This window comes from Epinephelus fuscoguttatus, linkage group LG16, assembly GCF_011397635.1.
Source record: "Epinephelus fuscoguttatus linkage group LG16, E.fuscoguttatus.final_Chr_v1".
Taxonomy (NCBI): Eukaryota; Metazoa; Chordata; class Actinopteri; order Perciformes; family Serranidae; genus Epinephelus; species Epinephelus fuscoguttatus.
The window spans coordinates 9,858,310-9,929,571 of NC_064767.1; the positions used below are offsets into that span (position 1 = coordinate 9,858,310).

General features: G+C 40.2%; 5 protein-coding genes across 7 annotated transcripts in view; 3 read left to right on the forward strand and 2 right to left on the reverse strand.

Moving 5' to 3' along the window:
- Window positions 1–2,266: 2,266 nt before the first annotated feature.
- arhgef33 (Rho guanine nucleotide exchange factor (GEF) 33) lies at window positions 2,267–25,356 on the reverse strand. The gene is made up of 17 exons (XM_049600470.1): window positions 25,222–25,356; window positions 20,755–20,801; window positions 18,156–18,320; window positions 17,648–17,769; window positions 17,333–17,478; window positions 17,047–17,184; window positions 14,656–14,782; window positions 13,201–13,333; window positions 8,533–8,640; window positions 8,093–8,185; window positions 6,849–7,018; window positions 6,666–6,755; window positions 6,390–6,559; window positions 5,517–5,977; window positions 5,207–5,431; window positions 4,843–4,985; window positions 2,267–4,523 (listed from the first exon to the last, which is right to left on the reverse strand). The coding sequence occupies exons 1-17, from the start codon at window positions 25,271–25,273 to the stop codon at window positions 4,394–4,396; spliced, it is 2,520 nt and encodes an 839-aa protein (XP_049456427.1). The 5' UTR covers window positions 25,274–25,356; the 3' UTR covers window positions 2,267–4,393.
- Window positions 25,357–30,510: 5,154 nt separating this feature from the next.
- slc17a5 (solute carrier family 17 member 5) lies at window positions 30,511–50,378 on the forward strand. Its single transcript, XM_049599582.1, has 11 exons — window positions 30,511–30,720; window positions 33,033–33,226; window positions 35,285–35,518; window positions 35,774–35,861; window positions 36,967–37,053; window positions 39,629–39,747; window positions 41,869–42,030; window positions 43,761–43,893; window positions 44,021–44,168; window positions 44,461–44,551; window positions 46,725–50,378. The coding sequence occupies exons 1-11, from the start codon at window positions 30,642–30,644 to the stop codon at window positions 46,860–46,862; spliced, it is 1,473 nt and encodes a 490-aa protein (XP_049455539.1). The 5' UTR covers window positions 30,511–30,641; the 3' UTR covers window positions 46,863–50,378.
- A 2,982-nt stretch (window positions 50,379–53,360) lies between these two features.
- Window positions 53,361–58,281, forward strand: eef1a1a (eukaryotic translation elongation factor 1 alpha 1a). Its single transcript, XM_049599584.1, has 8 exons — window positions 53,361–53,504; window positions 54,864–55,043; window positions 55,130–55,309; window positions 55,676–55,972; window positions 56,396–56,546; window positions 56,646–56,902; window positions 57,173–57,407; window positions 57,502–58,281. Exons 2-8 carry the CDS (start codon window positions 54,900–54,902, stop codon window positions 57,624–57,626), a joined length of 1,389 nt encoding a protein of 462 aa, XP_049455541.1. The 5' UTR covers window positions 53,361–53,504; window positions 54,864–54,899; the 3' UTR covers window positions 57,627–58,281.
- A 158-nt stretch (window positions 58,282–58,439) lies between these two features.
- Window positions 58,440–61,106, forward strand: cgasa (cyclic GMP-AMP synthase a). The gene is made up of 5 exons (XM_049599583.1): window positions 58,440–59,395; window positions 59,566–59,779; window positions 59,893–60,150; window positions 60,298–60,397; window positions 60,541–61,106. The coding sequence occupies exons 1-5, from the start codon at window positions 58,610–58,612 to the stop codon at window positions 60,869–60,871; spliced, it is 1,689 nt and encodes a 562-aa protein (XP_049455540.1). The 5' UTR covers window positions 58,440–58,609; the 3' UTR covers window positions 60,872–61,106.
- Window positions 61,107–68,767: 7,661 nt separating this feature from the next.
- The window catches only part of ddx43 (DEAD (Asp-Glu-Ala-Asp) box polypeptide 43), a 22,128-nt gene continuing 19,633 nt past the window's right edge, over window positions 68,768–71,262 (reverse strand). For 2 of the 3 annotated variants that reach the window (XM_049600488.1, XM_049600490.1), the window contains exon 17: window positions 68,768–69,043. The gene's annotated coding sequence lies outside the window, so the exon portion shown is untranslated. The remainder of the gene's footprint in view (window positions 69,044–71,262) is intronic. The other variant, XM_049600489.1, reaches the window with a different exon arrangement.

A 71,262-nucleotide genomic window follows, 5' to 3' on the forward strand; every position in this document is an offset into this window, starting at 1 on the left:
CACTATCATTCTTAATTTCTATTTCCCTTTTCAATCGACTGTTTTTATTGTTTTAAATAGTGTCTTGTTGCTTTTAATCTCTGTAAAGCACTTTGAACTACCTTGTGTTGAATTGTGCTATACAAATAAACTTGCCTTGCCTTGCCTTGCCTAACACACCTTTGTGCACATATTCACTTTTCCACCAGCTGTGCTACAAATATCCCCTGCTGCTCATCCTTCTGTATCTTTTTTCAAATTATCTTGACCACAGTCCCATTTTCATAGTTATAATACCAATACCAAAATTAATTTCAGTGTTTATGTAAATACTGAAAATGTTTTTTACTACTTTTGAGGGATCACAGCAGTCAGTGTAATAAGAATAACTTTACTAATCCCCGAAAAGAAAATTTCAAAGAAGTCTGTAAGATCATCTATTTAACAAAGAATTATTAAGTCTGATGGCTGTGGGTATAAAAGAGAGTGGGTGTGTGTGAGAAATAAACTCAATCAACAATAGAGCTTTTTCTTTATTAAAATATATTAATAAATTTATTAATATGCTATACTGTTTTGTATTGTGTATATTGTGTTTATACGGTGTATATATATACGTGTGTGTGTATATCTATCTATCTCCCACTCTGGGGTTGAGGTGAATAAAATAACTGTGTTGTGATCTAAATAACATGCTGTTGCTATCTGCAGAAAGTATTAAAGCATGAAATCCCGCATTTTTAATGTACGAAAGCATCCTGTATCATAACTACATGTGTGCCGTTTGTAACAAACCAAACCGCGTGAAAATCAGTTGAAAATTCAGCAAGTTATTCTATTTTACTTGTGCATACAGCTATGTCTATGCTTCTACCTACTTCTATTCATTCTTCTTCTTCTATTACTACTTCTTCTACTACTACTTCTGCTTTTTCTTCTACAACTAATTATTCTTCCACTACTACTTCTTCTACTACTACTACTTCTTCTTCTTCTTCTAGTATTCTAATTGTTTGACCAGCACTGTAGCTCAAAACCTTCTCACATGTGACTCCTTAAAACTAAATTAAGCTGTCCATTGTGGCCTTAGTTGTTAGGGTTTTTGTTTCTTCTTTTTTTTTTTAAGATAGTTGTGTTGGTCAGGAGGTGAAACTCAACAGCCATACTGAGCTGTTTGTGTTTATACCATGTGTTAGCATGCTAACAGGAAATCTAAGATGGTGAATGTCAAGCCCGAGGTCTTGGTGTACTCATGGACTCAGACCTGGATTTTGATAGCCACAAAGTCAGCCTACTATCACCTTAATAACATATCAAGGATGAAAGGACTTATGTGTCAGCAGGATTTGTAAAAAGTTGTCCATGCACTTATCTCCAGCAGACTTCACTACTGTAACAATGTCTTTACAGGTGTCCCTAAAAAATCAATTGGATATCTGCAGCTGATTCAGAACGCTGCTGCTCGAGAAAGTGAATCACATCATTGCTCATGTTTTATACAGTTTACTTAATACACTGACCTGTGTTTTTCTTTTTACCGATGCATACTTCTATATTGCTTTGTGTTTTTTTCCTACTGATGCTTCCTGTTTGCACTCTGTCCTTCTGCTGCTGTAATGTTGCAAATGTCCCCGCTGTGGGAAGAATAAAGGATTGTCTTATCTCTTATCTTACATCTGGGACAAACTGGAAAACTGGACCCTCAGTTTGAGAACCAGTGCCCTGAAGAAGTGACTGTTTCTCTGAACAGACTGTAAGCTCCCTTGTCTGATGTTCAGTGAAAGAGCTTAATGTTGTGGCCACTTCATAGATGTTAAGAGAGGGGACTAGTTCAAAAGCTGTACAACAATAAGCTGAAGTGTTTTACTGTTTGTGTATTTAATATTCACTGAGGCATTGTGGGACACGATTATGTTTCTTTTCTTTGAGCTAACAGGTTCTGGCCTGCAGGAGGCAGACGTTCTAATAAGGACTGAGGAATCTGCAGCCTGTTAAATGTGAGTAACAATATATTGTGAAAGAATATGTAAATGTTTTGTGAGTGAAGGTTTCAATAAAATTGTCAAATGAATCACAATTAGTGTTGCTGATAAAAGACTTGAACTTTAAAACAATCTATCTGTTGATAGCTAGAATGATAACCTATTTATAACAACTCAAGTCCATTTTAAATCTCTAGTTGTATCGCCAGTGATTCTCAGAGGGGCTCCAGCATAGGAAAAGAGACGTCATGTCATGTTTTAATAACCCAGTGATCCAAAGAAAAACAACCAGCTGAGCAACATAATGAATCTTTAACGTGCACCTTTACTGAACATTCTTAATGTCTCCTGATTGTCACATTCATCTCTTAGAAAACTGTTCAGTGCATAGACATAACTGTCACAGAGACATTTAATATTTTGTTTTTTAAACAAAATGCACAAAATAACATCATCTTAATGTTTGTTCTCCTGAGTATATGCACAATATGATAATTTCTGATTATGGTTTAGCACATTAAGCAGACTGGTAGAAAGATGAACTGAAGTGAAGCCTGTACAGATGAGTGTCAGAGTCTGATGAAGTGGTGAAATAGTTACTGAATAATTAGGAACAGCACCCATGTTGAAAAACAAAGAGGGAACAGTATTGAACTTTGAACCAGGGCTGGCACAAAACCAGATTCTCACTACACCATTATCGCGCCCAACAGATTTCACAATAGATGTTATCGTGAAATCTATAGAAAAATGTGTTTAAAAAAATGTGCTATTGGTCAAATATATCTTCAACTTTGTTTTTTGTGTGTTCTGTCACTTTTTTGGCAAATTAATTTTGGTACACTCAAATTACGAGTCTGAAACCGTGACGAACGTGTCCGTTGAAGAATGATTTTTTTTATCTATTTTTTTCTGAGCGCCGAGAGTTGAAAAATGTTGGATTTTGGGTAAAACTCTGCGCTCGTCACTGTTACTTTTTACCCAGCTGTCCAATCACCGTGGAGGAGGGGCGGGACAAATGCCACAAAGACCAGCCGTCACATTTTACATGTACAAGAGCTGAACAACAAAAACAGTGGATGAGAAATCTGTTAATATACTGTATATATATTAATATGTGTTTCCTCCCATGAACCCATAATGACTGAGGGGGGTGTCTATCTTCTCTCCCTACGTGCTTCAGCCTTCCCTTCCTCCAGAGCAAGTACTCCACCGCAGTGGTTCCCAACTGGTCCATCCACAGGGTCCAGATCTCTCCTTAATCATCAGTTCAAGATCCACACAGTTTAACACATTCAGCATCATACTTGCGTTTGTCCATGTTGTCGAGCCAGTTTGCTGTCTCTGTTAAGAAGCTGTGAGTTATTCAGTAATTCACTCACTCTACAGCAGCAAAATAAAAGCTCTGTGTCAGAAATTCACAGCAATTCAAACTAAGGTGTGATTTTTACAAGCTTGACATGTGCTCGAGTCACTCAACCCTCTGTTGGACCGTGAGCCACCAGCTGGGAACCACTGCTCTATTGTGTGCCAACATTTTTACTTCCGCATGTATTCTGTATCATAACAACCAGACACTACCAAAGCATCTCAGCTGAAAAAACGATGCACTAAGATGGGCGTCTCTGGAGGAACACCTGGCAATTTCAGCTGGGAAAAACACTTTGGTGAACACGAGGCCTCACCGTCACGAAAGAGCAATTTGTGAACATATTGTGAAGATAAAAAAAGGCAACCAGATGGCGTTGGGGGAGGGAAACCAAGAGAGAGCAAAAAGGAACAGAATTATTTACATGATATCAAAATGTAATTTTCAAATATCACGGTTACTGTCAATATAATATAAATAATATACTTTAAACACTTAAAAAGAGTTTCTAAATTAGGTTTGCACTGATTTGAAAGTTGGGTGCAAATAAAACACCTTCACAAAAAAAAAAAGAAAAGAGTTTGTTGTCAGAAAACTGTGAAGAAACTGGAGGTAGAGCAGAGCTATTTACAGCATGGGCATGGACTGTGTCAAACTACGCTCTCTAGTGGTCACGTTTGTAAGCACATCATTTCCAAAAAGTTCAGCTGGTCTTTGACTGCACAGTCACATTTAATTCTAAAATGACTCCAAACTAATGCAGCCTAATCTAGACCACATTGCTGCCTTCCTGTGTCATTTTGGTGGGAGTACTCAGCCAAATTTCAACCATAAGTGCTGTTTTGTTATAAATGGCGTCCGCAGCAGCGCAGCCATGTCAAGTGCTTTCCTTCAGTATGAAGGCCAGGGGCAGAACTTTTGTCTTTTAAATATAAATCACATCATAGTTGGAAATGATGAGATGAAAAGTTGCTTAGCTAAATAGCTTAAACCTGTACAGCAGTTCTAAAAAAGACAACCTCATATTGTACTTCTTCAGTTTTTATGTACCCTCAATCTGTGTTCATACAGCTGTGCCACGGTTTAACTCCAGATGTGTCAGTCTGGGATTTTTCCCCGGTGTCTCGTGTTCGCCGTTGTTTTGGTTGTCTGGTGTTTTCTCGCCTCCCCTCTCCTTCTTCTCATCAGAGCTCCTGTTAGAAAGAAACAGCACGGGGTAAAGTTAACTGTTCCAAGTCAGAGTGTCCATGTTCTTCCATCTTTTTTCTATCTTCAAGAAATTCTTGACAGCATTCATTTGCTCTCAAAGCAGCTACAGTATCAAGCCATTCATGTTCATATTTTCAGTCTTACTGTAGTGACTAACCCTATGCTTTAGCCACTACTGGTTGCTAATTGGCCGAATTGTTTGGACATGTACCCAGAAAATGACTCCCAATCTTTACCAATGCTGTATATCATCAGTCGTTCATCCGTATGTCCGTATAACTTCCAAAAAGTTTCAAAGCTTACTTCTTCTTGAAGAGTTTCTTGAACGAGCTTCTGAAGCCTCCTTTGTCCTGCTTCCTGCCCCTCTCGCTGAAGGGGGTGTGGTTATTCTCCTCTGTCCCCGCTCTCCACTTTGGCTCGTCGCCCCACGACTGGAACCCGGAGTCCTGGTGGGGTTGAACACAATTAGGTTTGATGACATGTGGTACCATTCATAGTGTTTCTGTCTCCTAAAGACAGTGACTGCCGTATGTACAGTTAAGAAAAGGATCGAGGGTGTTGCTCGATTTTAAATGTCCTTGCACTGACCAATCAATGACTATTGATTGGTACAAACAGCTTTCAGGTAAAAATATATTGATTCGTTGACATATTTGCTGAAACCCACAATGCTGAGCAGCCCATGAAGATCATCGCCCTGTTTTTCGATGTCCCCTCTGTTCCCCAGGGGGCTGTGGACCTTATGGGACGGGGTGGAGCACCCTTTGCTGCCCTTACTGCCCTGGCGCTCCAGCTTTGCATGGCTGCCCAGTCCCAATCTTTGGAGGTGGTCTGACAGAGGACCACTATCCACACTACTCACTGTGTTGTCCATCTGCAGGCCGTTCAGTGACTGGACAGAAGACAAGACATATACATTAATTTTTACACAATTATTTGATAATCTTTGTCTGAACTTAAAGCACACACAAGCTCACCTTGCTCTTACGCTGGCTGGCCTGAAGGGGGCGATGCTGATTGCGGCGCATCATCACAGCTTCATCGGGAGATACGCACCCGCGGTTGGGCAGTTTGCTGTAACCATTCCCATGGCTGCCTCCATTGCCGAAGACATCACGAGTTGTAGGCACATTGGCTGCCATAGTGTGATGAGACGCTGATGGCGCTTTGGGACACTTCACAAAGGCGATGTCGATGGAGGAATCTGAAGAAGCACTGGAGCAGCGATCGAACATGGAGACATCATGAATGGAGCCTCTGTCCTCTTCATAGAGGCTCTCCATCCCTGGGGGGTCTGGGGGGAGAAGGAACTCTCCGAGAGCATCCGCTAGAGCAGACCCCGGTTGAACCTGACGGAAGTCTGCAGGTCTGGAGGGCAGATGATGCTGGTATGACATGGACCTCTCAGATCCCTCAGTCTCTGGGATACTGCCAAGACCTGAAGGCCAAAGATTGGTTGACTGGTTAACCAATGGGGCAACAACCACAAAAGCATTTAAAGGGATAGTTTGGATCTTTTGAAATTGGGTTATATGAGGTACTTATTCATAGTCAGGAAATGCTGAACAAAGAACATGCTGTCATAGAGAGGGTCAAAACACAATGAATCTTACAAATAGGGAAAACAATGCACACTTTCAGACAGTCTCGCACTTGATTTTTCAGATATTGTTTTCAGACACTGTTCGACAATCTGACAGGCACTTCATTTTATGCGTACTGACGCCTCCCAAGATCAGCCTATTAAAACTCACACCATTCCTGTCAATGCCCAGAGTATAGTGTATAATCAAACAGAGACCACAGAGGGTCATCTGTTACAGTAATCAGAAGCTTCTGTGAGCACAGACCTGATGGTTTGTGGTTCAGCTCATGGTTGAAGAACGGGACGTGGGCGGGCCACTCTGCGTCATAACAGTGAGGGTCATGATCCTTTTCCCGATCCCAGTCCTGGAACCGATGCGACTGGATTTGCTCCAGGAGACGCTGCTTGCTCCGCTTCACCTGGTTGGCATGTTCTCTGTGCGGGGAAGAGAATTCATATCAACAGCTCTGATAAACCCACGATGTGCTACCTGGTTAGCAACAAATAAGAGACATGGTGGTTACGAATGTAGAATACTCACAACGTGGCACTGTTACACGGGTACGGTGAGCCGATGTTGTTCGCTTGAATCCCACCTTCCATTGTCTTTAACAGCTGTTTCATGGTCGACCTGCAGCACACAGCAGAACACAGTGAGGATATGTCTCGTTAAACCTCTGAAGCATGCATGTAACGTTACGTTTTGCAGAGTGGTAATCCTGACCTCTTCACCTCCTTGCGGTTGTGCATCAGAAGCTCCTGGTTGTGCATCAGAAGCTCCTGGTTGTGCTGGAGGAGGTGGTGGTACTGAGCCGTGAAGGACCTGAACTGCTGGATGCACACCAGCAGCAGGTAGTAGTCCGGGTGCTCTGCGTCTGTCTGCCTCAGAAGCCCCTGAGCACAGAGAGGTATTTAACTTATATAAGTTCACAAGTCTTTGAGCAGATGCTGTCTACAGACTCATTACAGTCGCCAGAGGAAAATGTTGGCATTGTACCATGGATATGTTACATTTGTATGTTGTAGATGTATCATGTTGTTTCTGACGTGCCATAGTTCTGATAACATGTATATAAACTGACTGTAGAGGTGGCGGGGAAGACAGCTGATTAACTGTTTATGGCAACTGGAAAAAAAGGGGTAACACATGGATACATGCGCATATGTGGCTGCAGCTGTTGTGAATCCGCGCCCGTTAGTATTTCTCTTTTATTTATTTAACCAGGAAAACCTCTTGAAATCTCTTTTTCAAGAGTGGCCAAGACAGGCAGCAACACACAAAACAACAAAATACAGAATAAAAAAATAAAGCTCTAAAATAAGCCATTTAAAACACAAAATGAGATTACTAGTAAGTAAGTAAATTTTATTCATATAGCACTTCTCACAGAGAGGATTCACAAAGTGCTTCACAAGATAAAATACAAAAAATACAATAACAGAAACAATGCAAAAATACACAAAAACAAATAAAAAGTAAAGTGCAGCAAAATACAGAGATGATACAATGGACAATTAATGGAACGCATGCCTAAACATATGTGTTTTTAACTGCTTTTTAAAAATGTCCACGGAAGAGGCCGCTCTCAGCTCATGAGGTAGTGCATTCCACCATTTCGGTGCAACAGCCTTAAAGGCTCTGTCACCTTTTGTCTTTAATCTTGTGTGAGGGACAGTACTACAAATACAAGCCAAAATGTATGTTTATATAAACTAGAAGTGAACCATAAAAACGCAAAAAAGGGCAACTATACGTGATCACAAAGACCAGCTAAGACACACCGTGACATTGGCGTATAGAAGATTGTGCACAAAATTCTGCAACAGTGCTTTGAAACGGCCGAGAGGAACCAGAGAGTGCAACTTTAAGCATTATTGCTGTATGTATGACGTGAAAAATGAAATGTCCTGTATGAAGATTGAGCTTGAATTGATGGTGTGTGGCATTGTAAAGTGTGTCAGTCTAACCTGTAGCAGCACAAGGTACTCAGGGATCCTCTGAACCGGCTGGAGGAGCAGAGTGTGGAGTGAGGGTCTGGATTCATCACCCATTATTTCACTCTGATAGAAGCAACATGCGGCCAGTCAGAGCAAAAAGGGAAGCACAGGTCGACCAGTCAGTGACTTTCTTCTGTATCTGTAGCTACTGTACACAAACAGGGCTTAATATTTAGTTTTTGGATCACCAGCTAAAGCGGCAACTACAGTAAGTCACCAGCTACTTAAACATATGTCTCAGAATCACAGGGATGCTGGAGTTCTCTGGTGTGAGTCCTTCTCTGTCTTTTCATCCCCTTCACTCATCATCACATCCTGTCCTGTCTGCCCTGTTACACTCTCTAATGTTATACAGTAACATGTCCTCCCTGTCACATTACTTCCTGTCCTGATCTCTCTGTTTGTGTTACCTCCAGGAAGGCAGAAGATTTCACGGAGCTGGAGGCGAGCATGGTGACGACTGACAGACAGTCTGGAAGCTCCTTCAGGTACGACACGTAGAAGTTCAAGAAGTCACTCTGTGGGGAGGAAGAGAGAGATGCTGTCTGAGTTTGTTCATGCACCATCCACACATGTCCACTTCCTGTCCTCCCTTCACTGTCAGAAAAGAGTTTGACGAACATAAAGAAGGTTAATATAAACTTCCAGCTGTTCTTCAGGTTAAAGGTACACTATGCAGGACTTTCTTACAAAAACAATGTATATACTCGTACAAAAATATCCCTCTCAATCATCACTTATGACCACTAGAAGTGTGTAGCAATGTATTTATCTGCAGAGAAATCTCTTTCCCTGGAAATACTGTTTGCTGACGATCCCTGCATTGTCTGCCTTTAAGCATTTCTAGCATTTTTCAGCATTTTCTTTACTAACTTAGAGCAATTCACTAATTTATTTCATGACGCTCTTTGTTTGTTGAGGTGAGATGTTTCAGAAACCCCACCAGCACAATCTATAATTTTCAGGCCTCCCTATAATTCACATTATACATACAGGACATACAACACACTACACAAATAAAATGCCTATGAAAATATTTTTGAGTAAAAAAACATTTTAAAAACTTACAAAAGTGCAATGAAAGTATGATGCCATATTTTTACAAAATCTAAACTTTGATAAGCTATCGTCAGTGTCAGATCTGTGGCCTTCACAGATATTTGCAGGTGGAGCTAAAGGTCGATAAAGTTTAAGCTGAGAAGGTAAATTATTAGCAAAAATTAAATATTTCAAACAGGATAGCAGCTTCTTGTTACTTCGTTGAACTGTGTACCACCAACACATTCTCACTCCGACCTTGTTACATATCAACATTTGGTCATGGACTTTCCATGTCAACATACGATGTACAAGGTACCCTGGGTGTGTTGGTTGTTGACGTTCTGGGACGCCGTGTCAAGTTCTGCCTGTTACACGCATTGTCTCCTTTCAAAATACACTTCTGTTTTCACAGGAAATTACACTGTACATACAGTCTCTTTCAAAATAAACTCACTACGTTGGTACAACACTGCAAATTGACGGGGGTTTTTTTTTCGTTCAACAACAAAAACATGTGGTTAGGTTCAGGAAAAAAGAACATGGTTTGGCTTTAGAATCTTACGAAACCCGAACACCGCTCTCCCAGGTCAAAGTCCATGTTTGTTGGACCCATCCACCACTCCTGTCCAGTATAAGCAGTATAAACCAAAGCACAAGTATAAATGCTCACACTGGCGTAGGCCATGTGTGTAAGCTACGGTGTAGGTTCCACATGGAGCTGACGCACAAGTATAAATCCCAACAGCAACTGGCCATGTATCATGCTGACATTAAAGGAGGGCTTTTTTCATCTGTGTCTGACGCTGCAACTCAGTGCCTTGGCGCCGGATTTCGACGGCTTCAGAGTGAGACTGGGTTGGTAATACATATTATATAACTGATATTGTATGAATGTCAAATATATTAACTTAAATATAGGATTAGGGAAGGAAAAAAATGTCAAATAAAACTAAACTTTTGCACCACATGGATCGTCCTCTCTGGTGTGAGCTCAGTCCACTTGTGTTTGCGTTCTGCTTGTAGTTGGAGGATTTCTTTCATTCTTTTTATTTCTTTCCTTCCTCAAGCTCTGAGTTTCCGAGCTAGGACCCATAATGCATTGTAACCCTGCCTTTACTTTTTCTAAATAGGTAGGTGTTCCTTCCAATTACCTAATTTCCCCCCATTTATTCCGAGCCAATCAGCCACACATTGGCGTTAATAGAATGGACTCATTAGCTTCAGTGTGTTGGATCTAATTTTTTGGCTGTCAGCAGGGTTCTGGTCGCCACTAGCACCTTCCTAATATTACAAAACACTTCTTGTTTTTAACTCTCGTTGAAGTTTTTTAAATACTTTAAATCTGCACATGTCCCTGGAGCATTTTGTTTTTCACACTGCTAACATTATAGTGGCAAACTGAAGTCCTAATTCACCCTTTTAAAATATTAAAATCCTCACATAGGCATCACCATTCAGTGACTATAGAAAACCTGCAGGGGGTTGCGTCTGAGACTAGTATCATTTTGCCATCAGTAATTTTGTACAGTGATCACAAGAACCACTGTTGTCTTTGTACTACATCTGTTTTCCAGCTCTCAACATGGCTCTGCTGGAATTTGACATTTCATTTCATGTCCGTCACGGCTGCCAAAGTGATTCAGATTCATTATGAATGGGCCGTCACAAGACCAAACCTTTGACCCCCCCCCCCCCCCCCTACATTAAAAAGTCTGGAACAGCACTGTGTGCTGTGAATGGCAAGTTTTTGATTAACAAGCGAGTAAACTGGGGGCTCCCAATCTTTTGACGGCTATTATATGGTTATTCAAATATCCACAGAAATACCAGATATATCCTACATTCATAGGCATGGACTTCACGGGGGTGCAGTTTTTAGAGTACGGCATTTGTCCCCTTGTTAAAACATGAAAGTATCAGAGAACTTTATTTGAAGAAATTAAGACATTTCCATCATAAACTGATGCATGCAAATTCACCAGAAAGCAGAAAATTAAGTGTGTGATGCCAAAAAACTTTCTGGTGCACAACCCCCAACCCTTCTGTTTCATATGTGTCCACTCAAGTGTAAAAAAAACAAAAACCCTCACCCTTGCCTACATTCTGGAGATTTTCAGATTTGGTTCTGGTTGTAACTGTGCCAGCATCAACAAAGAGCTCATTCAGCTCTGTGGTCACTTCAAAGGCTGTGGTTTGTGGTGGTGGTGGTGGTGCTGGATTTAATTGAATTATACCAAAAGATTCCTTGAAATATTTTGTCCACAGCGGTCAAAATATGACAAAATGGAGCGACGAAGTGCAAACAAGCGGAATGCTCTATTACAAATGCAGACACAGAGTGCTTACAAACGGATCAGGCTGAGTTCCTTACTCAAGACAAAGCAGCTTTATAGGTAAAATGGAATAACCCCTCGCTATAATAGAAAAGGTAAATGTTCATTGCCTGCAGGTGGGACAGGTGTCAAGACTTTTGAGGTTTTTACTTTACAAGCCAGTACATGGTGTATAGATATATCTACATCCACAAAATTGTCAGGAGAAAAATAATCTGGTGATATCTTAAGTGCTACATTGTAGGCAACTGGACTTGCTTGAGTTTCTTGAAGACGTTTCACCTCTCACCCAAGAGGCTTCTTCAGTTTGAATAAGCCCTGTGTCCACCGAAGACTTTCGGTATGGTACCTTTGGAACCAAGAGTAACCCTTCAGACATGGTACCTAGACCCTTGATCCGCTCTTTCATGTGGGGGGATTGTTGTCACTCACTGCTCCGTCCAGCACTCACTAGCTATGTTTCCATCAGCCTGTTTAGATGCACATCTAGAAGTATCGCATCGGAAAATTATGATGGAAACACCAAAATTCAAATTAAAATCCCCTGGACTAAAATACGCTCACTTTAGCCGGGTTTTGGTTGATTCGGAAAAAATGTCGATTTGCAAAATGGGGGATGGAAACAGTTATGTTTGAATTAACTCTGACGTAGCGCACCTCTCTCCATGGTGATATCCACACTCCGGGTCGGGAAGGCAGTAATGCATTTACAAGCTGGTTGCCAACCGCCAGAAAAGAAGAATGCGAGACTTCTTTTGTTTCCGGTTCTGCGGAAAACTCGTGTGAGTTTGTAGTTTTCACCAAAGTCCGTACATTTAATGGAAACATACAGGATTCGTATTTCTTTTAATGCGTTTCCCAGTGATTTGAATCACTTTTGGATGGAAACATAGCCACAGTATGGAGGATGGCACAGAACAGTCCCATTGGTACCATCCACAACTTTTCGTGGGTGGGCATGTGTGTGTCTTTCACCTCAGTGTAGGTGTGAACCTTAGAGTCATCAAAATCACATGTGAAGTGTTGGCCCACTCCGCCATCTTATGTGTCATTCGGGTTTGATAGGTCCAGGTGTGAATGGGTGTTAAGCCGTGTGGGGAGGGAACCTAAGACTGCATTGTAGGTGGGTGACACAGCAAGTGGTGTCGTAGGCCACCTCCTCTGTTTAACGATGCTTGTTCAAATTTGACATAGGTGGCTTCTTTCACGCCTCCTTCAAACCATCTTCCTTCTCTGGGCAAGATGTGCACATTGCTGTCCTCGAAGGAGTGTGCCTTCTCCTTTAGATGTAAGTGGAGTCTTGACCTGAGGAGCTGGCTCTCCATGTGCTTGTGGAGTAATTGGTTTGTTTCACCAGTCTGTACATTCCTGGCTGCACTTAACTACATACACAACATTGCTCTGCTTTTGCCTGAGTGTTTTGTCCTTAAGGTGAACAAGCTTCTGCGTCAGTGTGTTATGATGTTATGAGAATCTTCACCAACATCTTCTGGTGAAATGCCTCCAATATTATGTGGCAGTAGAACAGCGTGGATACTTAACAAGCAAAAAATAAGAGCCAAATATTGTTTGAAGAAGCCAGTGTCAGTTAGAAAAGATGATTATCTATCTCAGTACAGTTTAGTGGTGGAGAGCACACAGGTTCTCTTACTGGTAGTTTATACAGAGTACTTTATGTATTCAGATTCTGTGTCTGTGGTTTACCTCTTTGCTGGTGAGTCTCATGAACACGTCACCCATGATGCCTTGCCACTGGCACTTGAGCACACGTTCCTGGAGAGTATGGAGGAGCTCAAGGTGCTGCTGGATCAGAAACCTCAGAGTGCTCGGAAATGGACTAAAGACAGCGAGAAAGAACAAAGAGGAGAGAAAATGTTCTTTGTTGTATAAAACCAGACATGGCATAAGATTTTAAAATGAGAATGAAACATGCTCTGAAAGATCTGGGTGCTTTAATTTACTTTTATTTCACAGATAAGAAACAATAAATTGTGAAGACAGTAATGCCTCCACAAAATAGCATTTTAAGTCTTGTGTGTGATTTATCCTGGCTTCATATGAGCAGGGGAAATCTCCGCTAGTCGCTAGGCTAATTTATACAATGTAAAATGCCATAGGCTTGTGCTAATAACGTTAGCATGTTGTATTTGTTTGGAAAACGTGTTTAGTGTTGACAGTTGTTTTGTCAGTGAATCTTGTGAGCTGTAATGGAGTCAGATTTTGAAATGTTACCTTTATTACATGTTGCTGTTGTCCCTGGCTTCATATAAGAGGAAAAGTCTGCTAGCTGCTAGGCTAATTATACAATGTGAAATGCCATAGGCTTGTGCTAATAATGTTAGCATGTTGTTATTTATGTGGAAAATGTGTCCAGATAAAGACAAGTGTTTGTCTGTGAATGCTGCGAGTTATAGTGAAGCTGATTTGTGTACTTGTGTTTGAAACTGTCTCTATTAAGGCATGTTTAATGTGTGTTTAACGTGTGTTTTGGGTGTGTTAAATCAACTAAACTTCACAGCACTTCACAGAAACCTCCACCACCACCACTAGTGTTTTCCTTCATGGTTGTGTCTTGTAATGAACTAAACTTTCTTAAAGTTATTGTGCCATCTTATGTGTCAGACATTTGGCAGCAGGTAAATCAAATTAAAACAAATGCAATCATCGACAACTAGTTCAGCATTTGCACCTTTTCATTGGTGCCTTTGGTTATAGGGAACACGTGTGCTGACGCTGGCGCAGTGATCACATTAACCACCGTCTCACTGGAGTTCGTAGCCTGCTTTTATTTGATTAGTTTATTTCCTGTCATCCCACACTGTAAACTCTGAAATTAGATCAGTAGCTGCTCCCGGAATAAATCTGAGTGTTAATCTGTGTGTGTTTATGAGGATATTCGTCAGAGACAAAGATAGAAATGACTGTGACATTTATTGAATTTCATGCCTTCGAGGTCTTTTCTACATCAGATAAGGCTGGAGATATCTGGGTCATTCTGCATTTCCAAAGGTTGTGTGTGTCTCTTATTAAATGTACATGCTGAAATGAAATGTTGATATTATCTTTTAAGGTGTGTTATCGATATGCATGTAAGACTTTCATACGTTGACCCCTTTTATCAACCTGAACTCAGCTGTCTTTGTGTGTTCGCAGGCTTACCGCTTGTCCTTAGAGGTGAGAGCTTCTGATCCATTAAAGGAGATGTTGGCCTTCAGTAACAGAGACAGGTGGGACACATAAACTCTCTCTGACTCCAGCAGCTCCAGAGCCACTCTCTGTCTCTTATCTGCAAACACACACACAAACACAGTGTAAATCTAATTTATATTGAGTCACATAAAAGTCATCTGTAGTTTATTTATTCTTCTTGTTTCTCAGACTGACATCCAGTGGTTTTGTGATATGAGCTTGGGATTATGTCATCTGTTTTTTTTGCCACTGGTGCAGCCATCTGTTCAAATCAAAGGAGAAGTTTGACATTTTGGGAAAATATGCGTATTCCCTTAGATGGAAAGATCGACACAAGTTTCATGTGTGCGTTCAACGTCAAGCTGGAGCCAGGAGACAGTTAGCTTAGCTTAGCTTAGCTTAGCTTAGCACGAAGACTAGAAACAGAGGGAACCAGCTAGCCTGGCTCTATCCCAATGTAACCAAATCCACCTATTAGTACCTCTAAGATTCTCGACAAGACGAGTTGAAAGAGGCGACAACTTACAATGTGCCGTTCTGCAACATTCTGAATCACCATATCACACCAATGTAACTAGATGAAACGGTGTATCATCTCTATGCAACAGCTCTCTGTACTTCTGTTCTGATTTGCAGCTTTTCGGGTTCACTTTGTGGCTGAATATAATTTGTGGCTTCCTAAAATATGAATGAGGATAGTGATAGTGAGATACTGGCTACAGCTGCAGTTGTAGTAGCCTAGTGATGAAACAGCAAAAACCAGAAACAAAATGAGCATCAGATGGACTGGAAGCACATAGAGCGAGCAGTACTGTCCGACACTGGTAGGCTGACCAAACGTCTTCTTTTGCCCGGACATGTCCACTTTTCACATCCTGTCCGGGGCGTCCGGGGGATGTTTATAAATTGATGATAATGTCCGGTTTTCCTTGTGTGTATGTGTGTGTGTGCGTAATCCCCGAAAGGCTGCTTTATCGGCGGATCTCCAACACTCACAACGAGGAAGCAGCGGACACCCGCAGCACAGCATTATTTTAAGCTTCCAAGATGCCAAAGCACAAGTGCAGCTTCACAGATGAACTGCAGAAAAAATTCCCAACTTACCGTCCCGACCCGGTCGGGATATATGGGAGGCTGAGTGCACTGTGTGCAAAGCTGGCACATATGATTCTGTGTCTAATAAAGGTGCCGGGGAGCTCAAAGTTGGATTTTCTAATACAGAAGAGGTATTACTTAGAACATTATTTCATATTATTTATTTATTTATTTGTCCAGTAAGACTTGAAAAGATAGCTATTATTTTACAAGTTGATTTTTCTGATACAGAAGAGACATTATTTATATCATTATTTCATTCCAGAGATTTTACATTTATTTTACATTTACATTTATTTTTGCACAATTGAAACTTGTAAAAAGATTATTATTTAAGGCATAATAAAAGCAAGCTGAGTAACCTCTGAGGAGCCTGTCTAAATTTCTGTCTTTGAGAGATATTATTTTGTAATATAACTGAATTTTCTATCCATACATATAAACTTTAAATATATTAAAATTATAAGGCATCATTGAGTAAACTGCGAGTATCATTTAAGTAGGCTATCTCGTGGCCGGGGTGAGTGTCCTCTTTTTTGGAAGTCAAAATATGGTCACCCTAGACACTGGCACACGTGAGGATGCAACAGAGGGCTCGGCGGGGACGGCACACCTGCAGCAGCAAGGAAACACACGTCTGTGGTCACTTTGACTCAAGGTGACGAGCTTTATGTTCTAAAACCAGCCTACGGCAGTGTGACCAGCTGAGTTGCAGGTGACACCATCAGCCAGCTTTACTCAAGCTCAGACAGCCAGTTCATATCACTGCAACGTTCTAAAATGGTTTCGTCTTGCTGCGAATCTTTGGTCTGAGTTGGGCTTAAAGCTCACTAATTAACACATCATATCTTGTGTGTTAAATCGGTATAAAACCAAAGTTTGAAAATAACACAATGTGCTTTTACATTCACTATTTCTTGACTGGGTGTAGTGACTTCCTGGAGCTTCCTCTTGTTGACTGGCAACCTAATGGTTTTTACACTTTGTGTGTTTGGACTTTATTACCTTGGATGAGGGTAGGCTAGCTGTTTCCCCTTGTTTCCAGTCTTTATGCTAAGCTAACTTAACTGACTGTTGACTGTGGCCTTGTATTTAATGAACAGATGTTATATTGATATTGATATTTTTATCGAACTATTTGCAAGACAGCGAAGAGGACAATTTCCCAAAATGAATGAGTGAGTATTGTCTGTGTGGATTAGTGAGCAAACTGTGAGTAGTAGTATTATCATTAGTTGCATTAACACATGTGTTTTTATTTCTTACTGTTTTCAGTGGAGCTGTTGGCTGCCTCTGTGTCGTCTCTGCTGCTCTTCCTCTCTCCCCACGCTGGAGATTTGGATGGACACCCTCTCTGCTGCTGCTGCTGCTGCTGCTGCTGAGCCTCCTGCTCAGAGGTAGAGGCTGCAACACACACACACACACACACACACACACACACACATACACACAAAGATGTGACTAATTGGCTCTTATCGGTCTGTCATCTCATTTTCCTCACTTCCTTCTAGCTAAGTAGTTAGACATGACTGACAGTCGCACATAGACTCACTCTGTGTCGATGTGTTGCTCCTCTGTGGTGACCCGCTGTTTGGCAGACTGGAAAAGAAGTGCTGAATGACACTGAGGTCTGCCTGGCTGGGCATACAGATGTGTTCATCCCCTGATGCTGACAGCAAATCTGCCTTGGAGCCCTTTCTGCTTTGGGATAAATCAGCAGCAGGAGAAGTAACATAAGTTAAAAACTTTATTTACCAAGTTATACAACACAGTAAAGCTCAACGGCACTTTACTGGCATAAGCAGGCATGCTAGAGGTAACTGTATTTTTTTGGATGAAACATTTGTGTGTGTATCAGCAGCCCTACCTGTGTGGAACAGATATGAGATCTTTGGTGTTTTCTGACTGCAGCAGTTCAATCTTCTTCTGCACCTCCCTCTGTCTGCTGGACACATCCTTTATGTGGAACAACACCACGTTCAGCTCCTCCTGAAAGCAGATTATACCAAGGAACTGCATTAGTGTCACTGCATGTGAACTGATGAGACTGACAGTGTCTGGGTTGTATTTTACACCGTGATATACCACACGCATGTGTAAGTGATGTGTTGGTGTCTGCGTAGATAATGTAATAAACCCGAAACAGTAAACTCACACAGATGTTACAACATGAGCTGCACAGAGGAAGCTACATGTCTGTCAGTATGTCTGAAGTAAGTCATCTGAAAGAGCTGCCCTCTGCCTAATCACTGAAATTAGTTTACGGTTCAAGTCAGATGCTCTAAATTATATTACAGTGGCCTCTCCACCTCACCAAGAATAGACTCTATGTGTATGTGTATGTGTGTGTTTTCACTGTGTAGCATCTCCAGCACCTTGAAAGTGTTGAGCGAGTTCTTGAGGCCCATTATCCTATCATCCACATCAGTCTGATGCGCCTGGAGCTTCTCCTCCAGGCTGTTGTCCCTCTGGCGCAGCTCGCACAGCTCCGTCAAAGCAGTATGAAGCCCCTCGCGCAGCTCTGTCACCAGGCCCTGCAGCTGCGTCACAAGAAGCGGAAGAGGAATACGTAATGTTGTCCGTGGCGTGTTTTGGGGTGTTGATTGCTTCAAATGAAAAGAGGAAGAATAATTTAAAGGATTCAAATTTGATGTATTGCACTGGGTTACGGCTCTGTGCAGTTGACATTTGGTCATGGACTTTCCACGTCCAGATATGACGTCCAAGGTGCCCTGGAGGTGTTGGTTGTTGACGTTCTTGGACGCCGTGTCAAGTTCTGTCTGTTGCATGCATTGTCTTCTTTCAAAATATACTTCCATCTGTACAACAACGCAAATGGACTTTTGTTTTTCCTTCAACAACAAAAGCACACTGCTCTCTCAGGTGAAAGTCCTGGGTTTGTTGGACCCATCCACTACCTGTCCTGCCCGCCCCAGTCGGACTTTCGCTGCCTTAACTTTTGTCCTTGGCCTGCCACGTTTCCCCCTGACAACACCGATTGCCATTAAACTATAACAGCGACTGGCCACGTATCATTCATTGGTTTCTGACGCTGCAAATGACTGCCCAAGCTCTGGGTTTTGACGACTTCAGAGTAAGACCAGGCTCGACATGTATGACAAGGACAAAAAACAATATGTGTGAACGAACAACAAACTCATAACGTTCATAAAGTTGAAATATTTATAAAGTGTATAACTCATGATAACCAACAAAAGGATCAAATTTGAAAAAGTCGAAACTTTGCACCAATGATCACGATCTAATACAGTTCTTTGGTGATTTTGCTGCTGTTTCTTGAGTTGTCGAAATATTTGCTTGACCTCTTTCAAGTTCTGCATGATTTTGTTTATTTGTTTAGTTCTTTTACGGCGATAAATCCTCACATTTAATCTATCAATGTGTTAAATTCCTCTGTAAGGATCCCTCTGTGGGATCTTTATGGGGTTTTCGTTTTTATTTTGGTTTTGGTGCATCTTAACTCGGGTTTTCTCAGACTTCTTTTAGATTAGAGACCATTTCCGTAAACAGCCCATCCCTTCATCATACACAATCCTACTTTTTTTAACAAATGCCATTTCTCATCTCTTCTCACTGATATTCTTTTAGCAGTCGACTCTTTATCCACCTCCCTTTTTCTCTGCATTTTTTCATTAATAGCTGATTGAATTTATTCAGCAGGGATAACTGAATCAACTCATGGGAATGAGAACATAACACGGGTGGAAGCAGCTCTCTCTCGTCCCGTCTTTGCATCTCTCTGTTGCTCGCTCTCAGTCATGTGAAAGGCATCAGGCAGCAGACTGAATAGAGCATCTGTCTTGTTTGCCTCCTGCTTTCCTTCCTTTTTGATGCTATCAGCATATGACAGGGCTACTGTGCTGCCTTACACTTGGGGGGGTTGCAGATCTAAAGAGCCACGACGGTATGAATTCCCCATAAACCTCATTGTTCATGAGGATATAATGTGAGAATCATACTGGTCTCACTCATGACTCCATTTGAGAACAGTAGTATTTAATTTCTTGCAGCTTTTGTTAGTTATGGTAGCTTTTTCATAGCAACCTTTTATGGCAGCTAGTAAAGTTAACCTCCAGGCTAAAAGGCCAAAGTTTACTACACTGATTTACAAGAGGTCAAGTGCACAAAGATCACATCATATGGTCAAAACTTAAGAGTTTTCCCATGAAAAATTGCAAAGTAAATGTTATTCTATTGGCTAATAAACTATATTTAGAGCTTTACAGTAAGGGCAGTATAAGCACTGAGAGCTTCTCATGAAAATAGACAGAATGAACATAAAACAGACCTGATTAATGAAATCATAGAATGGTAAAACTATAAATCATAAATCAGGTTTTTTAAAAAGAGTTGAAGCTTGAAGCGTAAATAGAAAGAGTTTAATACCTGTATCAGGAAAGTCAGAGCTAGTTAAAGGCTAAAGTGAACAGATAAGTTTTTAGCCGGCTTCCCTGATATCTATGGGTAATGTGTTCCATAGATTTTGGGCGTAATTGACAAAGGCTGCATCTCTGATCTTCTTCTGGGTGTTTCTGGAAATCCAATAAACCAACAGCAGCTGATCGCAGTGTTCTTGGAGGCAAATAGCCCATGTAGGGTTTTGTAACCATGGAGGAGGAGCTTGAAATCGATAGTAAATGTAACAGGAAGTCAGTGCAGAGCAGCTAGGACTGACCTGATGTGCTCTCTCCTGTAGTTTAGTTAGAGCAGCCAGCACAAATTCCCAAAACACTTGTAGCATATGGAAGAGTGATATTGTAGAAAGGTTTAGACCTCTGCTCCTGACAGTTGGAGGGAAAGTTTTAATGACAACAGAAGAGCCTCTGGCCTCCAATCAAAGGGAGTCGTAAGTTTGTCACCTTCACAAGGTGTATCGGAGTTTGCTTATAAAATAATGACAGTTATTGGTGCTTGTTCTTATAACGTCACCCTACACGGAGAGCTCTTGATTACCTGAACAATCTCTACGTCAGTCTCCTCTGCCACATTTTCTTCTGTAACTAAAAGAAAAAAACAAAAAACTCAGTTAGCAGCCAGCACAGCAACAGTTAGTAGTGACTTGTTCAAAGCTTGGCTAATGATGTGTTAATTAAACATAAAAATGGAGAAAATGTAATTTCACATTACGCTGGCTTGACTGGCATCAGAGGTGGAAACTTCCACTGTGAACAATGAACTTTACTGTTGTCACAAGAAAATCTTAATATCCGTTTCTTAAAATCTTGACAGAATTCTAAATCTTAAACTCAGAACAGAAACCACAACAGAGATGTTATAAGGACTTATCTGACTCCAGAATTATCGATGCTACCCAAAATTTAATTAGCACATGGATGAAAAGACTTTCCATAGACTTAAACTGGGAAAGAGACTTCTATAAATTAGTGGATACACTTTTTTGTGCGTCACAGCCCCCGCAAAATGACTAGTTATGCTATAGGGATTTAAGCCATTTGGTAACATTAAAAGTCTAGAAGAGCTGGCCGATTAAATCCTTTTTTATCCCCATTCAAGTTGGCGAAGGAGGGCGGCATGGTGGTGCAGTGGTTGGCATTGTTGCCTCACAGCAAGAGGGTTTCTGGTTTGAACCCACGGTGGGGCTCCAGGTATTCCGGCTTCCTCCCACAGTCCCTGCCTCTCGCCCAGTGTCAGCTGGGATAGGCTCCAGCCCCCCTGTGACCCCTAACGGGATAAGTGGTTATGGAAAATGAATGAATGAATCAAGTTAGTGAAGGACTACACCAGAAGTAAGTCATTTGGATGCCCTAAGTCTCTTGTGTGCTTGCTCTAGGGGCCCCACAATGCAAAAGATCCAGATAATTTCATACCACATAAGTCTTGGCTTCATGCCCCACTGAGCAACTTTCATAGGAATGAACAGGGGCCCCAGTTCCAACGCTGTATCCAGCTATACTGTATATCTTACCTGCTCTGTATGTAGATATAAACGGTTCATTCTAAGGCAACGAAAACACAACGATTCTTAGTTTCAGGTGGTAATACGCCAATGAAAACATGATTAGAAATATTAGATTCCCTTTCTGCCAATGAATCCCCCTAAATCCTACACACTGGGCCTTTAAACTGCAAAGCTTTTTAACTCTCAGGAATAAATGTCAATTCTAGGTGTATATACCTTAAATTCAACCGCAACATTATGAGTCATATAAATGAGACACAATTTAATCTGCACTGAACTGCCTTTTCAATCATAACATAACACATGAACAAAAGATATTTAAATCTATCCAAAACATTGACATACAGTATTATATACCACCTGTCCTACCACCTAACAGATTACAGTTACGGCCTTAAGTGATGTCATGTTTTTATCAAAGCAGAATAATAAGTCTGGTCTGCGAGACTGATTTTATGCCACAGACGTTGAGGTCAGAACAGTAAGGTTTCAGAGTGCTTCAGCAGTCATGTGAAAGTGCCACACGTGCCAGTCCTGAGAAGAGAAATTCATCCAACGGGCATCGTTTCAGTGTCCCTTCACCCCTTACATGTCGATCGTCCTATGACTTGTGGCAACCGTAAGTCTCTAAGTCTTCTATTCATTGCAAGTGGAGCAGCTCTGGGAAGTGCCTCCTGATGAAATCACTGATTTCTGGCCGCTGGAGAAAAGTGCTGCACGAGGAGCTGATATTCATGATGTTTTATTTCTTTTAACGGCAGCACAGTCTGGGACAGTTAACTGTCTGTATAAAAGCACAAAGCTCCTGTTTGTTGTGAGAATGTCAGAGATCAACGCTGCTGTTAACATTGCTCAGGGTCATCTGAAATACGTACTTTACATGTATTATCATGCATAATTGATCAGGCCCGTAGGCACAATGCATCACATCTGTACTGCGTAATATTTCTCCACTGTGATGGATCAGAAGAAGGACTGAACAGTATCCAACGGTCCTACAACATGGACATTTCCTCTGACAGCTTCACTTTGTGCTGTCGGCCTCAGTTGAGACAATTCAGAAAAAGTTGGTGTCAAGATGTCAATGTTAAATTATACTGTCCCAGAGTGACCTCAAGCTAAAAGATAAGAGTGGTTAGATCTTTACCACAGGGAAACCAAGAGGATGTGGTTCTGTGATTGGAGCACAGACAGGAAAACACATGATGCTCCTCACAGTTCTTATAATTTATTTAAATCAATTAAACAACAACATCACCACTAATAGTATGTCATTATACAATGGTAAGGCACATGTAGCCTACATGGAATCCAGTAAATGCTATTGTGTGAAGGGTTCGGGCACTCTTTTGCATTTATAAATGCTGATTAGCCTTTTAAATACACTGGTTGTGGTGTTTCTCCTGGAACAATAAGGTTCAAAGTTTAATTACAGACTATAATTATTTCCTATTGAGCCAGATCAGGGCTGGCAATCTGCACCTCTGGAGCCGCATGTGGCTCTTTAGTCCCTCCCAGTTGGATCCCTGTGGCTTTGACGTAAAATTATATGGAAATGAATAACGCTTATTTTTTAACATTCAGAATTTCATTTGTCATTGTTGTAGGCCTAAAGTGATTACTGCATTCTACAACTGTAAAAATGTGTAGCTTATATATCAAATTAAAACACTTTATAACATTTCATCAACTAAAATGTGTGTCATACGTCTCAGCCTGCCTTTTTTTTTTTTTTAAAGATATTTTTTGGAGCATTATGCCTTTAATGGACAGGACAGCAAGTGTGACAGAGGGAGAGAGAGAGGGGATGGCATGCAGCAAAGGGCCACAGACTGGAGTCAAACCCGGGCCGCTGCGGCAACAGCCTTGTACATGGGGCGCCTGCTCTACCCATTAAGTCACCGACGCCCCCATATGGCCTGCCTTTTCCTCTAAATTTTGATGAACTTCAGCAGCGGTGGTTAGCCTGGCGTCTCTTTAGCAAGGCTAGCTTTGGATTCAAAATCCAAAAAAGGTAAAGTCTTGGGGTAAAATAGAGGATTTGTCATGTGTAGACAGATCCATTTGCTTTTACCACCAACACTGCAAAGCTAAAGTACTTAATAATTACAAATAGCCCACTGCAGAGTGGCCACCTTGTCCTACATTATATTAATGAATGCTCATTAAGACCTCTTTGCAATGCTGATGGGTTAATTTAGACTTAACAGGCTTTTTATTTCTCTTTTTGGCAAGTAATGGCTCTCTTAATGGTTAAAGTTGCTGACCACTAAGCTAGACAGACAAATCAGCTGGGTCAATATGATTGGTGGATATTAGATTATTACAGATATATCTGTATCAGTGTATAGGCTATGTTGGATGATAAGTAGCAAGTAATTGCAGTACAGAAATGTCAGAGATATTTTTGGGACTTTTTTTATCCACCAAAGAAAACTGATGAGATTAAATGTCCCACTTAAAAAAGAAAAATTAAGGGATTCTTATCAAAAATGCAGGTGAATGTTGTGTTTATGAAAAAAACTAAACATCGGGTGATATGTTGTTGATGGATTTCTGTAACCCTCAAATAATATCAGCTCCTTATGAGCTCCTGAATTTTATTGTTTTCCCAGTTTGCAGACATTTACAGCCACTGTTCTTCTTCTTTGAGTTAACCACTAACTGCTAATGGCTACTTTTAAATCTCCCACCATGGGTCACAGACATAATACATGTCACACCCATCCCGCCCTTGGTGTCGTCCTGCTGGCTGTCCTGTTAACACGTCTACAGTGTCAGCGCTGTTGGCACCTCTCATGGCAGCTTAAAGGTGGGAGCACTCTGTCCCGCACATTTTGTGATTGCACCTTACGACACCACAAGGTGGCATAATGGCGTGATATTCCCGTCTTGAACGGGCAGTGTAGAAGGGGCTATAGTTTTCAACTAGCCTATATACTTCAACAGCATGATACAATTTTGAAATTCAGTTATGACATTTTTTGTGTGCTACCTCAGGATTTTAAGTTCTCAGTCATGAGAAATAGCCTGATAGCATCATTAAACCAATGAAGCTTTCTTGGGCGAAAGCTGTTGCATTTCAAATCATTCACAGCCATTCAAGAAAAAACTGTCTGAACATTGTACATGAGATCACTGCAGATATACAGTAGATATGTTCTCAGTCAAGACGACTCTTTGGTACCTTACGTTAAACGAAAGCTTGAGCTTTCTTCAAGGAAAATCATTTTGACTGGTTTGTATCAATCTGTCAAAGCAGATGCAACAATCAAATGTGAAAGTCGAATATTTTTTGCTCTTTCTCTGTTATATGTCATTGCAGTCAATCAGTTGAAGATGTCACTTTGGGATCTTGGAATTTGTGATGCTGACATTTTATAAACTTATCAGTTCATTGATTACTGAGAGACATAATTAACTGAGTTACAGCACAAACCAGAAACTGTTCCTCCATCTGATTAAAAGTTGCAGCTCATGTTTTTTGACACTTGTTTTACCTTTTGGCACATCTTCTGTCTGATCCTCTGTTTCATCTTTTTCATTATCCATATTAAGGTATCCTGTCAGGTCCGGTCCAATCTAGTTCGTAGCTGTCCAGTTCTGAAGTCCTTATCCAGCTCAAAATGACTTCAGTCCGCTCCTCTGACTTGCTCTTCTCCTCTGAATAACCCTATCCTCTGCTGTGATCACTCACTTTCTCTCTTCCAAAGCATGTGAGTCCTATGATTTCCCTTTTGAACAAAAAGGCCCTTGTCTTCAGAGAGTAGAGGGACAGAAGGGAACGATCAGGAGGAGAGAGACAGACATGTAACAGCCATATACTGTTGCTAACTGGAGGCACGACCGGTTCTTCATAAGTATGGTTTACACAGCAGCAATGATCAGAGTAAACTTGAAATGGAAAATACAGTTATTGCAGTATGAACAAGTGAACTAGCTGATTGCACTCCTCTGCAGTGGATGATTTCACAGTCGGCCAGTTTCAATGAAGTTTCAAAGCCTGTTTCAGTGTCAAATAAGTAAATGGATGTGACAGTATGTGTTGGTGGATGTGTCACTAGGACACATGGATGTTTCTTTAACTAGATTAATTTATTCGACTTGCTCAAGCTGTGACATGTTTGTACGTGTGTAAAGTAACATACAGAGAGAGCTACCGCTACCAAACATCATCAGTGAGTGTTTCTTTGGCACTTTGGGGCATTATAACAAGCTGTGCACACAACAATTATTGCTTTATGACGTTAGTGTGGTGAACATGTTAGCAAACAGTTCCCAATTTCCACATTCAACATCAATGTGGTGTTGTGCTGACCAAGTGGAAACCTCCAAGGCTGAAAAATAAACCCAGTGCATAAGTACCATAAACTGCAGTTCCGCTAATGGCCACTTGAGGCTGGCTCCAGAAGCCAGTCGATCCCCATAGACCCCCATGTTTAAATGCCCCACATTTACAGCAGATATAAACATGTTCACAGTCTGGTACAAAAACTGCTTTTGTCTCTGTAGCTAATTTCAATATTCATGACTAGTGTTTGGAGGTAACGTTGAATATAACTCACCTGTTTAAATGTTATTAAGGCTTAAAGTTATGCATAATTAAGTGACTGGCTGTCGGCGAAGCATCGCTACAGTCTATGATTGAGATCCACCCCTCGTTCCTCCACAGCTCTACCCCCTCATCCAAGTATGGTCACCTCTGGCTCGAGAAAACCAAGATGGTGACAGCCAAAATGTCAAACGTAAGACTTCGCCAGAATAAAGCGCTGGCCCTGTACCTTCCTGCAAACCATAGATATATTACATTTGTACATTTCATTCATAACATATCAACATTTATGAAGTGACATAATTTAAATGAGTTGAGTTTCTCATGAGAAGGACGGGATGTTGGACGGTATGAAACCTGGGCGACATGGCTGCCAAGCAGGCGGCCGAGCAACAGACCATTGTATGAGAGGGGGGTGTTAGGCGAGCGGCTGAGGAAGGGGGCAGAGTGAAGATTGTCCCCTTCTCCACACTTTGACTTATTTTATCCTACTTGGTTCTATTTCCATCCACCCCTCCCTCCCTCGCGGCCCCGCACATATACCCCCGAGGCTCAGTTCTCTCTCACCGCGCAGCGGCCCTCCACAACCCTCCCTTGCTGCCCCGCACATATACTCCCGAGCCTCGGCGCCTCTCCTTGACCAACTAACCTAAATACTATAAACACACTACTAACTGTAAACCTACACTAAAATACACTATGCTAACAATACAATTCGACAGATTACTAGCTATTCTCTCTGCTCTACTACTCTCTCTGCTCTGATCCAACCTACTCGCTATCAGTTTGATAACTGCGGACAGAATGGTTTTATAGTAAGGGGAGGAGGAGTAAGGGGAGGAGGAGTAAAGGGAGGAGGGCGGGCTTTAGCGTGGATGGTTAGTGACGTCATTCACCCCGAAAAAGAGTCATTCGCCTCCAATGTAATGTAATGTAAATTCAAATGTAGTAACCAGGTTTCAAGCTGTAGAGAGCACTCCATAGCCCATTTTTAAAATAAAATGTAGATTTTCAACAGTTTGCACTAAACTGTCAAGATTTTGAGCAGGATCAGTCAGTAACACTACTATACAACCAGAAACAGTAATTATCAGCTGAAAAAAATGGTTTTAGGGTTTAGTTACTGATTAAGACCTACTTGATTTTAAGCTCTGTTTTGCTCTCCGGTGGCAGTATAGTTCAGTCCATAGGGACTTGGCTTGGAAACCAGAGTCCGAGGTTCAAGTCCCCGCCCAGACCAAAATATGGAGTGTGGACTGGTAGCTGGAGAGATGCCAGTTCACCTCCTGGGCACTGCCGAGATGCCCTCGAGCAAGGCACCGAAATCCCCAACCGCTTGGTGTCCATGGGCAGCCCCCTCACTCTGATGTGCAAAAGGTCTTGTTTGTGCTTGTGTGTGTGTATATGACAACAGAGTGAAAACACTAAATTTCTCTCTAGGGGATTAATAAAGTATATAAAATTGAAAATTAAAAAAATAATCCCTTTAGCAGCTAAATTTGCTATTCTCTATCAGGTTGCTAATGGTGTCTATCATGTGGTGCTGAGCAGCTAGCATACTGTGAGTCTATGAAAGCTTTTGCTTGAAACAGCTACATGCTGCTGTTGCTGGAAACAACATGGACGTGTGCAGCGGGAGCAAACCAAAATAGTAAGGCTTTTGTGGTTCGTAAAATGAAAACAATGAGCTGAATGATGGTGTCAAGCTCCGAAGACCTGAGAGAAACTTCAGAGTGATTATATCCCTGTGGGTTTATCATTACAAGTGAATCCTTTCACATCACACAGAGTCATCTGGCCCAGTGTTCATATAAAAATATTCTGGATGCCTGCTGGCCTTGAACCTGGCGACTCTATGAAGAGTTTCTACTCAACTAGCATGTCAAGAGACTTTCGGAAAGATTTAAATAAAGTTCGTGGCAATTTAACTCAAGTTGTTTTATGCAATTCTTTAACCCTAAAGTCCTCAACAGTTTGACTCGGACATACAGATGTCGTCCACGTGCGTATGCAGATGTTAGCCTGATCATCAATGCCACATGGCCAACAGAAGCCTGTGTTTCCGTCCAGGTCAGTACCTCACTGTCCTCAATGTCTGTCTTCACATCTACAGCATGTGCCTGTCTTTGTTTCCTCTGTCCCTCTGTCTGTGGTGTGGACGATAAGAGCCCGAGGACAAACAGCTGAGCTGCTCCTCACTTCAACAACAAACCTGTGATTTGAGGGTTACATCATTCCCATCATCTGACTCTGTGGTTACATGTGAGCGTGAACAAGGCAAGCTAATGTCGGCTACTGCCCGTTTTGTCCCTGGACAAAAAAACAAAACCTGTCTTACTCACCCACTGAAATGGCCTTCCGAGAAAATGACGATCTCCTCATCACGACCTGGAAATCAATTTTCTTTGAAAGTCATGTAACTGTGCCACAAATTTAAAAAAAAAACCCTTATTAAGCCTTTCTTTTATTGTTGCACAAGTCTTTTACGTACTAGGATATGTAACTATGCACGTCATTTTCAATCAACACTGTGGCAGCACGTAGTCGTTCTTAAATAACTAAACGCCCTGTACACATGAACCTCTCAGTATGGGACCAGTAAGCATGAGGAAGCCCTGACTCACTGGAGGGCGCTTCAGATAAAGGAAAAAGAGCTATAAAAACTTACATTTGTTTTCCTACCACACGGGTTGCAGCACAGAAAGAAAACCTCTGTCACACAGTGATAATAAACAAGCGCATGTCTTAGTTCTTGTTCTGAGTCTAATATGATTAGGAACCAGGAACAATGAGGATCACGATGGTAGAAAGGTCAGACCTATTTCCTGTCTTGCAACATTTTTTCTTCTCTAAATAAGGTGGATGAAATATTATCCCCCAAATAATGCAATTCACTACACAATAGCAAGATCATAGAGTTGCATATGTAAGTATGTATGTACTAAACCATATTATATTTGATATTCTATGTTATATTGCTGTACTCTGGCCAACTATATATTATATTATACTGTATGACTACATTTTGCTGCGTATATTACATGGCTTACTGTTTGATTTTATTTGTACTATATTTCTATAGGCTACAAATACAGACAAACACTAAGTATCACATTACATATTATTCTGGTATTTGCTGTTATCATACTCACTGACACCACTTCACTTACCATAATTTCTGTCTTACTCACTTTTTTAACTTTCTCTATTCATCTGTTCTTTTGCTTGTGATGCGCTTGTGCTACTGCAACAGTTGAATTTTCACTCTGTGAATCAGTAAAGGCTTATCTTATCTTATCTTGTCTCCTTTTCTTGTCTTGTCTTGTCATGTCTTGTCTTATCTCATCCAATCTCATCTCATCTTTTCTTTTCTTGTCTTGTCCTATCTTATCTCATGTTATCTTATCTTATTTTATGTTATGTTATCTCATCTCATCTCATCTCATCTCATATTGTCTTGTCTTGTGATGTCTTGTCTTATCTCATCTCATCTCATTTTAAATTCAGGAGCCACCTTATCTTATCCCTTTAATGTTCTGCTTGATTGTTTGATAGAGTGCATTTTAAAATTTTGCTAAAAACTCAACCTGATCAAGCTATCTCTACCATTTGGTTTAGGTATGTTATTTAAAAATGACTTTTCGGTTCACCTCAAGCAGGAAGTTAATAACAAAAACAAAGTCACTCCAGACATGACAACTCTGTATGGTGGGATTTTCGAAGGCAGGCATATTTTGAACGTGTTATAGTTTCAGAGGTCTTACTGAATGGACTTATGTAACTTCATACAAAAAATAAAAGTCTAACAATGGTAAAATATTTTTAAAGAGACGCTCGACCAAACAATTGAATTGACTTTTTAAGGTATGGTAGTGAAGCTAAGATCAATGTCAAGGTAAATGTACAATTTTTATCAAATTTGAAAAATGATGAATATTCACTGTAGTCAATACCACATATTTAATGTTATTTTATTATATATTTGATGGAAAAAAATTTAGTATGATTTCTAAGATGTTTTCAAGGTGTATGGTAATACTACTAATTCCATGGCAACAAATTAATATATTTTAGTATGGTGACGAATTATTATTATTTTTTTAAATTCTTTCTTTCATTTATTTTTATTTATTAATTTTGATACAATTTTTGATACATTGTTTTTTCCACCTGTAGACAAAACGCGGGGAAAAAGAAATCCGATTTACTTCCTGCTTCCGGTCCGGTGCCTGTCGTCACGTGACGCAGGTTAGCTTGTGCGGTGCAGAGTAGCGCTCAGCTGACTGGAGCTAGCTTCCTGCTGTTTTTGTTGTTGTTGTTTTCAGGCTTAGTCTGTGATGCAGTAGACAGTTTGTCGTGGACTGAAACATGGAGCGGTACGGGTCGGACACGGAGGGGGACGATACACCGCTGCTTCACCGAGGACACGACGACAAAGCCCAGAAAGGTGAAACAAATAATCTATCTGGCTAACTAAGCTAGCAGTGGCTAACAAAAACGCTGCCTGTAAGCGAGGTTCATCTCGGGTAACATATGTCTCCAAGTCGCGCGGTGTTTTCTGTGTTTGGTCGGGATAAAAACTGGAAAGCAAAATTAACTTTGTAGCTTCCATTATTTAACTAGTTTGCCTTTTTGCACTTTGTTTACTCAGTCAAGAGACATTAATTAAACACCATACAACACGACTGAAGCGTATAAAACCTTTCTCAGAGACAATATACATCACTCTGATCAAATGTAAACATAAAATTAAACATTAAGTCAGCTAATAGCTTCTCTCACATTGCTGATATTAGCTCAGGTGCGTTACGGTGAAGTGTACAGGTGTTTCTGTGCATTAGCTGACATCATAAATCTGTTAGCATCTACAGAAACTAAGAGTGAGTAATCAGCTAACTAATTTACAGTAAGGTTTTGTTGCAGGGTGCATGCTTCTGCTATCCTGTGTTAATCTGAATATAAAGGCTGTTAATAGCTTCACACCCATCCTGTGCCTTTGTCTTCATGCTGACATCTTAATAAACCTGAGTCACGAGTTCAGGGACATCTGCCATGAGCTCATATCATAAGACAGACCTGCTGTGTACCTGCGCTATGAGTCATGTCATGTTTTCATACCTGAAATCGTGCTAGCTTAAAGTGATAAGTCTGGATATGAAAGTTGGAGCTCTGAGAAGCTGTGTATGATTGTGTAACTTACTGTGCACGGAGGATACAGCAGGGCAATTTTGTATTGTTTAAACACATGATGTTTTCTGTGTAAACATGGCAACCCTGCCAAGTAAAGATACTCAAGCTTGATGTGCCAATGTCTTTTATTGAGAGAGTTGGGTGCTTTCCAGTTTTCCACATGAAATGTAGTAGCATTGATTAACATGACAGTCATAACTCCGATTTATTGCACCTTATGCAAACTCTAGACACTTAGCATATGTCAAGGTTTAGTTATGAAACTAAATAGGACAAGACGAGGGCTGCAATTTAGGATTATTTTCATTGTTGATTCATCTGTCAGTTATTTTCTTGATTAAACTATCAGTTGTTTGGTCTATAAAATGTCAGACAATGGTGGAAAATTTTTATCAGTGTTTCCCAAAGCCCACGAAGAGACATCCTCAAATGTTTTGTGCAGTCCACAACCCAAAGATTTTCAGTTTACTGTCATATCGGAATAAAGAAACAGAAGATATTCATCATTAAGGAGCTGGAATCAGAAAATTTTGACTTTCTTTTCCCAAAAATTACTCAAACTGATGAATCATTTTGAGCCCATTTAAGTTAAGAGTTGACAATTAATCGATTATTAGGCACGATGGTGCAGTGGTTAGCATTGTTGCCTCACAGCAAGAGGGTTCCTGGATCAAACCCGGGTTGAAGGAGCCCTTCTGTGTGCAGTTTGCATGTTCTCCCTGTGTCAGTGTGGGTTTCCTCCAGGTGCTCCAGCTTCCTCCCACAGTCCAAAGACATGCAGGTTAATTGGTGACTCTAAATTGTCTGTAGGTGTGAATGTGAGTGTGAATGGTTGTCTGTCTCTATGTGTCAGCCCTGTGATAGTCTGGTGACCTGTCCAGGATGTACCCCGCCTCTCACTTCACCTCTCGACAGGCTCCACCCCCCTGTGACCCCAAGCAGGATAAGTGGTCATATCACAGGAGTAAAGAAATCAGAAAATATTCACTATTAAGGAGCTAGAATCAGTGAATTTTGACTTTTTTCCCCCACAAAAATTACTCAAACTGACAAATCACTTAATAAATTATTTGGCGAATTTTAAAAGTTGACAACTAATCCATTAATTGTTGCAGATATAGATAAGACATGAAAATAAGAGGCACAAATGAAGCAGTGAAACAACGACATGTTCTGCTGAATGAAAGGAAATTAATCTGTTCCAAGTTTTATAAAAGATGGTGATCATTTTATTAACTATTTGCAGTGTACAGCATGAATTGGTTTACTGTTGTGAATATCATAACCAAGAGTAAATTAATAAAATGCTTGTTCATTTTTTTGATGATCGAGAGTAATGAGAATAAATGGATTTGTAGCTGCAGCCCAACCTAAGTTTCACACATTCAGTGAGTGAACAAGCAAAAGCAGAAAACAATTAAGAATTGAAGTTTCTAAGAAACAAAAAGTTTCCATTTTTTTTTCTGTCGTCTTTTCTGTACAGTCACAGAAGAGATAACTGCACTCACGCTGAGCTGCTGAACAACAAGGTCCCATTAACATTGCATCTGTCTCCCTGTCACCCTGTAGCCCCAGCTTGCTGTTCATCACGCTATGGCCTGGCACTGCTCTCCTCTTTCGGCTTCTTCGTGGTCTACTCCTTGCGGGTGAACCTCAGTGTGGCCATGGTGGACATGGTCAACAACACCCACCAATCCAGCGCCAACCACAGCTCAGTGTGTCCTGGTCATACCGACCCTGCACGGCCCAAACACAACCGTACGGTGAGTGAGAACGTGACTGCAGCTGGTTAAGATGAAAGATAAAAAACTGGTTGAACTGTTCCATGCATGCTGAGGTGGTTCAATACCGTATAAGCACATTTCCTCAATGGGTTTAGTTCCTCTTCACAAGTAGCATCACAGCTAGTTAGCTACATTTCCTGCCTGGAAAGGCTCAAAATAATTTAACCTGCTCGAACTATAAGCAGTGAGTATACGTGCCAGTTATCACAGCTGAAAATTCACGCAGTCAGTTAATCACTTTCACAAATATTTAGGCTTTCAGTGTGTAATTTTACTCTTACTGTATTCTAATGATTTGATGCCTTAAGAGCCCAGGCGATCACACCTGTTTCAAACAGACAAACTCTTGTTGGCCAGCTTCAAAAGGCCTTCTGGAAAACACTGGTTAGTATTGCAGCCATGTTTTTCCATATTTGTCTGCAGAAACATGTCAGGATTATGTGACTCAGGAGGCCAGAGCAGACATCTGATATTCAGATATTTGTCTTTGATGTAGAAAATCTTGTACCCTTTGTCAATCTTAATTTTGATGAATGACAAAATAAACTCAACGAGGCTCAGATGATCTTACTTGAATATGTGTTTATCAGAAGCTTTTTTTCACAGCACGTATGCATGGACAGAGACATACAAAAAACTCAAAGTAACAGAATAATGATTCAGCCTTATATACAGATCTGTTTTACACTGCAACCTGAACATCTACTGAGTCCTCATCTTACAGCATCGTAACCTCCAGACACCCTGGAGCCTCCTCACATGCCTGCCTGCAGACAGCGAAGGACTCTTGAGGCCTCCAAAAATATCACCCTCGTGAATAAATCATACACCTTCATACAGTTATTATTATTCACAGTGACATTCACAGTCTTAAAAAAACGGTCTGGAGTCTGGACTGATGCATAACTGTGTTTTTTTGTCTTGTATGACATGGTTACATCAGAAATGCTTATGTCACCATGATTAGAAAAAGTCAGAGGTCACAAGAACATGATCTGTTTTGACATTTACACTATGATATCAACAGTTGCGTAAATAATAATCACCTGCTGCTCATTGAACTATCAATATACCCATGAACAAAGCGCTGCTGCGATCATCCAGATGTGCTCCTGCGTTATTGTTAGAACAGTTTGTTGGGTCAGCATGCCATTTTATACTGTTGCTGAACTGTGCCAGTGACTGTTTCTGTACAGACGTGACATAAAAATGATTAGAGACGATTCACAGCTGAAAGCTTGTCTGTATTTACTGTGTGTTATTGCATGTGTGTGGACACTCTGGTCATGTCAGAGGTGGACTTAGGGGCTTTTAGAAAAAAGGACTGTGAAAAGAGGAACATATATGTAAAGAGAAAGCATCCGACACATGCACATGTACACGTAAGCATAGGTACAGCCAAACAACAAGGAACACTGCATTCAGTCTTTATTCAGTAAAGCCCATTTTCCACTGCACAACAAAATCCGCTAACACCTGGCTTTTCAGTGTAATGAATGGAAAAGGTTACAGTCGGCATTCACACCCAGGTCAAATGACTCTGCAGAGGTCTGAGTCTGATAAGCTTTGATGGAAACACAACACCCCGATGAACATGCTAATAGTAGCCCCTTATCTGTCGAGGTGCAATGGCGCACCGCCACAAAACGCCCAAGCAGCACTCACACATCGTTCAAAATTATTCTGCACTGAATTTAAGAAAGACAGAATAAGTAAGGGATATGAAAAAAGAAGTGAACACCGTAATGTCTTACCTGTCCTCTATATTGTTTTCTACTGTTTGCTAACCTGTTTTCCAGCCTGTCAGTGACATCAAATGTGAGACACTAAAAAAGAAACCTCACACAGAGAGCCATACTCGTCTGCTGCTGGTCTACTGGCAATGGGAAAAGAGTCTATAGCCTATTTCTAGAGGGTTTAATTGTGTTAAAAAAAACCTGCCAACATGCGCTAATTTTGGTGGAAAAGGAGTTTAATGCTTTATAATATTTGATCGAGCTAAGTCCCTTACATAACTCTCAACCCCTCCCCTCACAGGCCAGTGTGTACAACTGGGACTCTGAGACACAGGGCTGGATCCTGGGCTCCTTCTTCTACGGCTACATCCTGACGCAGGTCCCTGGGGGCTACCTGGCCGGCCGCTATGGACCCAAGTGGCTGATGGGCCTCGGGATCCTGGGAACTGTCATTTTTACGCTGCTCACCCCTGCGGCTGCTGACCTGGGTGCAAGCTACCTCATCGCTGTCAGGGTGCTGGAAGGGATCGGAGAGGTAGGTTGTTTAAAGGCCCGGACACAACAAACCGACTTCAGAGAACTAGCAGCGATGAAGGCAGCGAGATGTTGCACATGAACACACAGCAAAGACTACAGCCGACAGTCAGCTAACTTTAGTGTTGATACTAAGATCGTAATGGAGTTATAGACCGAGACAGCCAGACAATCTAATGCAGAGATGGTTTGCATGGATAGATAAGTGAATGATTGTTTGGTCTTGAATTTTTTTATGTGCTGTGTTTGTCTTCAGGGAGTGACATTCCCTGCTATGTACACTATGTGGGCAGCCTGGGCCCCACCATTGGAGAGGAGCCGACTGCTCACTATTTCCTACATTGGTAAGATACACAGACACAAAGGGCACAACGTCAGCACAGAGACAAAGTTTGTATTCACACAAAACCAGAATATATAACCAGAATATTTCTTTGATTAAATCGTGTAAGTTTGTCACTGCTATTTGCAACCAGATCGCCAGAAAAATGTCCGCATTGTAAGTTTCTGCAAACCACCGATATGTTACATTGACATGATAACGTAGCAGATAGGGTGAAACACTTCGTTTTAACAACATTGTGATTAAGGTGTGATAGTTTCTTTTTCTTTTTTTTACCTCTGCTTCTCACGGTTTGCGCTGTTGGCTTTCTTTTTCTTCTACCAAAATGCACTGCCTTTTACGTCGAAATAAACCGAACTATCTGTGGAAGCGGACCATGGTTCTTTTATAGTGGACCAAATGGCGCCATTGTGAATGTGTCCTAAAACACATCCAGATTTATTGTTTGTCAGTCTCAATCAGTGGTCTGCAGCTTGGCAGATGTCTCGCCCAGGTGACATGGCATTCACCATCTGCTCCACCTCTTGATGACGAAGTCAGCTCGTATATTCACTTAGAAATGTTGATATGATACATATGAAACGTGCAAATGTAAAATATTCGTGGTTTGAAGAAACATTGAATGCCAGCTTTTTCTCTTAGCGACCAGGCTGATATTTGAACAATTACTTAGTTACTGAAAATTATGCAACGACAATTTTGATAATAGTTTGATTAAAGTGATTTATCAAACAAAAATGCCAAATATTTGCTGGTTGCAGCTTTTGAACCGCCACACAAAGCAATTAGAAGATATTTTTCACAATGTTCTGACACTTTATTTACTGAACAGTTAATCAATCATTTAAAAAACAACAGATGAACCAACAGTGACAATATTCACTAATTGCGTTCCTTATTTTAGGCACCGTGTGAAACTTTCTCTGATGTGTCAGTTTCAGATTAACCATGTGTACCTAAAGGGATTCAGCCTCCTCTTGCACATTGTCTTCTGTCACATGATTGTTAATGTTGACTCTGTCTATATATTCATCATTCAGTATTTACACTGTGTTCATTTAAACAGCTGTGTGATACAGATATTTGTCTTCTCTCGTCCCATCCAGGAGCCCAGCTGGGGACAGTAATCTCTCTGCCTCTGTCTGGTGAAATCTGCTTCTACCTGGACTGGACCTACGTCTTCTATGTGTTTGGTAATTCACCTGGGGTGTCAGTAGCAGAGGGAAGGGGCGGGGTTGTGTTGTTACAGTCACCTCACAGTGATGAGGTCCGACCTGTTGGAGTAAATCAAGTTGAGATGCTCTGCAACATTCCAACAGTGGCTCAGTGGTGCCATGTTAACTTTCTCTCAGTCTAATCATAACCTGATTATATCTCATTTTATTTTGAGACTTTGGTTTTATTTGTAAGTCCTGTTCACTCCTCAGCACAGTAGCCTAAGTATTATGCTATATGCCCAGTTTTCGTAGTATTGCCAGTTTTGCATAGATTTCAGAACAATAATGATAATAGATAAGAATACATTGGATTTATATAGCACTTTTCAGGATACTCAAAGGCGCTTTTCAGAGAGCAACAACAGCAATAAAAAAAAAAAAAATCCGTAGGGAGGTAAATAGCTCAGAAAGGGCAGGCGAAGTGCACTGAATTTAGAAGTCGTAGGCAGTTTTGAAAAGGTGTGTTTGGGGTTTTTCTTGAAGGTGTAGAGTGAGGAGGAGTCTCTGGTGTCTGTAGGGAGTGAGTCCCAGAGAACATAGCCCTCCTCACACAGGACTAGTGTTACCTGGGGACCCTCTAGTGATTTGTTATTATTGTAGAAGTCATCTTTTATCTCATTTACATGCAAATCTGTTACGTCTGTAAATTGTCATGTTAAAATTCCAGTACACATTACCCACCATATTTGCCAGACACAAATCATGTGGTTGTAATGGTCCCATGTGAATCTGCCGGGTCGTGTTTTGTTAATGTCATCGCTGCAGCTTATTTCTGCCTCTGTCCTGGTCGAGAACTAAAGAGGATGTGTTGGAAATTATAAATGAAAGTTGTGACAGCATTTTAGGTGCAGTTTCAGGAGCCTCACAGAAAGAGCAAGCTCAAATCTATCAGACGAGGGAGGGATGGTGAGATTAATGAAATTATGATGATGATGATGGGGATAATGTCGAGGGGAGAGAATCACCAGAAGCTCCAAGATATGACATTGTTGTGATACTTCAGTCACATTGCAATATTATTGCGATTTTAAACAATATGCTGAGTATTGCGATAACATATATTGCTATTTATGACCTGTTTTTAACAACAAATAATGTCCCCGAAGGAAAACTTTTTCAACATCTGTTTTATCTAATCAGATAAAGTTTTCAGTCTGCTTCGTCTCGCTTCAGTCTTTTTTTTTTTTGTGCTGTGAAATTATAGAGAGGACTAACAAAGAAACTGATTATGTTACTTTAGTAGGCTACCTGAAGTTTAATTTGTATTTGTAATATTAATAATTTATATAATAAATAATCAGTCACTGTGTGACGATACGATATCGCCGCACAAAAATATCGCAACACTATGCTGTATCAATTTTTTCCATCACCCCTAAAATGCACCACATAAACCACGGACATGGAGAGTAATGTCTACATCACATGAGGTCCACTGGTGACACTAGTCCTGTGCAAATATGCCTTATGAGGGTGAGGGACGTTTACTTATGATTGACCTGGTGGAAAGTTCTTACTTGATTTCAGGTTGTGAAAGTGCTGTCCTGAATAAGTTATGGAAACTTCACATCACAGCAACATTTGGAACCCTGTGATTAAAAAAATACTTCATTGAATTTACACTGCAGATAATAATAACTTTATTTGTATAGCACAGTTCATACAGGAAGTGCTTTACATAATAACATGAGAAAACGCAGATGAAACACAGTAAGATAAAGTAAACTAGAGCACTCGGAGAGCGCAGACCTCCGCCAAGCAGCTCAGATTTCCCGCCATTTTATTATTTAATCCACTTCGCTTCAACCGATCACCACCAAAATTTTATCATCTGTTCCATGTCTCATTATCAGCCCTTCCTGAAAATTTCATCAAAATCCATTCAGAATTTTTCGAGTTATTTTGCAGACAAACAGACCAACGCCGGCAAAAACATAACCTCCTTGGTGGAGGTAATAAGTTACAAATTAATCTAATTCGTACTCACAAAGTAGTTTAAAAAGACAGGTCTTAAGATTTCATTTGAAGCTGTCAGCTGAATCATGTCATCTGATCAGGTAAGTGCACATGATGCAAGAAGTCGCTGACAATGATGCTGATAGAAGCACATTTCTCTGACCTCAGGCAGCGCCTCCATTGATTAGTCACAGATATTTGTTTTCCTTGAAACACTTAGACACCACAGTGCTGCTTTTAAGCGTCAGACAAGCTGTTTCCAGTGTCTGTTCCTCTTTGGTTCGTGGAAACGATGATTCAGCAAGTTGAAGAAGAAAACGTGTCACAGATGGAACCGCTGCAGTAGTGCCACGTTATTGACTTGCTCTCCTACAATCACTGGACATATGTTAAATGTTAGTGACAACCACACCTGTTATTCTCAGTGGGTAACAGTAAAGTAGAGGCAAAAAAACAGACAACAAAACTCAGCTCTTTCCACTAACATCATCATGATCCATGCAGCTGCTGACCAGTGCCCTTTTTATTGTGGTGAAGGATTTATGCTGGATAAATGTTGATCTACAGTATAATGAGTGCTCGTTTGTGTGGCCAGGTGCTGTCGGCCTGGTGTGGTTCATCCTGTGGGCCTTCCTCGTCTTTGACAGTCCAAACACTCACCCACGGATATCAGAGCGGGAGAGACTCTACATCACCAACTCACTGAAGAACGAGGTAATGACAGAAACCAGACTGACTTCACTGTATGTCCTAAATGACAAAATAAAAATAGGGTTTATAGGTTTGGAGAAAGATTATGGGTATTGTGGGTTCACTATTCCTTTTAAGTACAGTGTGAATCAGTTGGTTTCAAATAAGGAAAACCAAAAACCCTAATCTCTCCAGTCTGCAGGATTCAAACTGACATGTACTCATGCTTTAAAACATGGACAAAATAAATAAGCATTCATCAGCAAATGTGCAAACTATTTGGGACATTCACTGGTGCTTATCAACTCCGTCTGCAGATCTCAGTAGATTCAAACATTAAAGAAGTTGTATGTGACACTCAGAGCAAATCTATGATTCAGAGACTGCGGTAGGATTGTCAGCACATGGCTCTCAACATGGAGGTGGCTGAGCCGGAGGCTAGCAGCTCATGATGTTAACTGATTAAAATACTGCTAACTAAGGATAGACCGATACATCGGCCGGCCAATATATCGGGCCGATATTTGAGTTTTTTACTTGTATCGGCATCGGCCGATATGCACGTGGGTTCGCGGATTTACTTTTCCCTGGCATGATTTACAGACAGGCATCCACGGGCAGCTCTGTGTTGCCGGAAGACCCTGCAGCACACATGCAGCGAATCCTACTGTGTACAGTAGTTGTTGTTTTATTTATGCTTCAGCTTAAATATTTGTTTATTTTATAAAGACATTACTGGAAGATTTAAGAGCACTGAACTCTTTTTTTTATTTGAATGTATAATAATAATAATAATAATAATAATAATAATATTCTACCTGTTCTACCTCAACTTTCCATCTTGTTTTAGTATTTTTTACTGTTCAATAAATGTTTCTTATTTTAAACTTGAGACCTGTAATATTTGTTATCATTGTGTCATTTTTTTTATGTAAATTGAGGGAGCAAAAGCAGTATCAGCCCCAAATATCGGCTCAAGAAAATCAGCAGTCCATAATCGGTCATCGGCTAAGGGAGATGGAAAAAAATCGGTATCGGCATCGGCCCTAAAAAATCCATATCGGTCTATCCCTACTGCTAACAACAGCAGTAATGCTGACAGAGATAAATGTGTTAACCAGATGATTGAGCTACACTTCTGAAATGACTCAGCAGTGGAGATTAGCATCAGTTACTCACCTTATACATGTATAACTGGTGTGTGTAAGGGTAGACCTATAATTGTCTGCTACCTTGAACATTCTTAAACAGATAGAAAGTCATCAGAAACTCCAAAAAGATGCTTTAGTGCACTAACTTTATGGCAATACAAGGCAAGTTAATTTATATAGCACAATTCAGTGACAAGGCACTTCAAAGTGCTCTACATAAAACATCAAGACAAAGTTCAAACAAAACACAATAAAAAAGAGCATTTAAATACAGTTTAAAACAGTCATTAAAGAGCCAAAAAAACAGGAAATAGATTGTTTGGACCCACATTTTGTTAGTGTGTAATAAATAATTTACACTCCAAGCATGGACAGAAAAGCAAAAGAAAAACTGGGTTGTGATTATTATCTTTTTCCTGCTGTTCAAAAACAATGGTACAGTAGATATGATCCCAAATTTCCACTTTGACTCGGTGCACTGTTCTTCTCTACATCAAGACAGTAGTTAAGAGGGTAGCTGCAGAGCGCTTGCAGGCGTTTCCGGTCCAGTGCAGTCATCAGATACTACAGTTACATAATCTCAGTGTATTGCAGCATCAAATTCTCTTATCTGTCTTCTCAGTTGTTTGGTCGCAACATTTGCCATGACTGTGCATTTGAAAGTGACACTCACACAGTCATGACTGTGGACACCTATATGACACTGAAGACAGTGTGAAGAAGAGCTGTGGGAGTCTTTACAGCTTCTTTTTTTGTCAGCCATAGAGTTTTAAATAAGCAAGAGCACGACATCATTTTCATGTTTTCATTTTTGTGTCCAGCAGGGGGAGGAAAAGCTAACACAAGAAATAAAACCTCCACTGTAGGCAGTAGAGGAGAGGTGGAGGATGACCTGGCAGGAGACTTAAAGAATAAAACACCTTCATGGCATTTAAGGGAATTAAGTTCAAACTATACAATAAAATCTCTATTTTCTTTTTCCTGTGTGTCGCAGCTGTCCACCTCAGCAGGCAACATCCCCTGGAGAGCCATAGTGACCTCCAGACCGCTGTTGGCCATCGTGGTGGCTCACTTCTCCTACAACTGGACCTTCTACACCCTCCTCACCCTGCTGCCAACCTACATGAATGACATACTGGGATTCAGCATACAGCAGGTGAGGTCAACATCACGCACAGGCATTATTCATGCTCAGAGGTGCTGGCAGACACTGATAGGAAGAATCAAATAAGGGGACACAAACACACGGTGCTCATGGTCATGCATCTTTAAAACTTTTTTTTTATTGGACATTCTTATTGAGAAAATATTAACAGATGTGGTGCACCTTTAAGTCCTGAAGCCAGATGCAAAAAAAACCCTTAATGTAGATTCCCAACTAAAACTCTGTGTACACACAAAGGCGGAAATATACATATGCACTCTTTTTTTCCAGATTTATGAAGCCATTTATACACCTGATTCTGTTTTATAAATCTTAATCATTGTGGTGCTGGGTACATGTTCAAGAGCCTCCTTTCCACACCCACAGTTTGCCATAAATTCATGTAGATGCCCTAAAAAGTCGTTTGCATATTGATACTTGTGCCTGTTCACCACTCATTAGACCTGTCAATAAGTAATACAGTAAATAAAGTGCAGTTTCTTCCACTGTGTTGAATCGGCGAGGTCCTCCAATGGTCCCAGAGCAGCTGTCATTACACACAGCCGTGGATATTTTTATAGCGTCCTTGACACTAATTCATTACATTTCTGCAAACCATGATTATTGTAAAATATCAGTCATCATCATCAGTACTCAACACTCAAGTATTAAACGTCAGAAGGATGATCAATAATTTGTTCATAAGGCTCATGTTGAAACTAACTGCACAAACTGCTTCAAAATTCAGGAGCAACTGAAACAATCATTCACAGGAGATATGGCTCAAATGTAGGCCTAAATAAAAATTGATAAAATTATTAACTCAGAAATAATTTAAAACTAGATTAAATATGTGCCTTCAGGGGCCCATAGTAGCTCAGTGGGTAGAGCCGGCATCCCATGTACAAAGGCAATGTCCGTACTGCAGCGGCAGATGGTTTGATTCCAGCCTGTGACCCTTTGCTGCATCATCCCCTCTCTCTCCCCCTTCACTCTTAAGTACTGTCCTGTGAGGGCGCCCACCAGCTTTACAAAGGCTGTGTCCTTGCAGCAGCAGCTGCGAGTTTGATTCTAACCCACAGCCCTCTGCTGCATGTCTTCCCCATTTTCTCTCCCCATTTCACACGATATCTGTCCTGTCAAATAAACGCAAAAAACCCCCAAAATATATTTTAAAAAAGTACTGTCCTGTAAAAAAAAAAAAAAAACGGCAAATAAAACTAAAACCCCCAAAAATATATTGGAGAAAAAGAGTACTGTCCTATCAAATAAAGACAAAAAAAGCCCCAATATATAACTTTAAAATGTAAATGTAAAAAAAACAAACAAACAAACAAAAAAAAACAACCTTTAAAAATGTGCCTTTGATTGATATTTTACAGAATGCTGTGTAGCCCGTAAAAATAATAACTTGATCAGTGAGATTGGCAAACAACCTGAAAACAATATTATCTCAGCTATAACTATGTGCATGCTGCTCTAAACAGTGCGTGAGGTACTGGCATTTTCACCGCACATCTGTTTATGTGTGGGAAAAGGCATCACATGGTCATTGTGTGTACAACTGGCCCCAGAATTTAAAAAAAAATTAGTTTATTAGTATATATATTAGTAATAATATATGTATCTGAAGTAGAAATGGACAAGTGAGATAAATGAGGAAACAAAACTGGAATTTACGTTGATATGTCTTCATAGAAGTATTCACATCCTGTGTTGCTGTCTCTTTCTGTCCACAACAGAACGGCATGCTGTCAGCTCTTCCCTACATAGGCTGCGCTGTGATGGCTGTGCTGAGTGGCCAGCTGGCTGATTACCTGCGGGAAACGCTCCTCTACCCCACCGTCACTGTCAGGAAGTCCTTCTCCATTGTTGGTAAAGAATACAGCAAAATAATGGAGTCATGATTACTTTGTTGTGTCAAACTGACTACTACTACTCTTGACTTCCAAGTACAGCATGTCTGCTTCTTCTGAGGACTGTAGTTGTGTTGTTGCTGCAGGTATGATCGGGCCGGCAGTGTTCCTGGTGGCAGCAGGATACACAGGCTGTAACTACACGCTGGCTGTGACCTTCCTCACCATCTCCTCCGCTCTGGGCGGAGTGTCGGCGTCTGGCTTCAACATCAACCACCTTGACATCGCTCCTTCGTAAGTTCGTCACCAAAATAACCTTGTACTTTAAACATGATAGCATGCTGCTGCTCGTGATGCAGGAAAACAAAATGGGAAGTTTAAAATTTGTGGGAAAGAGAGCGTATAGACACCCGTCTTCACGTGAATATACTCAGACATCAGGATCAGAGCTGACCTGTAATCTCCTCCAGGTTTTAATAGATTATTCAAGTGTGAGCTGTGGTAGAGCTGTACTCAACACTGCAGTGAGGTTAGCAGGTTAATAACCACTCTGAACTTTTAATAATCAGTGTACTTATGTGTGCAGGTATGCTGGTATTCTCCTGGGAATCACCAACACCTTCGCCACCATCCCTGGCATGGTGGGACCAGTCATCGCAAGCGCACTCACCCAACATGTAAGAACCTCACCTACAGTCACACTTTAGTACGCAGCCTGCACAGCGGGTTTATTATTTAATTCAGAGGGTTAAGACACATTTTAACACTTTTAAACACTTCTTGTGAACCACAGCAATGCAGGGCAGCAGATAGATTGTTTTAGTGTGTAGTATTTCTGCTGCTTGTATACGGACAGAGGTCACTCCAGGTGTCCTGACCTCCTGTGTCCCTCACTGAGCAGATGGTATCCTCACTTGGCTTGATGCTCCATTTCCCGTCTAATTGGTTTAGTCAGTACAGGATTAGCATGCTTACATTTGGCCACCAGGGGGCGACCAGTCTGTTATGAAAGGCAGCAGTCATACCCAGAGTGTGTTTATCTGGCCTGATCATAGCCAGTACATTATCATTGTTACTTGTTTCAGTATTCATTACTCTGTAGAGAGGATTGCCGCACTGCAGTGTTAATGAGACATGACTCCGTGTGTTGGCTGCTCTCTGATAGAGCAGATTATAGATTTTGTCCTCCACCGCCTAAATCCCTTTTTACCATGTTTGAAACACCTTCAGCATGCGGTACAGTTTGTGTCATAAACATTTCCAGGCTCTGGCTTTAATCACTACGAGTAATTGTTGTTATTCTTTTAAGCTCTTTGTTCTTACACTTGCATTTTCCCATTTTTCCATAGCTGGCAAGGTCCTAGTTGAACGATGCAGACTCATTGTGTGATCTAAGTGTGTGCGGGGGCAACAATAGGGGCACTGCGCACACACAGGTGTTGAAGTCTGGTACCCCATCGAATAGTGTTTCCCTCCTGTTAAAATTATGTTTCCCAGTCTGAATTTAAGACAGTTTAATACTTTATGAAACCTTTTATTAGGAAATGTGTGTTTAAGACATTAAAGGGATAGTGCACCCAAAAATGAAAATTCAGCCATTATCTACTCACTCAAACGCCGACGGAGACCCCGGTGAAGTTTTAGAGTCCTCACATCCCTTGCGGAGATCCAAGGGGGGAGCGGCTAGCGCACCTAATGGCAGACAGCGCCCCAGACTAATGTCCAAGAACACAAAATTGAAACCACAAAATATCTCCAACATGCTCATCTGTAGTGATCCAAGTGTCCTGAAGCCGCGACGTAAAAAAACAAAACAACGCAAAACGTCATATGAACTCTGTTTTCAGCCTCACTGTAGCCTGTAGCTCTGACTGCTTCTCTGTGCTCCGCGCTCACGTGTGCACGCTCAGGGTGATCGGTGATGCACGGTCTCTGAAGAGCAGCAGTCTCGTCAGTACTGATGTCCAGATTCTCAAGTGCAGGCATCGCCAATTCCCAGTCTGAGCAGCAAAGACTTTCCTCATCCGTTGGCATTGCTTTGCATTTGAAACAACTACACCACCAGGTTTCCAGTGCTCGACTCCGGTATTCTGCGGCTGGCTGAGGCTCATGAGGTGCGGCGGCTGCTTCGTCCAGTAGCCTGAGTTCCATGCGTATGCTCAGGCTCAAACAAATACGGCTCAACAAAGAAATGCTGCTCCTCCTCAGTTTCAAAGTCTTCAGACATGTTGGGCTGTCCTTTGCTAAAAGACCGTAGTGCAAATTATCTTTTAGCTACTGTGGTTACTGCTGTCTCTCCCTGCGGTGCATGTGTCATGTGATGTAAACATGGGTAAGCAAAGGTCATGCTTTCGCTGGTCTTGCGCACGTGAGCGCGGAGCACAGAGAAGCAGTCAGAGCTACAGGCTACAGTGAGGCTAAAAACAGAGTTCATATGACGTTTTCTGAAACAACTTTTTATGTCGGGGCTTCAGGACACTTGGATCACTACAGACGAGCAGTATGGAGATATTTTGTGGTTTCAGTTTTGTGTTCTTGGACGTTAGTCTGGGGCACCGTCTGCCATTAGGTGTGCTAGCTGCTCCCCCCGCCGATCTCCTTTGGTGGGAAAGACATAAAGAGGAACGTTTGTAATATATTTTTAAAACAAACCCAAAAAAAAAAAAAAATCAGCTTTTCTTTTGACAAACGAGGAAGCGACAAACTGTAAAGTGTTGACCTGCACGGCTATATGATGGTGCACCAGTTATTTTATTGAACTGAACCAGATAGTTTGCTAAATCAACACTGACACACACGTCTTTATTTTAATTTGAATACTCATTATTAACTGTTGTGTTTGTCCTTTAGAAAACCATAGAAGAATGGCAGATGGTTTTCTACATTGCTGCTGCCATCAACCTGTTTGGAGCTGTGTTCTACACTGTGTTCGGCCGAGGAACGGTGCAGCCCTGGGCCGTCCACACGTCCTACTCTCATGGAGACTGAGGCTGAAGACAAGTGCCGGACGTGTCTGTTTGATGATTTAATTTTTTCCAATGGACAGGTCTCAATCATGGGCTTAATTCAACGGGTAATCAGTGACAGATACGTTCCAACTGCGCTGATAATTCTCAAAGCGCGACTAGCTAACAGTGAGTAACAGCCATAATACCCTCGCAGACGTTCTGTACTGTGACTGCAGGTACTAGAGAGTCAGACAAACCTTCAGTCACAGCAACAGAAGACTGCGATTTTATTGAAGTGAATATTTCTAGGAGGCAAAAATAATCATTTAGCAGAGCAAACAACCACAGTATGTATCTCCAGGAAGTGTCAGAGGAAGCTGTCTTTATGAAGGCAAACACTCCTGACACTAGCTGAAAAAAGGGAATGAAGCCAGTTAATAAGGAAGCTACAGATGTTGACATTATAAACACCACAGGAAATAAGCTACAAGATAAATTATCCCAATGTAGCTCCTCAGGTTTGCCAGTTAGTTAACTTGATAAGCTCAATTTTTATTTCTGCCTCCGGAGCACTTTAAAGATGTTTTTACCCTACGACTCCACAGTACACCTTCTTGAGTTTTAATGCCATGGTTCAAGTCTGTCCTCTTTAGAAGGATGTTTCCTTAACTGGTGTGTGTAAAGTTTGGGTTAACACAACATGTGAAACTTAAACTAAGTGTTTAAAGGAACACCTCACCCCCAAATCACCTTTCAGTTACTCTGCCAGAGTTCTGTTGAATGTGTGATAAGGACTTTGTTTTTCCCACATGCCTTCACTGAACGGAGAATCCAATAACAGACAGAATTCTTGATGAGTTGAAGTCATAGAATTTTGTCAGTGTCCTTTAAAGTACCAATGGTGCGTTCGTTTTGTACTCAGAGGCCGGAAATTCCCAGTTCCCAGTCGGAAGTTTAAACTCAAATGCACCCTGAGGTCAGATTTCCAACTCGGAAACTCAACCGCATCAACCCCGACTTACGAATTCATGATGGCTGCCGGTCACATGCATAGTGAGTAAACACTCTGCTAAAGTACTGTTTATAGCAATCCTATCTTATTTGTTTTACATTAGGTCAGCCATACCCATAGTACTGTTCAATTTATATCCGTGGGCATGTTGCTACGCTGTATGTACGTGCAAAATGCCACATAGAACTGATATTGCTAACAGTGGCTACAGCTAGCCCAACGGTAGAACGGTAACGTCCATGTTTTTTTCTAATCCAATCCAACTTTATTTGTAAAGCACTTTAAAACAACCACAGAGTATCAAAGTGCTATTAGTTAGTTATTAGTTGACAACAACTTGTCCAGCGTTGTCAACTAGAATGCAAAAACTGTTGTCAACTTGGAGTTGACGTCATTCTCACTTCCGACTTCTGACCTCTGAGTACAAAACGAATGCACCCAACCCTTTTGATCACCTGTCAGTACTTCCAAATACTGAATTATGCATCAGGGAGAGAATGTCGGGTTCAAACAGGAGACGGAAGTGCCTCGAAGCCAGGAGTAGGACACTGAGCTCCTCAGCTTCCCAAAGAGCCAAAACTATTGCTGTAGCGGTGTTCTGCAGTGATAGTTTCAGTGTTTCTTTTTCTTTTCATTTCAAGACAGAAGACTTGACTTGTGCTCAGAGGAGAGAGCAAGACTGTGTCGACCTTGCAGCTTGCTCAAAAAATACGTTCTTGTTATTAAACAGAGAGTAAAGTACAGAGGACAGACACTGTCTGGTGTCCAGGTACCAGCACCAGTATCTGTTCACATATGAATGGTACCCAATCCTAGTAACCATGTTTAACAATAGCAAAACTTACCATTTATAACATTCACACAACTCATGCAGTCAAATCCAAGTTTCATTTATCCAGTCGGTTGCTCAGTACTCCTCAAACATACAGCCCTTTCCCAAATAGAAACTGAACTAACAGTGAAACTTTATCTCTGCTCTCTTCAAAGCCAGACTCCATTGACAAAAACGGTGTTTTAAAGTGTTAGTTCAGATTCACCAAAGTCTCACATAACACAGACTAACTAACTGATAGAGGCAAAGAAAGACCAGCAGCTCCTGTGTTCAGCAGGCTTAAATGACTGTTTTTGTCAATGGAGTCTGGCTTTGAAGAGAGTGTAGATAAAGTTTCACTTTCAGTTCAGTTCCCTGTCAGAAAGGGCCGTCGGGGCAGCACTGAGCATCTGACTGGATAAATGAGACTTGGATTATATTGCACGAGTTGTGTCAAAGATTGTAAACGGATGCTTTGATCTAATTTTGCTGTTGTCAACAAGACTGTTCTCCATTTTTGGATCCTTTGTTCACTGGAGGCATGCAAGGACCAAGTTTCTTCACAAATTCAGCATAGCACAGGGTGAGTACTTGATACACAAATTGTGATTTGGGAGGTGAAGTATTTCTTTACATGGTTTTCCCCCCTCCTAACAAAAAAAATCATGTCAACCCAAATTAGACCCACACATGTAAGAACGTCTTTCTTACCACTGAGACTGCACAGTACGCACAAACACTTGTTTGGGGAAAAAGCCTTATAGTGAAGCCTCCTTAGATTGATTTTAAAGCTCTTTGTCTTTCACAGGATTGCAAATGGACTTTTTTTTGTATGTACTTGTCATATAGTGCCGTTATTATGTGCACAATAATGTGTCTTTTCTGGTTGTATCCACCAGGCACCTCTTTGAGTTTAGGTAGCAGCACTTAACTAATGCATGTGTGAAGCACGGGTCATGATATTTTCAATCTGTAACACTAAGATGACGTTAAGCTCTCTGCACCTTTCTGATGAAGGGAAAGGAAACTTTAAAGAGGTTCCTGGTGGACACACAGCCTTGTTTTACTCACAGGATTTGCACTTTCTGTGTCAATTCTCAGGTATCGTATGTCTTACAAGGAATGAAAAGGACATTTGATTACTTTTTACAGGTTGTTTGATCTACCGCATCGAGGTATGTTCTTAATTAAGTGTCAACTGGATGAGATCCCATTTTAAAATGATTTCAGGTAGCGCAGTTAATTCAAAATATGGCTCATGGTAATTCCTTACCTGTTTTCAACTTATAAAGTTTACACTCTACCAGGTCACACGTACATAAAACTGTATGTATCTTGTCCATTTACACATAACGACCACAGGGGGATAAATCAAAATCAAGCCACAAGGAAAAATGTTGTTTTTGTTATGTGTTAACAAGTAGCATCATCATCCCAGTTTAAGACGCACTGCCTTATTACATTAGCTTCAACGGGGTCAGACAATTCAGGACTGTAGACTCTTTGTTCCCAGAAGGGATTCCTGTCGTTACTGTTTTTTTAATTCTTTCATTTTTTTTAACGTTAGTGTCTACACACAGAGAATAAAGGGATTTGTGAATGTGTATATACACACACTATACTGGGAGGGTAATCATTGTAAATTTTCAGTCTGGAAACATTCCAGAAATATGTCTTAAATCACTGTCACGTATTGTAAATACTGCATCATATACAGCTATTAGCAAATCTGATACTGTGTCGGGTTATTATTTCATTATGTAGCCACTGTCTACTGACTAAAGGAATAGTGTGCTTTTCATTAAATCTCTTCAGTCTGTACTATTATACCCCCAAATCAAAAATACTTATCATTCCTCTTACCTGTAGAGCAATTTATCAATCTAGATTGTGTTGGCGTTATCGGTCATAGAGATGTCTGCCTCCTCTCCAATATAATGGAACTAGATGTCATCTCGCTCCAAGTGCCAAAAAAAAATTACATCTCTTTCCAGAAATCATGACCCAGTTACTCAAGATAATCCACAGACCTTGTTGTGAGCAGTTTCATGTAGGAACTATTTTCTTTCTACCGTATTACCATGCAAAAGGAAGACTGCATCTACTCATGGACGAGAGATTTGCACTCGTTACAGTGAGATAGCCAGCAGTAGATGATCATTATGTTGTTTTCATGCTTCTTTTAGTAACCTGTTTTTTATGTCTGTCTACAGCTGTATGATTATTTTGTTTATTTGCGACTTACATGTTCAAAATAAACTGCTACTGACTAACTAACTAAGATGTAAACTTTAAACTCAGCTGAGCTGTAACATTAGCTAGCTCAGTGGTGCTACTTCAGCTAGCAGTAGATGCACGCCTCCTTCTGCGCAGGGATACGGTTGGCAGGTGTAGTTCAGTAGGAAGAAAATGGTTCCTAAAAGAAACTGCTCACAACAAGGTCTGTGGATTATCTTGAGTGGCCGAGTCATGATTTCTGGAAAGAGACATTGCTGTTGAGTTTTTCCTTTTCTTGGCACTTTGAGCACCACAAGCTGAGTGCCATCTAGTTCCATTGTGTTCAAGAGAAGGCAGACATCTCTACTGCTGATATCTCCAACACTCAGCAGCTCACACCAAAACAATGTAGATCAGGGGTCTGCAACCTTTACTATCAAAAGAGCCATAAAGAAATTTCATGTGGCGCCACACAACATGTTTGAGCCTTATAATGACGGTAACACGGCCTATATTGGGGCCGATGCCGATTCTGATATTATTGAATAAAAAAATCTGATAACCGATATATTGGCTGATTAAATTTTTTATGTTTTTCAATTTAAAACCCCCTGAAATACCTGCTTTTGATGGCATAAATATAGTTCAAACACTCGTTACAAAAATATAAATTGAAGGAAGAACATTTTACTATTTTCAAATACTTTTATTATCAGAAATTGTGTGGAACAAGCAGCATATGAACAATTTGAACACAATAATCAATTGGAACAATTATTCTCTAATGACTATAATCGGCCGATTTTATAAAGTCTAAATCAGCCTGTACCTATCGTCTTAATTAGCAGTCATTAATATGTTTTACCACCAGGTGGCTACTGTGCAAGGCATTATTTATGATTATTTGGTACGTTGACTTTTCAGAGCTGGCAGTGAAAGCAAACAAATCTGTCCACCCACTCCTAAATTCTATTTTTTTATTCCAAGTCTATTACATTTTAGGATCTGGCATCCATAGCTAGCCTAGCTCGGGAGACTCAAGACTAGCCACTGCTATCAAAGTTCGGCAGAATTTGGAGGAAGAGGTGCCAGGCAGTAGATGTATTGCATACATTTTAGTTGTTGAAATGTGAAAACTTTTTTTTTTATTCGGTATATAGGCTTCACTTTTTTACAATTGAAGAATGTAAGAATTTCTTTACGCCTACAACACTGCTGAATGAAACTTAAAACTGTCATTTCCATATTTTTTTTTTGTTAAATACACAAGGAGCAACTGGAGAGGGGCTAAAGAGCGACATGTGGCTCCGGAGCCACAGGTTGCCTAACCCTGATCTAGACTGATAAATAGCACTTCAGGTAAGAGGAAAGATATGCATTTTGAATTGGGGGGGTTAACTTTCCCTTTAAATATACAATCTCCAAATCACACACATAAGCCTGTGCAACTCCTTACTTGTGGAATAATCCCACTTAAATGTCCTTGAGAAGTAGTGCCCCCTAATAAAGAGACTTCATAAACTCTTCTGTTGGTTTAGTTTTACAAAACGTCACAAAACTCACACTACACTGTAATAAAGTAACCAAACATGCTGCACACTAACTGAGAAAAAGTCAGTGAGGCACACAACAGAGATAAGAGCATAAATAGTAAGAAACAAATTGTGATAACTGCAATAGTTGTTCAGTCTCAGAGGATGGCCTTTTGGTAATAAACCCACCAACAGCACAGTAATGCAGCTCTGTACTGACTGAGTCATATCCACAAAATATTCCCATGTGGGCCACTACTGGGCAAACATGATCTCACAATCTATTTTAGAAAGTCTTGATAACATTTGGACACATATTGCTAAAAAGCTAAGGCCCCTTGAGAACATGACAACATAATGTCATAACCACTGCAATGTTTACCTGGAGACTGCTCTCTCTCTCTGCCTCTGCCTCGCCTTGTGTGTCTCCTGCCTCTGGTGATAATTAGCAGCCAGACCTGCAGACAGACGCACTGGAGAGAAGTCAAGGGAATCGGGGATCATTTTAATCCAACTAGGGAGCGTCTGGAAAGGTGCGCTCACCTGCTGCGCGTGACAAACGCTGCTGCTCGCTCCATTTGTTCTCCACCTGAGTTTAAACCGTGTCACAGCCAACACCATCCCTGGCACACAGTCTAAAAACAAAACTTGTGTAGTGTGATATTATTCCACTCAAATATTTTTCTGCAACGCCAACTACTGCAGATACAGCCTAGAAAATAAAAACCACGAGTCACCTAATGTCCCTTCCCTTTAAGCCACATTAATTAATGACAAACTAAAGCTAACACTTGCACAGGAATCAATGTAACGTCGGTTTCCACGCACTGGCTGCGCACGTCTAAGGTTTCCATAATGTGATATTGTGATGAAACTGAACAGATAATATTTAAACGCGGCCGTGTCCGATAATGGAAGCGTCACCGGCAGCAGTGTCCTATGATAAACTCGTCTACGGTAACTTCCCCCGGTCCCTCGTTGTGATGCTGTGCAACGGCGGGTGCGCGCAATTACGCAACACCCCCTCCTGTCCTGTGCGCTATAACTGGATCAGCGTCTCTCCTCAGCTCCTCCGGTCCTGCACCCAAACTGACACCGGCCACCTCTCAGGTACGACACCGCACACGACATTACACATCGAGTGGGATTTTGTTTTTGATGCTATCGGTGATGAATGAGCTGTTTGTTTAGCGGCTCCGTCTCCAGGCAGCGTTTTGGGAATATTGTTGTGATGCAGGAGCGAGGGCAGGCGGCTGGTGCTTAATACGCATCCAGACGTCAGTGAGCAGGCAGATGATAGAACATGGCGGAGGGGTGACATTTCCCTTAAATCCTTTAGACTTTAAATGTATCGCAGTAGCTGTGCTGGTTTTTAGATTTTATCCGCTGTTTATCATCTTTTTTTTTCTTTTTTTTTTTACATTAAAGCGCACTGCGGCAGTTGTCGTGACGTTACACATGAGGGATGAGTTAAACAGGCGCATGTAAATATCTGTCCTAGCCCTGAGTTCACCTGTCTGGCTAAGATCATGTGGGGATTCATGTTACACTCGGATTAAAGCTACTGACCGTTCAGCCTGCTGCAGAGCAGACTCAGATCAAATAAATCCCCACAAGGCTCAGTTAGGAGACTTTATAGTGCATGTGTCAGTTCTTATTTTCAAGGTTACCACCACAACACTCCTGCAGAGTTAACAACAATATTTACTGTCCTCTGCATTAACCTGTGTGCAGTGCACTGCAGTGTCTGAGAAATGGCTGCTACACTATCAGAGGATAGGACCTGACAAAATGGAGGATTGTGGTTTGGAATGAGGCTGTCCTGAGTCTGAAAAGAGGACGGTGCTGCGAAACATCAGCGCCTTGTTGTTGTTTTTGATGTGAAGTGCACAGCAGAGCAGGGAAGCGAGGGACAGGAGAGCAGGCTGGATGTGAAAGAGGAGAGAAACAGGGGTGTGGATGGATGGAAGAACAGAGAGCAGGAGGGGCAGAGGGGGGTTTGTGACTTGGCGCAGTTCAATTGCCATTGATACCATCCCTAATCTTCTGAGACACACTGTTTAAGCAAACATCTATCACCAGTCGAGAGCCGACATTGTCTGTAACCTCAGTTTCACATACCCAGGACCAAACAGACAGCCTGCAGCACTTCCAATTCTTGCTGCGCCAGTCACTTGGGGAGGCTCGAGCTCTCTACTGATGTTTTTATTTCTCACGCTGCGATATATTTGCTCAGTCTCTGGCTGTGTGATCTTGCAAAGCCCATTCAATCCATTACCAAATGCTACAGTGTGTTTAGCATTATCAAACTTTCATTTGTTTTTCCCACCCTTTAAATACTTTTGCTGCTCCCACACAAAACCTTTTAAACATCCATCAGTTGCGATAACTAGTGCATGAAAGGTTTGTGTTTCCTGCCCTGTGAACCACCTGCACACCGTACTAAGTGTAATCCAACACTGGTTTCAGCCAACTGCCTCGTGACTTCAGCCAGCTCCGGTCACCATGGGAAAGGAGAAACTCCACATCAACATCGTCGTGATCGGCCATGTGGACTCTGGCAAGTCCACCACCACAGGCCACCTCATCTACAAGTGCGGGGGCATCGACAAGAGGACCATCGAGAAGTTTGAGAAAGAAGCAGCTGAGGTGAGGAGATACAGGCCTCCTTGAATCAATCAAGATAAACGCCATACTGACTATAAGCACATCACTACCTGTTACTTATTTCGTAGATGGGGAAGGGGTCGTTCAAGTACGCCTGGGTGCTGGACAAGCTGAAGGCAGAGAGGGAGCGTGGCATCACCATCGACATCTCGCTGTGGAAGTTTGAAACCAGCAAGTACTACGTGACCATCATTGATGCCCCAGGTCATAGGGACTTCATCAAGAACATGATCACAGGGACCTCCCAGGTCTGTAACACGAAGACGCTCAGCCAGTCTGTGTGCATCACATGCTGTGTACCATAGTTGGAGGTTCCTTTGAACAAGTAGCCACAAAAATCATAATTAAGAGCATCCAACAGGCAGCACTTAGCTCATTCACCAGGTTCCTGTTGAACAGTATTCATATTGTTGCATTTCAAGTTGATTACAGCTAAATACACCTCCTCAGAACTGATATCAAAGAATGTTTTATCCTAACCTCTGTGTAGGACTTGACTCATCTTGCCTTATTCTACTACGATTATACAATAACCTTCAAATCCTAAATTAGTAAGTGCAACAGTCAAAGCTGCACCGACAGTACTACTGACGTTTTATCCTCTGCGTCCTCAGGCAGACTGTGCTGTGCTGATTGTGGCGGCCGGTGTGGGAGAGTTCGAGGCAGGCATTTCCAAGAACGGACAGACCCGTGAGCACGCCCTCCTGGCCTACACTCTGGGAGTAAAGCAGCTCATTGTGGGCATCAACAAGATGGACTCCACTGAGCCCAACTACAGCCAGAAGCGTTATGAGGAAATTGTGAAGGAAGTGAGCACCTACATCAAGAAGATCGGCTACAATCCCGACACCGTTGCCTTTGTGCCCATTTCAGGCTGGAATGGAGACAACATGCTTGAGCCCAGCCCCAATGTGAGTACAAGGCATAGAATAGTGATGCAAATGCTGCTAGATTTAAATAGACGTATGCAGCCTTGAATTTGAATACTAATTTGTTTGGCTGGTGCCAGGGATGGGAAACCTGTTGCTGTCGGTCGAACTCAGATAATCAGATCACTAAAGAGGAGCCATATAATCAGAAAACTGACTCGGTATGTCAGTTACACAGAAATATCTAGCTTAGGTTTGCTAGCATTAGTCACAAGAAGCTACTGGTCATTATTCGGCTGAAGCAGCAGAACCCCTGGGTGTTATTTTTGGCTTATGTGTTTAACCTCTGACTCAAGTGTATATATAGTTATGTCCTTTTTTATTTCACACACAGTCTAGCATGGTCAGCTATGATCATTAGCTTGAAATTTCATGTATGATGGTACATTTTCTTCTTGTCTCTAGATGACATGGTTTAAGGGGTGGAAGATCAACAGGAAAGACGGCAATGCATCAGGGACCACACTACTAGAGGCTCTGGATGCCATCCAGCCCCCCACCCGTCCAACAGACAAACCTCTACGTCTTCCCCTGCAGGATGTCTACAAGATAGGAGGCAAGTAGCGCACTGATAGTATTACTGTGTGAAAGACTCTGTAGGTCTGTAGGTTAATGTTCACTTCATTGACATTCTCTATGCTGAACTTCCTCTCAGGTATTGGAACAGTGCCTGTAGGCCGCGTGGAGACAGGCATACTGAAGCCTGGCATGGTGGTGACCTTTGCCCCCGTCAATGTGACGACTGAGGTGAAGTCTGTGGAGATGCACCATGAGGCGCTGACTGAGGCCCTCCCTGGCGACAACGTGGGCTTCAATGTCAAGAATGTGTCTGTCAAGGACATTCGTCGTGGCAACGTTGCAGGAGATAGCAAGAACGATCCACCGCAGGAAGCTGCCAACTTCACTGCTCAGGTAGACATTGCAAAAGATCTATTTCTAGAAATGAAACAAGAGCATGATTAAATCCGCTCTTTCGTAACTGAGAACTATTTATAGTCTTGAGGAATATGTGTTATAAAATCTATTTTGAGTTTGAATCATCACACTGCAAGTTTGTTAAAATTTATGCCACACAACACACTCAGTAACGATCGCTGCACAAAAAGCCAACGCCAGAGTCTTTGCAGTGAACTTATTTGACCTGAAGGCAATAATCATTCATGTTGTCTCTTTGCTTTGTAGGTGATCATCCTGAATCATCCAGGCCAGATCAGTGCTGGTTATGCCCCTGTCCTTGACTGTCACACTGCTCACATCGCCTGCAAGTTTGCGGAGCTCAAGGAGAAGATCGATCGCCGCTCTGGCAAGAAGCTGGAGGACAACCCCAAATCCCTCAAGTCTGGAGACGCTGCCATTGTGGATATGATTCCTGGCAAGCCAATGTGCGTGGAGAGCTTCTCTGAGTACCCTCCACTTGGTAAGTTCAACTGTAGATCTTTTTGATTTTCCCAACACGTTTTCCACCCATCAAAGGCTTTGTGACTCTACCTCTACTCCTCTTCACCTTGCAGGTCGTTTTGCGGTGCGCGACATGCGTCAGACTGTGGCTGTTGGCGTGATTAAGGGTGTGGAGAAGAAGGTCTCCACCACCGGTAAAGTTACCAAGTCCGCCCAGAAGGCCCAGAGGAACAAATGAATGTTGTGCTACTCTGCCGACCCCAAGGTCTCCCAGGGCAGGACATCGGTCATCCAACTCCATCCTACAATTGGCTGCTTCAACGTAATAATCAAAGACTGGTTAATCATCACAATGCATCGCAAAAGCATTCGAAGGAAAGAAAAACATTTAGATTTTAAATCCTTGAGGCGGCACTCCTGACTCCATTTCAGTGGTTAGATTACCATTACGTACAGTGTAATATCAAACAGATAGTTTTAAATGTGCACTGTTGATTTGGTTCATGGCAATACTTTTCTGTGATATTGATATTAAGACATTGAACAATTAGAGGTACTAAAATGTATCACCGCTCTAGCTCTCTGGAGTGCAGACACTGGTCTCTTTACATGGTACATGTTGTCTTGCTTTTAGTGTTTGTTTGCAACTACATGGTGCTCTGTAGGAGCCTATGGCAAGATGTTAAAACTATGTTCTTCCGAGTAGTAGATTAGTTAAACTTAGTGATTTGTTGTGTTTGAGCTTTAAAAAGCACTTGAAACAAAAGGTCCAAATTTGTCCTTCCTGAGGGGACTCTGAGTAGACCACCTGATGATTCTTGAAGCACTTTGATTGGCATTTTGCTAACTTTGCACTTGCACTGGAAAAGCTTAAATTGGCATAAGCTTCTGCACCTTACTGTAAGACGGCATGAGCCTCTTTGCAACATTAAACATGTTTCAACCAAAATGATGAGCTGTGGTCTTTTGTAATTTCTTTCTGAGTGTACCACAAAGAAGTGATCACAGATGCCTTGAACTTTCCCATTCCATAAGACAGTTCTGACAAAAGTCATAGCATTTGTAGAATACACACTTGTGTCCACAAGATGGAGCCGCTGATAAAGGATTCTGACTTCCAAACAAACTGAGGCGTGTTAAGGGGCGTGTTCTCCCACACTTGCCGGAAACTCTCTGAGTGTAACCGTGACAGAGCAGTTTCATTCCTCTCATAGCACCAACATGACTGGTAGAGGGAGACCACGCAAGGCAGCGAGTCCTGACACTACATGTGCCAAGTGTAAAACTAAACCAGAGGAAATGAAACAAGAATCTCTGCCCAGATGTCCAGGGAAGCTGAATGGCACCACAGCGGAACAGAAACCAAAGGCACAGAAAAAGACAACCCACACTGAGGAGAAGCCGACTCTTCAAAGGACTCAAATAAACAAGACCAAAAATCATTTAACAGAGGAGCAGCAAAGGACAGCTACAGAAACCACAAAGGCTCCCGCACAAGGCGTTAAAGCCAAAACCTGTGCTGGCAGGGCCAAAACAACAGAACAATCTGCAGAGAGGATAACGAAAACGAAGCCGACACCAAAAGACACCACAAAGGATTCTCCAAAGACCACAAAAGCAAAAAAATGTGGCGTGAAGGCCAAATCACCAGAACAACTCTCAGAGGAGTTGGAGGTGAAGCCAGAGGCACCAAAGGCTGTGAAGGCAAAAACCTGTGCTGGCAAAGCCAAATCACTAGAAAAAATCTCAGAGGAGACAACAAAGATGCAGCCCGGCACACCTGAGGACAGCAAGAAGGCAGGCAGGTGTAAAGACAAAGCTTCAGTGGACTCCATCCTCTACACAACTCTGGAAGATTTAAAGATTAAAAGGAACGACAGATCAGGTGCGGCAGAAGTCATCAACAGAATAACAAATGCTATAGTTGTGCATTTGAAAGAGAAAACTCAATGTTTCAAAGAGGTTGAAGCACCACTACGTACTGGAAGTTACTATGAAAATCTGAAGGTAAGTCACTTCAGTCCGAGTTCCCCCAAACACACACTGAGTTCCATCATCTGTTGTTGAAAGGGCTAGATCTATATATGATGTGCAGGAGAAATGTATTCACATTTGGTACAGTCAGTATGTAATCATATACTTTGTGGTGTATTACACTGATGTTTTTGTGCACACAGATTTCTAATCCAGATGAATTTGATGTCATGCTGCCCATTCCTGTTGACCGGGTGAACGTTCATCCATTCGGAGAGGATGGAGCCTTTTACAGTGTGGAATTAAAACGTGGCAACAGCCCTCTGAAAAAGTTTGGGGAAACTGGCGCTTTATCCGCCGGTGAAATGCTCAAGGAGTTCAGAGACGAAGTGAAGAAATGTGTCAAGCAATATGAAAGTGAGCAGCAAAAGTAGCACTTTTGGGTTTTAATTGTTGGGTTGGGAATACAAAACTCTGATACTGTAAGATACAGACAACATTTGGATTGTGTTTCCTGTTAATTCTTTCAGAATGGGAGGTGACAAAAAAGAAGAAAGGCTGCCCTGCAGTGACCCTGATCACAACAGTACAATCAATCACCATTTCACTGGATGTTGTGCTCAGTATCATGGTCAAATCAAGCTGGCCACCATTCACCAAAGAAGGCATCAAAATAGACAGCTGGCTGGGGACTAAAGTGAAGCAGGAATACAAGCGAATGCCGTATTATCTTGTCCCAAAATACGAAGGCAGAGGCACAGCGGAAATCGACGGGGTCCTTGCCAAGGGTAAGTCGAACTCTGTCTAACTCTTCATGTTATGTACATGCTGTTTTGGGATTTTCACATTAACTGTTTAATGCATAAAGACTAGAAAAAAAGGGAAGCTTCAAGTTTCTCTACCCATTGAGGATTTTGTTCTCTACTGACTTGCAGATATTTGGCGGGTTTCATTCTCTCATGTTGAGAAGGCCATACTGAAGAATCACGGATCGGAGAAGACATGCTGTGAGAAAGGTGGAGCACGCTGCTGCAGGTTAAGATTTTGAAACATATTCCTTAAGTTAAAATATAACATTACACATTTCTTTTATTCAAGTCACACCATGTCCATCCCACAGAAAAAAGAGGTTAAAGTATTAAGAATCGATATGTCTGTACCTTTCTCTTCACATACAGGAAGGACTGTCTGAAGCTCCTAAAGCACCTTCTCAGTCTCCTGAAGGAAGAGGACTCTTCATTTGACAAGTTCTGTTCCTACCACGCCAAGACCACTCTCCTACATGCCTGCTGCTCTCGAACTAAAGACATAGACTGGAGTGCCTCAAGTCTGAGCCACTGTTTTCAGCTGCTCCTGAAAGACTTTGTAGCCCATCTGGAAAAAGGTGCACTCTACAACTTCTTCATCCCAACTCAGAACCTGCTCTCTGGTCTAGACCAGAAGAAGCGCAATTGTCTGGCCCGTCGTATCACACAGGAATGTGACATGGGCTTTCCTATTTTCAAGTGACAACTTCACAACAAACATAAAGTGTTTGGCTCTTGACGACTCTGCCTCCATAGAGTCTGAAACATCATTTAAGTAAAAACTGTGCAACAAAACTCAGGGTAATCTTTCAAGACAGAAAGCATTATCAAAAGCCAAAAACACAATTTTTTGTTGTTTTTTTTTACAATTTCATTCTTGTGTTTACCGCATTTATTTTCATCTGAACCTGTTCTTTAATAAATTTCTTACTTTTTCATGTTTTAGCCTCTTATTTATAGTTTGTTAAATACATTGTAACATCATCAACTGCTGGTATGGTAACTGCTACCATTTTGTGAAATTTGTGATAAAAAACGTCACAGCAGAGAATGGCATCAAGATTGTGAGAAAAACATCATAGTATAGCATGTTGTCAAAAATCATAAATAACGTCATAGTATGTCATCAAAAATGTGATAAAAACGTCATAGTATAGTATGTCATCAAAAAACCATGAAAAAACATCATAGTATAGTATGCCGTCAAAAATGTGATAAAAACGTCATAGTATAGTATGTTGTCAAAAATCATGAAAACCATCATAGTATAGCACGTTGTCAAAAATGTGATAAAAACATAGTATAGTATGTCGTCAAAAATGTGATTTAAACGTCATAGTATAGTATGTCATCAAAAATGTGTTTTAAATTTCAAAGTATAGTATGTCGTCAAAAATGTGATAAAAAAAACGTCATAGTATAGTATGTCGTCAAAAATGTGATAAAAAAATGTCATAGTATAGTATGTCGTCCAAAATCCATGAAAAAACATCATAGTATAGCAAGTCGTCAAAAATGTGATAAAAACATAGTATAGTATGTCGTAAAAAATCATGAAAACATCACAGTATAGTATGTCGTCAAAAATGTGATTTAAACTCCACAGTATAGTATGTCGTCAAAAATATATTTTAAATTTCATACTATAGTATGTCGTCGAAAATGTGATAAAAATGTCATAGTATAGCATGTCGTCCAAAATGTGATAAAAATGTCATAGTATAGTATGTCGTCAAAAATCATGAAAACCATCATAGTATAGCACATCGTCAAAAATGTGATAGCAACATAGTATAGTATGTCGTCAAAAATCATGAAAACATCATAGTATAGTATGTCGTCAAAAATGTGATTTAAACTCCATAGTATAATATGTCGTCAAAAATGTATTTTAAATTTCATAGTATAGTATGTCGTCCAAAATGTGATAAAAATGTCATAGTATAGTATGTCGTCAAAAATCATGAAAACCATAATAGTATAGCACGTTGTCAAAAATGTGATAAAAACATAGTATAGTATGTCGTCAAAAATCATGAAAACCATCATAGTATAGTATGTCGTCAAAAATGTGATAAAATCGTCATAGCATAGTATGTCGTCAAAAATCATGAAAACATCATAGTATAGTATGTCGTCAAAAATGTGATTTAAACTCTATAGTATGTCGTCAAAAATGTATTTTAAATTTCATAGTATAGTATGTCGTCGAAAATGTGATAAAAATGTCATAGTATGTCGTCAAAAATCATGAAAACCATAATAGTATAGCACGTTGTCAAAAATGTGATAAAAACATAGTATAGTATGTCGTCAAAAATCATGAAAACCATCATAGTATAGTATGTCGTCAAAAATGTGATTTAAACGTCATAGCATAGTATGTCGTCAAAAATGTGTTTTAAATTTAATAGTATAGTGTGTCGTCAAAAATGCGTTTTAAATTTCATAGTATAGTATGTCGTCAAAAATGTGATAAAAACGTCATGTCGTGCAAAAACCATGAAAAAACATCATAGTATAGCACGTTGTCAAAAATGTGATAAAAACATAGTATAGTATGTCGTCAAAAATGTGATTAAAAAGGTCATAGTGTAGTATGTCGTCCAAAAACCATGAGAAAACAGCATAGTATAGCATGTTGTCAAAAATGTGATTTAAACGTCATCGTATAGTATGTCGTCAAAAATGTGATGAAAACGTGATAGTATAGTATGTTGTCCAAAATGTGATGAAAACATCGTAGTATAGTATGTCGTCAAAACTGTGTTTTAAATTTCATAGTATAGTATGTTGTCCAAAATGTGATAAAAATGTCGTAGTATAGTATGTCGTCAAAACTGTGTTTTAAACTTCATAATATAGTATGTTGTCCAAAATGTGATAAAAATGTCGTAGTATAGTATGTCATCAAAAATGTGTTTTAAACTTCATAATAGAGTATGTCGTCAAAAATGTGATAAAAATGTCGTCGTATAGTATGTCATCAAAAATGTGTTTTAAATTTCATCGTATAGTATGTCGTCCAAAATGTGATAAAAACATCGTAGTATAGTATGTCGTCCAAAATGTGATAAAACTGTCGTCGTATAGTATGTCATCAAAAATGTGTTTTAAATTTCATCGTATAGTATGTCGTCCAAAATGTGATAAAAACATCATAGTATAGTATGTCATCAAAAATGTGTTTTAAATTTCATAGTATAGTATGTCGTCCAAAATGTGATAAAAATGTCGTCGTATAGTATGTCATCAAAAATGTGTTTTAAACTTCATAATATAGTATGTCGTCCAAAATGTGATAAAAACATCATAGTATAGTATGTCATCAAAAATGTGTTTTAAATTTCATCGTATAGTAAGTCGTCCAAAATGTGATAAAAACATCGTAGTATAGTATGTCATCCAAAATGTGATAAAAACATCATAGTATAGTGTCGTCCACAATGTGATAAAATCATCATAGCATAGTATCTTGTCCAAAATGTGATTAAAACGTTGTAGTATAGTATGTCATCAAAAATGTGTTTTAAACTTCATAGTATAGTATGTCGTCCAAAATGTGATAAAAACGTCATAGTATAGTGTCGTCCACAATGTGATAAAATCGTCATAGCATAGTATCTTGTCCAAAATGTGATTAAAACGTTGTAGTATAGTATGTCATCAAAAATGTGTTTTAAACTTCATAGTATAGTATGTCGTCCAAAATGTGATAAAAACATCATAGTATAGTGTCGTCCACAATGTGATAAAATCGTCATAGCATAGTATCTTGTCCAAAATGTGATTAAAACGTTGTAGTATAGTATGTCATCAAAAATGTGTTTTAAACTTCATAGTATAGTATGTCGTCCAAAATGTGATAAAAACGTTGTAGTATAGCATGTCGTCCAAAATGTGATAAAAATGTCATAGTATAGTATGTCGTCAAAAATCATGAAAACCATCATAGTATAGCACATCGTCAAAAATGTGATAGAAACATAGTATAGTATGTCGTCAAAAATCATGAAAACATCATAGTATAGTATGTCGTCAAAAATGTGATTTAAACTCCATAGTATAGTATGTCGTCAAAAATGTATTTTAAATTTCATAGTATAGTATGTCGTCGAAAATGTGATAAAAATGTCATAGTATAGTATGTTGTCAAAAATCATGAAAACCATAATAGTATAGCACGTTGTCAAAAATGTGATAAAAACATAGTATAGTATGTCGTCAAAAATCATGAAAACCATCATAGTATAGTATGTCGTCAAAACTGTGTTTTAAATTTCAAAGTATAGTATGTGGTCAAAATGTGTTTTAAATTTTAGTATGGTATGTCATCAAAATGTGATAAAAAATAGTATAGTATGTCGTCAAAAATGTGATAAAAACGTCATGTCGTGCAAAAACCATGAAAAAACATCATAGTATAGCACGTTGTCAAAAATGTGATAAAAACATAGTATAGTATGTCGTCAAAAATGTGATAAAAAGGTCATAGTGTAGTATGTCGGCCAAAAACCATGAAAAAACGTCATAGTATAGTATGTCGGCCAAAAACCATGAAAAAACGTCACGTGTATGTCGTCAAAAATGTGATAAAAATCTCATAGTATAGTATGTCGTCCAAAAACATGAGAAAACATCATAGTATAGCACGTCGTCAAAAATGTGATTTAAACGTCATCGTATAGTATGTCGTCAAAAATGTGATGAAAACGTGACAGTATAGTATGTTGTCCAAAATGTGATGAAAACGTCGTAGTATAGTATGTCGTCAAAACTGTGTTTTAAACTTCATAGTATAGTATGTTGTCCAAAATGTGATGAAAACATCGTAGTATAGTATGTCATCAAAAATGTGTTTTAAACTTCATAATATAGTATGTTGTCCAAAATGTGATAAAAATGTCGTCGTATAGTATGTCATCAAAAATGTGTTTTAAACTTCATAGTATAGTATGTCGTCCAAAATGTGATAAAAACGTTGTAGTATAGTATGTCGTCCAAAATGTGATTAAAAACGTCATAGTATAATATGTCCTCCAAAATGTGATAAAAATGTCATAGTGTAGTATGTCATCAAAAATGTGATAAAGACGTCATAGTATAGTATGTCGTCAAAAATGTGTTTTAAACTTCATAGTATAGTATGTCGTCCAAAATGTGATTAAAAACGTCATAGTATAATATGTCCTCCAAAATGTGATAAAAATGTCATAGTATAGTATGTCATCAAAAATGTGATAAAGACGTCATAGTATAGTATGTGGTTCAAAAATAATGAAAACAGGGTATTTGCAGGAATCCTGAGGTTAATTTCAATACCTTTTTAAGACTTTTTAAGACCTTCCAAAAAAACCTTAAGACCTCATCGCCACTTCAAGCTGTCGATTTAACTTACTAAACAGTTGTAATTTGCAATCAAATCTATGGAGCACAAACATATAACAGAACTCAGATAAGATGAGAAGGATCTTTTATTGTCTTTTGCTCCTCTGTTTGGTGCCTGGACATGCGGCGTCGTGTGATGTCGCACAGGTATGCGCACGGCCCCGAGTGGCAGTCCAAGTGTGCCTATCTACATACTGTTGTTTGTAATAGTCGCAAGAGGGAAAATAAATTATACATTCATAGATACTATTTGTCAAAGCTTGAATGCCAAGAAAATTTTATACTTCATAAAATCGCGATTAAGACTTTTTAATACTTTTTAAGGGCCCTAATTTTCTGACATTTGATTTATCAACTTTTAATACTTTTTAAGACCCCGCGGACACCCTGGAAAAATGTCATAGTATAGAATGTCATCCAAAATGTGATGAAAACGTCGTAGTATAGTACCTCATCAAAAATTTCACAAAAATGTGAGTACAGTATGTTGTCAAAAATGTGATTTAAATTTCATAGTATAGTATGTCATCCAAAATGTGATGAAAACGTCATAGTATAGTATGTCGTCCAAAATGTGATAAAAATGTCATAGTATAGTATGTCATCCAAAATGTGATGAAAACGTCATAGTATAGTATGTCGTCAAAAATGTGTTTTAAATTTCATAGTATAGTATGTCATCCAAAATGTGATGAAAACGTCATAGTATAGTATGTCATCCAAAATGTGATAAAAATGTCATAGTATAGTATGTCGTCAAAAATGTGATAAAGACGTCATAGTATAGTATGTCGTCAAAAATGTGTTTTAAATTTCATAGTATAGTATGTCATCCAAAATGTGATAAAAACGTCATAGTATAGTATGTCATCCAAAATGTGATAAAAATGTCATAGTATAGTATGTCGTCCAAAATGTGATAAAAATGTTTTAGTATAGTATGCCGTCAAAAATGTGATAAAGACGTCATAGTATAGTATGTTGTCAAAAATGTGTTTTAAATTTCATAGTATAGTATGTCATCCAAAATGTGATAAAAACGTCATAGTATAGTATGTCATCCAAAATGTGATAAAAATGTCATAGTATGTCGTCAAAAATGTGTTTTAAATTTCATAGTATAGTATGTCATCCAAAATGTGATGAAAACGTCATAGTATAGTATGTCATCCAAAATGTGATGAAAACGTCATAGTATAGTATGTCGTCCAAAATGTGATAAAAACGTCATAGTATAGTATGTCGTCAAAAATGTGATAAAGACGTCATAGTATAGTATGTCATCCAAAATGTGATGAAAACGTCATAGTATAGTATGTCGTCCAAAATGTGATAAAAATGTCATAGTATAGTATGTGGTGCAAAAATAATGAAAACAGGGTATTTGCAGGAATCCTGAGGTTAATTTCAATACCTTTTTAAGACTTTTTAAGACCTTCCAAAAAAACCTTAAGACCTCATTGCCACTTCAAGCTGTCGATTTAACTTACTAAACAGTTGTAATTTGCAATCAAATCTATGGAGCACAAACATACAACAGAACTCAGATAAGATGAGAAGGATCTTTTATTGTCTTTTGCTCCTCTGTTTGGTGCCTGGACATGCGGCGTCGTGTGATGTCGCACAGGTATGCGCACGGCCCCGAGTGGCAGTCCAAGTGTGCCTATCTACATACTGTTGTTTGTAATAGTCGCAAGAGGGAAAATAAATTATACATTCATGGATACTATTTGTCAAAGCTTGAATGCCAAGAAAATTTTATACTTCATAAAATCGCGATTAAGACTTTTTAATACTTTTTAAGGGCCCTAATTTTCTGACATTTGATTTATCAACTTTTAATACTTTTTAAGACCCCGCGGACACCCTGGAAAAATGTCATAGTATAGAATGTCGTCAAAAATGTGATTAAAACGTCATAGTATAGTACGTCGCCAAAAATGTGACGAAAACTTCATAGTATAGAATGTCATCAAATGTGTGATAAAAACGCCATAGTACCATAAAAACATCCTAAAAAAGTGCCACAGAATAGTATAAAAAAAAAATCCTAAAAAATATTATAGTAGTGTAGGCCATGAAAATATCCTAAAAATGTCATTGTATAGTAGGCAATGAAAACATCAAAATTTCATAGTAAAGTATGCCATAAAAATATCATTAAAAAGTGTCATACCAATGTATGCAATGAAAATATCATAGAAAAATGTCAGTATAGTGTGCTATAAAAGTATAATAAAGTGTCATAGCATAGTATTCGATAAAAATATCATAGTAAAAGTGTAGTATAGTATTATATGCGATGAAAAGTGTATAGAATTAAAATATCGTAAAAAAGTGTCTTCGTATAGTATTCTTATATTATTAGTATATTACTATAATTTCTTATAGTATGCCATAAAAATTGTATAGTGACTTTTCACTTAAATCTGATCTTTCATCTGCTCTACATGCACCAATGGTAGAAAATACACATTCAAATATCTTGTGCGTTAAAACGCTTTGGAAAATGATCGATAACGCTGTGCTCTTAAGTATTTGTGATGAATAGAATAAAACATTTAAAACCCTGGTATGTGCCTTGTAGTTGGTTAGACTGTTGTTCAATGATTGTGACTGTGTTCTGATAGCAAGATTTTCCTAACATTTCTTGTCATCGAGTACCCTGCATCCCAATTAGAAGTGCTGACAGATTCTTTCAACTACATCTACTAATAGTTTTACACTTCTGCATTCAGTTGAAAAAGCCAAACATACAAAGCTGGCATGGCCCACTTCAGCAGCAAAGAAAAATGTGGAATGAAAAATAAATTCATGTGAATCTACAGCTGTGTTCTGGTTTCGATTTCCTGCTTAGATCCCCCTCACACACACACACACACAACCACCTCTTCTAGTAAATCTTACATGGTCAGCTGAGCAAAGTTACTTCCTGTCCATGGACTGCACGAGAGCTTTTGGACGTGATGCGGGGTATCACTTCTGGTAATAAAAATAATCTTATTATATTAGCTTCAGCATCTTCCAGATAAATGTTCCCCCATTTTAGTGGACGCACAGAAATAGTGCAAAGACATCACTGCATCATATGGAGAATATTTCAAGTTACCAAGCCAATAAATACTCTGGCTGCAACGTCTCTTTAAAAGGAGAATTTATTTTTCAGATTTAGATCTGCCAAATCAAGAAATTATATAAACTTAATATTCAGAGTAATAGTACATACTGCTGTGGTTAGTGAGTTACAGACAGAAGAAAACTGTCAAAATTGTGCATTTTAAACATTTTTTAAAAACAGGAGCACAACATAATGAGGTGTAACTGCCTCATTTTATAATGGATGATGATCCAGCAAAACACAAACAAACTTTTAAATGAAAGAAAATAAATCAAATAAAAAAAATAAAAATAAAAAAAAAAATATATATATATACACACATTCAAAAGAAATTACAACACAAGCGGTTTCGGATCCTGCTTCATCCTGCTGAGAGAAGTGTAAGAAAATTAACATTAGTCCTACATTATAATATAATACAGGACTAATACAGTGGTGGAAAAAAGTTTTCAGACACCCCGTGCATTTGTGAAATATTGCATTAAGAATCACTCTTAGGTCTTCAAGTGCAATTTCTTTTAGTACAGTCACAGCCAAAATACTAAATAAATCCTAAAAAAGCCATTAAAAACTTAAAATTGATTGGTTCCTTAAAATTACATAAGAAATTTTGAGTATTGGGTCATTTTGGTACCAGTGATGAAGGTCGTTCTTTTTATTAAAAGACACAATTTTTGTTGCCAAGCTTTGTGTCTACATAAAGCCAGCACATTTGAAAGTTCTTCAGACACAAAAATGGCTAAAACAAGGAACCTAACGCAGGAAACACACCTGAAGATAAAGATTCTCAGCCAGGAAGGGTACAGCTGCCGCCAGATAGCCAGGAAGTGCAGATGCAGTCCTTCAGCAGTTGGATACACTCTGCAGAAATACAGACTGTTGGAGCCAAATGCTTGATTTATGTTTTGAGGAATATTTTATTTTTTTCTAGTTTGCTATTATTATTTGTCTGATTGGTTATGAGATATGAACATGAAATATTCTGGTTTGAATTATGAGTTGAATTGATAACAATTATGAAATTGTGAATTGTTGCTAATTTTGATTATTTGTTGCTATGCATAATTGATGCCATTTCTCACCTCTGCCTCCTCTTTGTAGACAGGTGACTGCAGCACCTGGGATATATTAGTGTTGGCTATTGGGGCCGGGTGAGCTCTCGGTTTCAGGCATGCAGCCATACAGTTTTAGACCGCTGCTAAGTGTTGTTTTTTGTTTTGTTTGAATGGATGGTAAAGAAAGAAATGAACCGACATGATCTGTCTGTCACTCCATGATGCGGTAAGAAACCCCTAAGTTTTTTGGGAATAAACGTTTTGAACCAGAGGAGAGAAGTGTTTTGCATTTCATGGTCACTTTAAAACATTTGACACTGCTGGAGCGCGTCGGACTTGGATGCATGTAAGCCGAAGAGCCAAGAGCATCTTTCTAAGAAAAGATCGCGCTTATACAGACGAACTAACAGCTTGGAAGACAAACCAAGATCAGGGCGTCCAAGGGTTTCTTCAGCAAGAAATGACCGCATCCTGATCCGCATGTGCAGGCAAAACCGCCGAATGACTTCACAGGAGCTTCAGCAGCAGTGGTCAAACCAAACTGGTGTCCAGTGTTCCACCCGCACTGTACGTTGCCGACTTTTAGATCATGGCTTAAGGTCCTACAAGGCTATCAAGAAGCCCCTGATCAATGAGAGACAGAGGTTAGCCCGGCGTCGTTGGGCCCAGGCACACAAGAACTGGACAGCCAGGAACTGGAAGAAGATTTTGTGGTCAGATGAGTCCAGTTTCCAGCTTTATCTTCCTCCTACTAATGTGAGGGTACGCAGAAGGCCAGGCGAAGCATTATCTCCAGCATGTACAGTACCTACTGTCAGGCATGGTGGAGGCAGTATCATGGTTTGGGGATGCCTGAGTGCTGCTGGTGTTGGTCATCTCACTGTCTGTGATGGCACATTGAACTCTACCAAGTATTGTACCATTCTCGAAACCCACATGCTCCCTTCTGTGCGTGCACTGTTCTGTCGAGGTAAAAACTGGATGTTTCAACAAGAACTTGGCTGCAGGAGCACAGTATCCAGGTCTTAGAGTGGCCAGCTCAATCCCCGGACATGAGCCCCATTGAAAATCTGTGGTGGATTATCAAAAGGTCTGTTTCAAAGCATAAACCAAAGAATTTAGAAGAATGAAAAGCAGTAATTCAAGAAGAATGGGACAAGATTACCCCTCGACAGTGTGAAAGACTCGTGGGGAACATGCCAGCCAGGATTAGAGCTCTACTACGTGCCAATGGCAGGACTACTAAATATTAATTTGATGATGTGATGGTTTATTTATTTTTTGTTCAGTTTTGAACACATTCTCTGTTATTTGTTGACTTTGATACTGACAATGTTGAGAACTGACATATTGAAACTGTCAAGAATTTAGTTTTGTTAGTTTTTCTTGTAAACAATAAACAAAACAATATAATTTGTATTTGTTTGTATCTGTCTAATGCAGCCACACCTTTTGAAACACAAAAAAGATTTTTCCACAAATATTTCATGATAATATTTGAGATTGTGTAAAATTTTAAGGGTGTCCGAAAAC

What these genes read in the sequence shown, in the direction of transcription:
- arhgef33 (XM_049600470.1), bottom strand. Translation starts at nt 25,273, where the DNA reads ATGGATAATGAAAAAGATGAAACAGAGGATCAGACAGAAGATGTGCCA. An exon ending in CTGACGTAGAGATTGTTCAG is followed by an intron (nt 18,321 to 20,754) that starts GTAATCAAGAGC and finishes CTTGTGACGCAG; the next exon opens with CTGCAGGGCCTGGTGACAGA. An exon ending in AGTACCTTGTGCTGCTACAG is followed by an intron (nt 7,019 to 8,092) that starts GTTAGACTGACA and finishes CTCTGTGCTCAG; the next exon opens with GGGCTTCTGAGGCAGACAGA.
- slc17a5 (XM_049599582.1), top strand. Translation starts at nt 30,642, where the DNA reads ATGGAGCGGTACGGGTCGGACACGGAGGGGGACGATACACCGCTGCTT. An exon ending in CCAACTCACTGAAGAACGAG is followed by an intron (nt 39,748 to 41,868) that starts GTAATGACAGAA and finishes TGTGTGTCGCAG; the next exon opens with CTGTCCACCTCAGCAGGCAA. An exon ending in TGGGATTCAGCATACAGCAG is followed by an intron (nt 42,031 to 43,760) that starts GTGAGGTCAACA and finishes TGTCCACAACAG; the next exon opens with AACGGCATGCTGTCAGCTCT.
- eef1a1a (XM_049599584.1), top strand. Translation starts at nt 54,900, where the DNA reads ATGGGAAAGGAGAAACTCCACATCAACATCGTCGTGATCGGCCATGTG. An exon ending in TTGAGAAAGAAGCAGCTGAG is followed by an intron (nt 55,044 to 55,129) that starts GTGAGGAGATAC and finishes CTTATTTCGTAG; the next exon opens with ATGGGGAAGGGGTCGTTCAA. An exon ending in CTCTGAGTACCCTCCACTTG is followed by an intron (nt 57,408 to 57,501) that starts GTAAGTTCAACT and finishes TTCACCTTGCAG; the next exon opens with GTCGTTTTGCGGTGCGCGAC.
- cgasa (XM_049599583.1), top strand. Translation starts at nt 58,610, where the DNA reads ATGACTGGTAGAGGGAGACCACGCAAGGCAGCGAGTCCTGACACTACA. An exon ending in ATGTGTCAAGCAATATGAAA is followed by an intron (nt 59,780 to 59,892) that starts GTGAGCAGCAAA and finishes TAATTCTTTCAG; the next exon opens with AATGGGAGGTGACAAAAAAG. An exon ending in GGTGGAGCACGCTGCTGCAG is followed by an intron (nt 60,398 to 60,540) that starts GTTAAGATTTTG and finishes CTTCACATACAG; the next exon opens with GAAGGACTGTCTGAAGCTCC.